General features: G+C 38.4%; 9 protein-coding genes and 1 pseudogene across 10 annotated transcripts; 6 read left to right on the top strand and 4 right to left on the bottom strand.

Moving 5' to 3' along the window:
- The first annotated feature begins 9113 nt into the window (after positions 1-9113).
- LOC126788712 (uncharacterized) lies at positions 9114-13604 on the top strand. The gene is made up of 6 exons (XM_050514728.1): positions 9114-9753; positions 9864-9914; positions 10182-10247; positions 11077-11242; positions 12376-12507; positions 13323-13604. Exons 1-6 carry the CDS (start codon positions 9181-9183, stop codon positions 13334-13336), a joined length of 1002 nt encoding a protein of 333 aa, XP_050370685.1. The 5' UTR covers positions 9114-9180; the 3' UTR covers positions 13337-13604.
- Positions 13605-13973: 369 nt separating this feature from the next.
- LOC126787498 (cationic peroxidase 1-like) lies at positions 13974-15331 on the top strand (annotated as a pseudogene).
- A 12297-nt stretch (positions 15332-27628) lies between these two features.
- LOC126788843 (cation/H(+) antiporter 24-like) lies at positions 27629-30582 on the top strand. Its single transcript, XM_050514855.1, is given in 4 exon segments — positions 27629-27970; positions 28051-29058; positions 29411-29777; positions 29780-30582. Coding segments are annotated over 4 exon segments (2520 nt in total).
- A 944-nt stretch (positions 30583-31526) lies between these two features.
- LOC126786127 (SWR1 complex subunit 6) lies at positions 31527-35941 on the top strand. 2 transcript variants are annotated; one of them, XM_050511846.1, is made up of 5 exons: positions 31527-31772; positions 31865-31967; positions 32304-32410; positions 32498-32704; positions 35366-35941. In XM_050511846.1, exons 1-4 carry the CDS (start codon positions 31668-31670, stop codon positions 32699-32701), a joined length of 519 nt encoding a protein of 172 aa, XP_050367803.1. In that variant the 5' UTR covers positions 31527-31667; the 3' UTR covers positions 32702-32704; positions 35366-35941. The 2 variants fall into 2 exon arrangements, with proteins under 2 accessions (XP_050367803.1, XP_050367804.1); XM_050511847.1 differs by having other exon boundaries at positions 35446-35941.
- Positions 32951-35694, bottom strand: LOC126786126 (laccase-13-like). Its single transcript, XM_050511845.1, has 6 exons — positions 35578-35694; positions 35320-35471; positions 34984-35228; positions 34732-34860; positions 33695-34654; positions 32951-33605 (listed from the first exon to the last, which is right to left on the bottom strand). Exons 1-6 carry the CDS (start codon positions 35692-35694, stop codon positions 33475-33477), a joined length of 1734 nt encoding a protein of 577 aa, XP_050367802.1. The 3' UTR covers positions 32951-33474.
- A 1124-nt stretch (positions 35942-37065) lies between the features above and the next one.
- LOC126787451 (N-terminal acetyltransferase B complex auxiliary subunit NAA25) lies at positions 37066-45212 on the bottom strand. The gene is made up of 19 exons (XM_050513335.1): positions 44969-45212; positions 44725-44881; positions 44527-44645; positions 44350-44424; positions 43769-43862; positions 43525-43643; positions 42830-42900; positions 42206-42347; positions 41867-42042; positions 41224-41426; positions 40683-40813; positions 40445-40521; positions 40135-40209; positions 39762-39954; positions 39297-39416; positions 39064-39202; positions 38672-38712; positions 38288-38542; positions 37066-38121 (listed from the first exon to the last, which is right to left on the bottom strand). The coding sequence occupies exons 1-19, from the start codon at positions 45113-45115 to the stop codon at positions 37426-37428; spliced, it is 3030 nt and encodes a 1009-aa protein (XP_050369292.1). The 5' UTR covers positions 45116-45212; the 3' UTR covers positions 37066-37425.
- Positions 45213-46369: 1157 nt separating this feature from the next.
- Positions 46370-50604, top strand: LOC126785995 (sorting nexin 2B-like). Its single transcript, XM_050511693.1, has 5 exons — positions 46370-47576; positions 47678-47887; positions 48092-48352; positions 48993-49079; positions 50046-50604. The coding sequence occupies exons 1-5, from the start codon at positions 46515-46517 to the stop codon at positions 50124-50126; spliced, it is 1701 nt and encodes a 566-aa protein (XP_050367650.1). The 5' UTR covers positions 46370-46514; the 3' UTR covers positions 50127-50604.
- Positions 50605-50962: 358 nt separating this feature from the next.
- On the bottom strand, positions 50963-51971 carry LOC126788161 (PRA1 family protein B2-like). Its single transcript, XM_050514125.1, has one exon. The coding sequence runs from the start codon at positions 51851-51853 to the stop codon at positions 51215-51217; it is 639 nt and encodes a 212-aa protein (XP_050370082.1). The 5' UTR covers positions 51854-51971; the 3' UTR covers positions 50963-51214.
- Positions 51972-54867: 2896 nt separating this feature from the next.
- LOC126785997 (exocyst complex component EXO70B1) lies at positions 54868-57000 on the top strand. Its single transcript, XM_050511695.1, has one exon. The coding sequence runs from the start codon at positions 54990-54992 to the stop codon at positions 56889-56891; it is 1902 nt and encodes a 633-aa protein (XP_050367652.1). The 5' UTR covers positions 54868-54989; the 3' UTR covers positions 56892-57000.
- Positions 57001-57897: 897 nt separating this feature from the next.
- On the bottom strand, positions 57898-59455 carry LOC126787499 (GDSL esterase/lipase At2g30220-like). Its single transcript, XM_050513372.1, has 3 exons — positions 58823-59455; positions 58440-58695; positions 57898-58175 (listed from the first exon to the last, which is right to left on the bottom strand). The coding sequence occupies exons 1-3, from the start codon at positions 59453-59455 to the stop codon at positions 57898-57900; spliced, it is 1167 nt and encodes a 388-aa protein (XP_050369329.1).
- Between the last annotated feature and the right edge of the window lie 11393 nt (positions 59456-70848).

Raw genomic sequence — 70848 nt, forward strand, 5'->3', positions numbered from 1 at the left:
CAGTTCTGAAGGTTTAGCCGTCTGGTTTTTAGGCTTTGCATTGCCAAGTCGGCAGATCAGGAGTTTACTCCCTCCGGCGGAAAGGTATAATTTGGATCGCTTCTCAATGATATAATGGTGTGGTTGTTAAAATGTATTCTTATCTTCTACATCATTTATCATGTTGTTTTGTGCTTTATGAGTATGAAAAAGTGGATAAATCTTGGTTTTGTTTGCTAGTTTGACTTGGGTGATAGCTAGTTGTTAGCTAATTTTATTTAGAGATAACTTGTTTATTGAGTCAGAAGAGGTAGCTTTTTTTTGTTGGCCTTCCAGTGCGTTATTTTGGTTCCTGCTGAAATATAAATGAGTTAATGTTTGATTCAAAAAATAGTGAAACTCTTTCTTTTCTTTCATAAGGATCTTGAACTATCAAAACACGCATATGAGGTCTTTGGGACACAAGAAAGCACCGTACTTCAAGTATACCATTCTTAAATATTGTAAAACATCAATGATAAGCCTCTGACATATAAACAATTGATCTACTGCCCTTTAATTATTTTCAGGCATCTGAAGTGTATACGAAGTTAGCATATTGCAAAACTAATATGTACACAAATCAATTTCCAAAGGGATATCATCAGTATATTGCATCCCAAACTGACGTGACATCCAATGGTAATTGTGGATATAGAGTTGTAGCGGAGACTATGGGATTTGGTCAAAAAGCTTGGCGTAATGTACGAAAAAATCTGTTGCAAGAGTTACAGACTATGTCTTCCTTGTATAAAGAACTTATATATGTTAGCATAAGTGAACTGTGTGTGAGTTGTGTAAAGCAACAAACATGTTACTCATGGTGGTAGAACAGCTAGGATTCATCATTAGTGATAGTGCTAATGTTCAAATCAATTCCTATAAAATAGCTAGACTTGTATCAGATCAAATATATCAATATCAAGCAGTATAATCACCTTATTCAAGTTGGTATCAGAGCCTCACCGCCGCACTCCGGCGTCGCTCGACGTTGCCGTCTTGTTATGTCTGTCTTGTGGAAAGCTATGAATGATGAGATAGTTGATCTGGTGGAGGCATGTACAACTACTCAGGCAATATGGGAGACACTGGCCGGCTTATATACTAATGATTATGATTTCATACAGGTTCATGAGTTAATGTGCACAGCTTTGACAATACATCAGGATGGGCAACCGGTGGCGCACTATTTCACCAAACTAAAGAATATTTGGGCTGAGATTGATGTGAAACGTCCTTGCATGATAAAAAATCAAGAGGATATTGTTTGCTACCAAAAAGAGAGGGATCTTGAACAAGTTCATCATTTCTTAAAGGGTCTTGATGCAAAGCATACCAGTGCGAAAGGCGAATTACTCCGAATGACCGAACCACCTAGCCTACTCATCGTTTTCACCTATATCCGAAAGGATGAGTCTCAGCAGGAGAGTATTCTTCAGGCACCGGCTGCCGTTTCCAGTCTCACTGTTCATGCTCGATCTCCGGCACCACTCCTTCCACAAGCACCTTCTTCTCCCCTTCACCGACAAGGACCACCATCAGGCTTCGGGAATCAGCCTCGTCCTCCTTGCTCTTATTGCCATGATACTAACCATGCTCGTGCGACCTGTTGGAAATTATATCCACACCTTAGGCCTAAGAGGCCTAATTATCTTCCCCGGGCAAAAGCAGCTCTTGAATTAGTTCCGGAACCTGATATCTATGGTGTGGTTGGGCATGATCATCATACTGCTGGAGGAGCACCTACAGCCTCCGTCGTTGGTCGTGGTCAAATTGGTATGGCTTTCAATATTTCTCACTTTGTTAGTTTTGATACATGGATTATTGATTCTGGTGCATCTGATCATATGACTTATGAAAAATCTTATTTTACCGTATTGTCACCTCCACCCGTACCCTATGTTACTAATGCTAATGGTGAGGCATTCCCCGTGTTAGGGACATGGTCTGTTCGTATTACTCCCACCATAGAGCTTCACAATGTACTCTATGTACCTTCTTTATCTCATCATTTGATATCTGTTCCCCAATTGAACGCTGACGCTCAGTGCTCTGTGACCTTTTTCCTATGTATGTGATATTTCAGGATCTTCTCACCGGACGGGTAATTGGTCGGGGGTATCTGAGGGGCCGGTTGTTTCATCTGGATCTGACATACGCAGGGGACAAACCAGGGCGACAGTCTCGGACCGCTTTACTCTCCACTTCTGACAAGCTAATTGAAGTTTAGTTATGGCATTGTCGCTTAAGGCATCCATCTTTTAGTGTTATGAAAAAATCCATGCCTACTTTATTTATTAGTGTGGACGAGTCTTGTTTATGTTGTGAGACATGTGTTTTAGGCAAGAGTCATCGATCTACTTATTCCCCTAGTACTTCTCCTAAAAGTTTTCTTCCTTTTGAATTAATCCATTCTGATGTTTGGGGACCCTCTAAAGAGTCTACTGTATCAGGAATGCGAAACTTTATGTCATTTATTGATGATTGCACACGTCTTTCATGGATTGTTCTTCTTAAAATAAAGATGAGGTTTTTCCAGCTTTTCGTGCCTTCCATACCTCTATCCAAACACAATATAATGCCACCATTCGAGTTCTTCGTTCTGATATTGGGGGGGGGGGGATATGTGAATCATGTCTTTCAGGAGTTCTTTAACACACACGAGATTGTTCACCAAACAACGTGTCCTTACACACCTAAGCAAAATGGGGTTTCTGAAAGAAAAATCGCCATTTACTTGATATGGTTCGATGTATTCTCTTTAGTGCCCACATGCCTAAATACCTTTGGGGTGATGTTGTCATTACTTCCGCCCACCTTATTAATCGTCTTCCATATCGTGTCCTTCAAGGGAAAGTTACCTATGAGGTGCTTGCATCTCATGTCTCATTACCCTCTTTTCATAATCTTCCTACCCGTGTTTTCGGTTGTGTTGCTTTTGTACATCTTCCACAACATCATCGTTCTAAGTTGGATGTCCGGGCAGTTAAATGTGTGTTTGTTGGGTACGGAGGACATCAGAAAGGGTACCGGTGCTATCATCCTCATACTCGGAAGTACTATGTCACTATGGATGTTACATTTTTTGAGGACATGAGTTATTTTTCCTCTTCTGATACTGCTCTTCAGGGGGAGAATTCATATTTTGAAGAGCTGTATCATGGAGAGGGGGAGACAAGTGAGCTAGTCGATATGGTAACATGTTCCGTTGAGATTACCAATGTGTCAGCCACACAGGCACCACCGAAGGTCGTCACTCAAGAGATTGAGGCACCAGAAGCTGACAACACAACTGTCCCTCATGTCTCCCGTACCACTGTTTATACCCCTGACCAATGCTCTCTTGGTACATAAGATCACTTATATGAGGTTAGTCATTCTATTAGGGCTAATAGCAGACAATATGTTTTGCCAAATAGGTCTACTCGGGGAAAACCAACAAAAAACTATGAACCTACCCTTCAGACTAAAGCCAAGTATCCAGTGGCCAATTATATATCTACCAAAAGATTATCTAAGTCATATGAGTCATTTGTGAATCAAATATCTACTGTATCAGTACCTAACAAAGTGCGGGATGCATTGGGAGATCCAAAATGGAGGAAAGCAATGGAGGAAAAGATGGAAGCATTACAAAAGAACAATACTTGGGAGCTTGTACCTCCACCATATGGCAAGAAGACTGTAGGATGTCGTTGGGTGTTTACAGTGAAACATAATCCATATGGGTCAGTAAGCCTGTATAAAACACGCCTAGTAGCAAAGGGGTTCACCCAGACATATGGCATAGACTATGATGAGACATTTGCACCTATTGCAAAGATGAACACTATCCGGGTATTGCTCTCTGTCGTTGGTAACTTGAACTGGCCACTTAGGCAGTTTGATGTTAAGAATGTATTCCTTCATGGAGAACTAATAGAGGAAGTATACATGGATCTTCCACCTGGATATATGGTCGCTTCCCCAAGTAACTCCGTATGCAGATTGAGAAAGTCTTTGTATGGTCTTAAACAGTCACCTCGTGCTTGGTTTGGAAGATTCTCACAATTCATGAAGAAAATTGGCTACAGACAAAGTAATTCGGACCACATGTTATTTCTCAAACATCAACAAGGGAAGGTAACAGCCCTAATTATATATGTTGATGATATGGTAGTTACTGGGAATGATACTGTTGAGGTGGATAGATTACAGAAACAGCTTGCCACAGAGTTTGAGATGAAGGACCTAGGTACACTCAAGTATTTCTTAGGCATTGAAGTAGCCCGGGGAAGCAATTGTATCTATCTGTGTCAAATGAAGTACATCTTTGATCTACTAACAGAGACATGTATGTTGGACTGCACTCCCATTGATACTCCTATTGAGCAGAACCATCGGTTGACAGAGTATCCAGATCAAGTCCCTACTGACAAACCTCGTTATCAGAAGCTAGTCGGACGCCTGATTTATCTATCACATACCAGACCAGATGTTGCGTATGCAGTAAGTGTAGTAAGTCAGTTTATGCATAATCCCAGTGAGGACCACATGGATGCTGTTGTAAGGATCTTGAGGTACTTGAAGTCAGCTCCGGGGAGAGGAGTAATGTTTTCTAATCACAACAATATATTTGAGGTTTGTGGCTTCACAGATGCAGATTGGGCTGGAAATATTACAAATCGGAGGTCCACATCAGGGTATTTTACCTTTGTTGGAGGTAACCTTGTTACGTGGAGGAGTAAGAAACAAAATGTGGTAGCTCGATCTAGTGCTGAAGCAGAATACAGAGGTATGGCTCAGGGAGTGTGCGAGTTGTTGTGGCTTAGGAATTTGCTACAAGATTTGGGTGTTAAACCTAAGTGTGTTATACAGCTGTACTGTGACAACAAGGCAGCTATTAATATTTCACAGAATCCTGTGCAGCATGATCGTACAAAACATGTAGAGGTTGATCGTCACTTTATAAAAGAGAAGTTAGATGCTAAGATCATTTACTTTCCGTTTGTTCCTACATAAGAGCAACTTGCAGATATACTCACCAAAGAAGTGTCCAAGAAGGTCTTTTATGACTCACTTTGCAAGTTGAGCATGGTTGATATGTATGCGTCAACTTGAGGGGAGTGTAAGCATAAGTGAGCTGTGTGTGAGTTGTGTAAAGCAACAAACATGTTACTCATGGTGGTAGAACATCTAGGATTCATCATTAGTGATAGTGCTAATGTTCAAATCAATTCCTATAAATAGCTAGACTTGTATCAGATCAAATATATCAATATCAAGCAGTATAATCACCTTATTCAAGTATATATGGCCTTAAACGATATAGAGAACTCAAATTTGATAAGGCTGGTTATGCAAAGAAAGAGTACTGGAGGAGCATGCCTGATATGGGATTCCTAATTGATACATGTTATAAGGTGGTGGTGATCCATTTATCCAAAGTGCAATGTGTTACTTTCCTTCCTTTGATGTTGCCTTTTAAACTATATGATGCTAAGTTACCTGAGATTGCCATAGGGTTTGTCAAGATTGGAAATAAGGGGCATTTTGTACATGTAATGGATGTGTCTGCACTGAGAACTTTTATTCTTTACAAGTTAATAGTCATGTACGTGCATGTTCATCTTGTTAAATAACCAAATGGCATGCCTTTCTTTTGTAGGTAAATCTGTCATCAGAGTAGGTACCTATACCACCAATTTCAAGTTAGTGGCACAAGCATAATGATGTAACTGCACAGCACTTGTACCTTAGATACCAAGCCCGTGAAGACCAATTTAAACAAGTACTCTCCAGTCCTGATACTGAAGATGCCACAAAAATTAGGAGGATCTTGATCATGACTTAGTATGAATTATTGATCAATTAATGAACATTCATCTAGTACAATTCTATTGTTTTTTTTTCTGGGTTTGCAACTACTATAGTTTTGCTTACTAATTTAAGCCACATGAGGGTTCAAACAATAGCTTCATTCGTTGTGTTACTTTATGATCTAACTCCATATAGTGGCTACTATTGTTTGATCGAAATCAGAAATATGATCGATACTCGGAAAACCCTCTTAATTGATTGTCACAATAATTTGAGTTCCCAAATTCCAACTTAAGTTTTGCAGCAAACCCTCCCACTAACTCGACGACTTTAATTTTCACCACCTATCTTCCCACATAACAAAACTGATAGGAGCTATCAAAAACCCTTTGCCAGTTATCTGTTCAACTTCGACATGAAGTTGATATCTTCTCCCTTTTCTTCTTCTGAATCATCTCCCAATTCTTCTTTTTCTTCATGCTCATCATCCACCACCACTACCAGCCGTTTCAATCTAACCAATTCAAAAGGTGCTACTAATGGATTTCTAGCAAGGCATTTTGCGAAGAATTCTCTGCTATGGTAGCTTGCCTACATACCCTTCTGATCATATCCCAAAAGAACCCGATTCTGTTGATCAGTGTCAACATGATCAACGATTCAAGTCGGAAAAGAAAGAAGAGGAAACGGACTAAGGGAGTCCTCTGCCACTCCAAGCTTAGTGGCAAGGCTATGGGGTTGGATTCCAAGCTTATCTCGATGCCAACTTGGTCTCCTCCCCAAATTCATTATCTTGTAACTAACAACTTTCAATAAATGTAGATTTTTTCTTTTTTGTAGGATAAAAAAAGTATATTTAAGTTGGAAAATATTAGGTGTAGAGGATAATGTGGCACATGCCACGTAATTTTGTGTAGCTTTTTTGTACATTTTTTATGTGTTTCTAGCATTTTCGTTATTAAAAATAAAATACCCGACACAAATTTTTCTAATTTTATAATATATGAATCGGGATGTAGAAATAAGACTTAAGCTGGGGTTTTTTTTGGCAAATTATAAAAAAGTATCATCTCTTAACTTATTTTAGAAAAAAGTCACTACTTATAAATTAATTATAAAAAAGTCATCACATTTAAGTCGAAATTATAGAAAGGTCAACAAAATTAGAAAAAAGTTATTTTAAAAATATTTTATGGACTATTTTGCCATTTCTTACTCTTTTTCTTCTTTTTTTCATTCTTTTTCTACTTTCGGCGATAACTTTCTCGTCTGGCGATATATTTAGACGAAATTGGTACCGTTAGAAAGATCTCGCTCCCCTCTTTCATTTGATATACTACCCACTCCAAATCGACCAACCGTATAAGGCGCAACAACCATCGCAAAAGGTTGCCTCCATCGATGGAGATGCTTCAAGCAATTCCGGCGGAACTGAAGCTCAAGGTTCCCTAATTCCTGCTATTCTCTTCATTCTGAGCATACTTATACCAATCTCATTTGAATTTTAACAAAATTTCACATATTTCCACATTTGCTCTCGACATGTCACAGACGCTGTCACAGACACTGTCACAGACGCTGTCACAACTGCTATCACACTATATATTTACACCCACTGTCACAACGTCTGTTACACTACCTGTTACAACCACTATCACACTACCTATTATACTAAATGTCACACCTCATGTCACACCTTCTGTCACACTTCCTATCACAACCACTATCACACTACATGTTACAACCACTACTACATGTCACGCTATAAGCAAAATACTATCTGTCACACTACCTGTCACACTCACTGTCACACCCTCTGTCACACCCACTGTCACACATGCTATCACACTACCTATCACACCCACTGTCACACTACATGTTACAATCTCTGTCACAACTTCTATCACACTACATGTCACAACCACTGTCACACCCCCTGTCACAACCCCTGTCACACTACATGTCACAACCCCTATCACAACCTCGGAACCATAAAGCACAACAACTTCCCAATGGGCCAAACAGAGAACAACTCGGCGATGTATCTCTCCACCGGCAACCCCTGCATCGACCTCTTCTTCCACGTTGTCCCGGACACTCCCTCCGACTACCTCACCGATTAGCTCCTCAAGGCCTACCTGTCACACTACTTATCACACTACCAGTCACACGCTGTGACAAGTAGTGTGAAAAACAATGTGACAGGTAAATTGATAGTCACACTACCTATCACACTACCTGTCACAGCACAAAGTTAGTGTGGCTGGTACTGTGACGAGTAGTGTGACAGAAAATGTGACAGGTAAATTGATAGTCACACTACCAACCACACTATGACTGTTATTGTGGGCGACATTGTAACTGAAATAGTTTCATTAACATACTCGTAGGAGTCGTAGCTTTCACAAATCCCACAAAACTGAAGTTGGAGAAATGAAAAAGAAAACAAAGCTCAGTGAACCCATCATCGCCATCTTCTCTTCTCACTGTCTCCTCACATTGTTCTTCACAAAGCTCAAAAAGCATCTCAACCCCAAACACCAACAGACGCCATTCTCAGTCTTGCAATTCAAACTTTCCCGAATCTCACAAATATAATAGCCGACACAGTCGATGTCGCCGTTGATTTGGGTCTAGAGCCGCCGCCCACTGCATTCCCTCTCCCTACGTCGCTTGCTTCACACCGGGTGACTAACCCCCAACCCGTCCTAACTGTCTCCAGCGGCTACAAGACCGACGTCGGCAAAGATCATCAGGAGATCGAAATCCTCGGCGGTCTCTACCGGAGAATACCAGAATGATTGGAAGGAGCGGAGCGATGACGTAATCTCTTGCTTCTAGACTTAAGCTGAATCGGAAAATCTGAGAAACTGAGATTGGGTGGGTGGTCGTCGTCGTGACTCGTGAGCCAGAGATCAAAGAGAAGTTCCGCTGGAAAGTTTGAGAATACAGTGGCAAGAATTGTAATTTCTTAATATTTCATGGGCAACGCTATAAGAGAATTAACAAGTTGATTTTTTTTCTAATTTTGAAATCTTAATTGATTTTTTTCTAATTTCATGAAACATGACTATTTTATAAGAAGCTTTTTTTTTTTGAATGAAAGCTGGGTTTTTTTTTTGATACAAGCTTAAGTTGGATTCCAAATCCCTTTAATTTTTTTTTTTACCGTGGGTGTTTTAATGTCATCCTCAACTTGATCGGCCCAAATTAAACCCTAATTCTGGCGTCTAAGTAATTCTATAAATATAAAGACCTATTCAAATCAGCCGCAATATCTTATTCTACACCAAAAATTGGGGTTATAAAAGAAACGCAGAGAACTCGGATCCAAAAACAAGGCTCAATTCTTGAATTTTGAAGATGATGATGATACTCAGCCGCATCACAAGAGGTAAGCTGTCTTGTTGTCTTCCCCTCAACAATTTCGTGGCTCTGTATCATACGAGAGAAACAATTCCGAATGAGGCTGCCGCCCGGAAGGTATTCGATGAGATGCTTCAGTCGCGTCCTCTGCCTCCTCTTGTGCGTTTTAATCTGCTATTGGGTCGACTTGTCGAATCTGGACTCTATTCGGAAGTCATCTCTTTTAATAGGCAGATGGTTCTGCACGGAATTGGTCGGGATCAATATACTCTGTCTACTCTCGTCAGCTCCTACTGTCATCTGAAACAGTTGGGGTTTGGATTATCAGTTCTGGGAAATTTATTCAAAATGGGTGGTCAAGCTGATGGTATCGCCTTCGACTCTCTTATCCACGCCTTTGTTCACGAGAAGAGAGTGGCTGAGGCTGCAGAAGTTTTCATCAAATTGTTGAACCATGGTCATTGCAAGTCCAGTGATGTTGCTTTCTGCACACTACTGAAGCACCTTGTGTACATTGATCGTCCAAAAAGCATTACGCTGTGTGTACGTGCAGCATCAGCTGAGCTGCAGGTAATTTGTCTGATCAACCCTATCAACTTGTTGGGTGTTTTACACAGGAAGACCCAGTAACATCAAGTCTGGAACTAATTTTTGCTTTTTAAATATCTTTTGATGTCCAGGCGCTAGGTGCAAAGCCCAAATCTTTGGATAACGATTACTTCGCCAACGAGGTTTTATTCCGAGTTGCTTGATCACGTTATAGCTTTTAAATTCAGATCCTTATTATTAATACCTTGCTTTTGTTACATGGACATGGTTCTGGAATATTTTAGCTCTCTTAGTTGATTCCGTATGCATTTTAGCATTTGCATTTGGGAGCAGTTCGTAATGTAAATTTATCATCTCATCGAAATCTTGACTGGCTATCCGGCTGTGAGTTGGCACGCCTACTTAGTAACAACTTGTTGTAACTAAAGTGTATTCTTTGTGATGTCTAGGACCATTGGAAGATCCCTGAATATTTTCCTGCTTCTGCTAATAGGGAACTCAGCATCGCCTGCGAGGTTATATTCCAAGCTACTTCGTCTCGTTAGTCGTTACAGCTCTCAAATTCATATTCGTATCATTCTTATGTTTGCTTATCGTTCTAGAATTCTGTTAAACTGTCAAACATCTATAATTAGTCTGAGGACCGACTACATGTATTAATTTACCAGCTTATTAACAGATCTATAGTCTATCCAGGGTGTGAAGTTCATTTTGAAATTACAGAGTGAAGTTCGTTATATCACCCATTTTTGGGTCACATTTCCACTATAGATCTTAGAATATAATATATAGATTACTCATGTAAAGTTTCATCCAATTTGATGATTCTTCGACATTTCGTCATTGTGATTTACACGAATGGTTTAGGTTGAACAAATTCGGTTTATTCAGTGATTTAGTGATGTTTAAACACCTAAATGATTATCAAATTAGATGAAACTTTACGAGAGTGATCTACATATTATGTTCTAATATCTGTACGGTTGAAATGTAGAAATGTGACCTAAAAGTGAGTGAAATAACGAATTTCACTTTGTAATTTCAAAGTGGAGTCTCACTCTGGATGAGGATTATATATTTCAGTTGAAAAAATTCCAGCTAAAAAATATATTTGTTGTACTTTCTTCAATATGCTACATTGTTTAATCAATTAATCTGTTGCATTTATTTTATTTTATTTGCTATTTCATTTGACATATTACATTGTTTAGTGCATTTGTTCGATTAACCATACATATCTCATATAACGAACATTTTTTACTTTATTTTAAATGTATTAAGTCATTAAGTTCTCATAATTTTATGTACATGAATTCTCATATATCTATTCTCTTTTTAATTTAGCGAATATTAAGCGGTCAGAGTCGAAGCTCTTCCTCCACAACCCTCGAAAGTTCACCCACAACCCCCGAAAGTTCACGAGATAGCTCTTCCTCCACAACCCCTGAAAGTTCACGAGATAGCTCTTCCTCCACAACCCTCGAAAGTTCACGAGATTCAAGCAAAAAAGGTAAGTTTTTATTAGAGTTCCTTCTTTTGAACTTGTATAAATATCAATTTCTTAATGGTTAAGGTGTAGCCGAGGCGTAAGCCTTGTGAATAAATTCATATACTTGTGCATAAGACTAATGAATGCAAGTATAGGAATATATATATATATATATATATCATGATTTGTAACCAAATAAACATGATAAATTGTTATTTCTTCATAACAAATACATATCAAAACCATGTAATTAATCAAATCATCTTGCATAACATAAATTCATATATCAAAGTACTAACTAGTCTTGAAAAATAAAAACATGAACAATGTTTAAACTAACTTCCAGTTTCAAAATCGTCATCACCATCTAAATCATTATCCAAAGGTGCTATATTATAACCATCACCTACAACACCGACACCTCCAACATCACTTCCAACACCAACATAGGTTTAGTAGAGGGGATTGGTAGAGGTGGTCTTTCTAAATTTCTAAAGTCTTAATCTCAAAACCTAAAAGACCACTTCCTAAATTTTTTTTTAATTTTTTTTAAAAAAATTGTCTATTAAAAAAATTGTTTTCTTTGAGGCCTTCGCCTTTGAACGCCTTGGAGTGCGCCTAAGTGCCTAGGCAACTAAGGCTAAGGTCTTTTAGCCTACGTCTTGAGTGTTTTTTTTTAAACATTGATAAATATATATAAATTATCGGGTTGATTTCTTCAATTCTCCTTTCCCGCCATTCTTATATCGCGGATGAAATCATATGGAGGGGATTTGGCCGCCCCTTCAATGAAAGTTCAATCTATGACGGTCCTTGGGTAGTCACTTTTTTTTTAAAGGGAAGCTAATCGGTCTTTTGTGGTGGTAGGTATACATCATTGTGTTTTTGGTGCGATCATGAGAATCGTCGTTTATTTGCATCGATTATTTTGTGACCATATACGTCACACCCAACGTTTAAAGGGGCGAAGGCGTACATGCTTTATAAATATCTAAATTATTATGAAATAAATGAATGTGTACAAAATACTTCTAAATTCTAATAAATTTTTAACATATGTTAAATTCATACAATTTAAATTAACAAATTCATAAATTGCTGTTTTATCATTCCAATTTCTTCACCAATCATCACTAAGAGCTGTTTGGATTCAGGTATACTATACACCGATTTAATGGCTCTGATGCCTACAAAAGAGAGAGATTCTGTGGTTCTACTTGACAACAACAATGATAGACCCATTGTAGCGGTACTAAAAAGAGTGCTACGCAACATTCGAACTAAAGGTAAATGGTGGGATGGTTCAAGATTAGCACTGAAATAATTATATTTATGAAAGAATCAAGTAACATGAGCGAACCTCGCTTCTGTTTGACTGTACATATATGTATAGCTGATTACCAATAGTCATGTTACTGTATATATTTGTGTGGTCCAGAAGTTTAAACAAGTGGGCTGAATTCAACCTGTGAACTTGTCTGATTGGTAAACTAGAGCCTGAAATGCATGCGAAGGGTTTTCTGGGGAATTGTATGGAGACCTTTTAGAGGCATATTCAATTATCGTTTTGTGTCTTTTTAGAGGCATATGCAATCCTTGTCTACGTAGATGACAGCGAGGCATTGACCAAATACATGACCTGTTACTAGTCTACATATGCTATTCTTCTTACATTAATCAAGTTCCCAGTTCCCTCTGAAATACAATCCACACAAGGAAAATGTCTAAAACCTCATCTGTTGTTCTTGCTGTATCATCTATTCAGTTATGAAAGTGGGTTGAATTATGGGTTAATAAGCATGTCCTTTGAGAAGCAGGTATGCTCAGTTTTGTCAACCAAGTTTTTGCAGACTTATGGGTGAGCAGGGATAGATGTAGTTGATATACAGACACTTGTAGGACATCACTATACTAGGAAGTGCATTCCATGAACGTTTTGGGAAGAATTTGTTTTTAAGATGATGGACAACATGCTTTCTGCTTTTCTCTGTCTACGATGCAACAGAAATTTTGCTTTTTAAGAAATTTTCATCCCCAAATTATGATTGATCTCTTTGACTTGAATTTGATGTAATTGAACCATATTGCACATCACTTGCAGGTTCCAAGATATAAGTTGGACTTGGACTTATCTAAAGAGGTGGAGCACTTCACAACAGCGATAAGTGCTGAACTGCTTATATCCATGGCTGCCAACTAAATTATAATTGTTTTACTAAGTAGATTGTATTTTAGCTATTTTCGTTCTTATATAAACTTGAGGTTGTTGTCTGTTTGATGAATAAACTTGGGTCATGTGATTTTCCATTGTTAAAGATTCATGATAAAGTTCATTTGAACATATGTAATATGTCACTTTATGTATGAGAAGGAAATGTGAAAGTTCAACATTCATTAAAACCTTGGATGTGCTGTATAATTATCTTTAATTCTTTATAACTTGGAACTTTCATTGCAGACTGACTAATTCTAGTTAGGTTGATAAGCTGCTTATTATATGTTTTGGAGTGAGTAGAGTTGAGTAAAGACCATGATGCTTGCTATATGTTAATGATGCCTTGTGTATATATCCATCCTCTTTTTGTCTTCATTTGGTTATTCCCATAATGAGACTTTTGAGTGTGAGCTAAGTTGTTTCAGCTATGTAAATTTTATCATTTTCTCTATTATTTTTCTATCCGTTAGCAATTACAATGAAAATGAAAATGAAAATTTTCTAAAACCCAGCGGGCGCTTATTTCTGATTCCAACGATGGTTAGGAGATGTGAAATTCTAGGGAAAATAAGGTTGGTACCCTGAGGTGGTTGCATCATTCCTATACCGACCCTATTTTAATTTTCACTCATGGGGATTTGAATTGTTATTCAAATTATTGTTACCTACTTCATTTGAATCAAAGTTGACATGGGAGTTAACTAGCCTATCCAAATCTCAAATAGAAGTTAAGCCTACTGTCTAGCTTAACTTAGCTTAGCTTAATTAGCTTTCTAATATTATTATTAGCATATTCTCTTCCATCTTAAACTTCAGTTGTATGATCGAGCTACAAGATATCAAAGCGTTGGTTGAATTTTGTTTTAGATTTGAAACCTACGTAACTCGAAAATTAATTGATGTGGCGGCACATAGATTAGTAAGAACTCACGATAATCTTAGGGCTGGGGTGTGATTTGCAGGGGTGTGATGGGTCAGTCTTGCTGGATGACACTGATAACTTCACTGGTGAGAAGACGGCAGTTCCAAATCGGAACACCATTAGAGGTTTTGACGTAGTTGATGATATTAAAGCAACTCTCAGCAGCGACGTCTGCCATGGAAATGTGGTCTCCTGACTCCTGTCAGTCCTGTGCGGACATCTTAGCTGTTGCAGCTCGCGACTCCGTTGAGATTGTAAGTACTATGATAAGTTTTCCGATCTTTAAAATGATTACGTTAAACTCGATCTGATGGATATTTATATCAAGATTGAAAGTCTAATAATGTAACATTCCCATTCCTCTGTTGATTGTGATTCTGTTAACAAGTTGGGAGGTCCGTCGTACTCCTATGGAGTATTGTTGGGCAGAAGAGATGCAACAACTAGTCAATACTGCAAGCATAAATGACGCCAATAGAAACCTTCCTCCCGCGATTCTCTATATCCCTCAACTTCTTTCCAACTCTCAATCCCATGGTTTAGACCTACGTACAAGTCCTAGTCCTTCTCTCGGATGGTCATACCATTTGACCAGCTAGGTGCACCACCTTCCGGACCAGGATTTACAACGAAACCAACATAGACCCATGATTTTGCAACCTCCCTAAAACAGGATTGTCCTTCGAACGGTGGGGATGACAACACAGCACCACTAGATTCAACATGAGCGAGATTTGACATTGTTTACTTCAAGGCTTTGCTGGAGAAAAAGGGTCTGCTCCATTCTGACCGGGAGCTCTTTTAAGGCGATGGTAATGACAGTGATAACCTGGTGCAGCATTACGCTAACAATGCGAAGGACTTTGCGGTTGATTTTGGAGCTTCAATGATCAAAATGGGTAACATGAAGCCTCTCACCGGATCTGATGATGAGATTAGACTCAACTGCAGGAAAATCAACTAGCTCAGTTAGATGTGTCCAAGTCCTATAATTAAGCTGGGATACACACGAGACTGACCAGAGACTGAAGTACTTAGTATATATATCTTCTAAATAAAACATAGGTGCGGCTATTTTCACCCTACAGTTTATTTTGTTTACCCCATAAATTATTAAATTAATATCCTAAAGTAAATTATAAAATAGTAAAATTTCCCATAATAAATTATAAAAAGTTGGGAGTTTTATTTGTACCTCTAAAATTATTGTGTATACCTCTATCATTTTTCTACTTTAATTTGACTTTGTCAATCAATTAGAAAAGACGAATACGGACAAATATTTTATAAGTAAAAAAAAATTCACAAACATACTTCATCCATCTTTATCTCCATCTAAAATTGAAGAAATTGCAGCACAATGGAAAAAAATATGATGTTCTTTTCGGATTACATGCACCTAGTCGTTTCTTCATTGTCAATGGGGGGTTTGGGCATAGGATTATACTCAAACAGTCAAACTGTGGAGCAAGATCGATTATTAATTATCATGCAATATAATTGTTTAAAAGCACCTAATCACTATGAACATCATCTCCTCCACAGTATCGTTCGATGTTTCCCCATATATGATTTTTCTCCCTTCTCCAAAGCCCCAATCAATCATCAAATCACCAAGCAAAACCAAAAAGAAAACCCAGAATCCATGGAGATAGGTGGAGGCCATTATAGTCAACAAAAAGAGGTGTACTTAGGTATTTTAAGAAGCTAAAAAGTAAAATGGAGGTACACTTAGCATTTTTTGAGGTGCAAATAGAATCTCCTTAAAAAGTTCATCACTTATTTCTCAATTATAAAAACACCATCTCAATTGATTAGAAATTAGAAAATAGTCAACAAACATGGAACAAAATTAGAAAATAGTCACTTTTTAAATATTTTTCGAATTGTTTTACCATTTCTTTAATCATATTTTTTTCTTCTAATTTCGGCTATAATTTTGTTGTCTTGCAATGGATTGAGAGTGGTTGGTACCGTTAGAAATATCTCTGTTCCCTCTTTCATTTGATACTTTACCCACTCTGAACCGACCACCGTACAAGGTGCAGTGACTCTTGCAAGGGGCTGCCGCCATCCATGGTAGTGCTCCAAGCAATTCCAGTAAAACTAGAGCTCAAAGCTCCCTAATACTTCTTATTCTTTTCATTCTGAGCATATTCATACCAATATTCATTTAATTTTAACATAATTTTGCTTATTTAGATATTTCTCTTGACATGTGACACTCGCTATCACACCCCATGTCACACTAACAGTCACACCCTCTATCAAACTATTTATCACACTAACTGTCACATCTCTTATCACACTACATATCACACTGTTTTATGTAACTATGTTGTGAGAAGAAGAAGAGGAAACTGCTATGGGCACCTAGAAACTGCTTTGCGCACCCATCATCACATATCTTTTAATCTAGGCATTTTCTGGCCACTCTGCTTGGGCTACTACTGTTGTTCCACTGTCAACCTCTTCTCAACGTCAACATCCTCTTTTCAATTTGCCGTCATCGTCGTGACCATCTCTAGATCGGATCTAAGTTCCTCTCGGCATGTGCATCAGTGGCAACATCAGCTATCAGCGTCCGCTCTTCTCGATCGTCGTCAGAGTGACTCATTCTTTGTCAGAGAGTAGCTGGGGGAATGGTGACCTCATGGAAATGTGATCTCGTGAAGTTACGACGCTTCAGGGGTGAGGCTCAGTGGCAGATTTCATAAATTGAATGAAGTTGATGGACAACGGTTTAACAAATTAATATGAGTGACTTTTTTATAATTTTCAAACCTATTAGACTTTTTTATAAATACATATATCAAATGTGACTTTTTTTTATAATTTTCAAATCTTACTTGACTTTTTTATAAATACATATATCAAATGTGACTTTTGTAGAAACCCATATAAAATTATCCTAAAGGACAATAATTTTATACTTTTTTATTTTACATAAGATGCACTTAAATCTAAAGATTAAATTAGATTAGATTTCCTTTTAGTCGTTATAACTCCTCTATTCACAATCCATTAATCATCTACAAATCGTTTCTTCTCCATAATAATAATAATAATAAAGCTTCTACTAATATCACTAATACGTCTAATTAGCAAGTCTAACATTAGGTTCAATTTATAAATGTGTGATGTGTCACATGTATCTTCTTTGTTTTGAAGTCTGGTTTGGAGTCTTAAATTATTAGCAAGTCTAATTGAAAATGATTAGCCGACAGTGAATGTGTACTTCAATTTAACACAGTTGGGTTACCTTCATTCGTCCAGTATAAGACACCAAGACCGAAGTCAATAGCTCATGATATTTTCTTAGTAGTGATTATTAAAATAAATATGGAATTAAAAAAAGTGGCAAATGGGTGATCAAAGTAAGTTTAAAGTTAAAATAAATTATGAAGGGTGAACAAAGTATTAATGAAAAGGGTATTTAAGATATTGAAATGGGGTGAGCAAAGTAAATATGAAGAAAAAAAATTGGGGTGTAAAGAGAATGTGAGGTGTACAAAGTAGACTATGGGGTGACAATAGCCACATCCTAAAACATATTAATCAAAGTACATGTTTTCATAACCAAATTGACTTATAATCATCCTGATACGGCAAAAATAGCCTCACAATTAACCCTGCAAAAGATTGTCAATTATAATATAAAATAACTAATGATCGTTCGATGTTAGAGACTGAGAGTATTTAGTTTGCACACAAAAGAAAACAAAACTAACTAACTAAACTAAATGAAAAGGTAAAAGAGGATGGGGTTTGGTGTTTCACGAACATGGGAATAGAAATAAGAATTAAAATAAACATATCAAATTGAGATTGAGATGGTATGGAGAAGATGTTAGAGACTCATTTGTTCACCACCGAATACATTCAAAACATGTGAACAATCCTAGGTTCTAGTTATTAAGTCGAGAATCGATTTCAATCAAGAACAAACCGTGAACGCACTGCGTAAGTTCTTATTACTTCCCACAATTACTAGAGTAAGATGATGCACCGTTACTTAGCCTTTAGAATAATCAATCCATGGATAGACCGTACCTTATCCTTTCAATGAATTACCCTTAGCAATAAAATCAATGCAAGTTTGATCGAAACAAGTATGCAAACTAATGTGGAAACGCCTACCTAGCATGTAATCCTCTTTATTTTGGTTTCACTTATTTTTCTATAGGTTTTACTACCTTGACACAAGCCTTCTAACCGTTTAGGATATTAGTCAACCTATTTCTAGCCCCACTCACAAGTTCATAATGTTCTATGAATGCATTTATGAACATAAACAAGCAAGAGTTCTCCATAAACCAAAACCAAATAAACATATTCGACAACATAATAACAACGCAACTAAGAATTAAACCATGTTTATCAGATATTCGGGGTTTCTAACATCGCCCCTAAGTAAGGAAAATTAGCCACACATAGTTGATATAATCACACAAATAAAATCAAAACTAAAATTACAAAGGAAGAGTAACGGTGGAAGATTGAGAGGTTGATAGCGATGATGGTGAATTCCATTGCAATTGTGTTACGCAACTTGTAGAGCCTTGATGAGATCTGAGGTAGCTTGAGGGGATTTGGACTGTAACTAGAGGAGATTAGATAGTGAGCTTGAGGGGATTGAAGGTGAGTATGAGGGGATGCTGTGATGATGGTTGATATCTCAATGTCTCCGTTTGTCTCTCCCTGCTTCGCTCTTAGTAAACCATATATATCAATCCTCTTCCAATACGATTCGAACTCATCTCTTCTCTATCCTTCTCTGTTGACATTTTCTAGGTCTCCTAATCCCACTCTATCTCGCCTTTAGTTCGGATTTGGTAGGAGATCATATGCAATATCTCCAAAGATATCCAAGAAAAATTCTTCTTAAAAGTCCTCCCACTCGCTGTTTTAAAATAGCCTTGATTGGATCACTTAAGCTCAATTGTATTATGATGCTCACAAAATACCTTAAAACAATAAAAAAGTTAATATGACATCATTAAGGAAATTAACAAGTATAAATATACGGATTTACACTATAATATCGTCACATAAAATGCTCCTATCAAATTTTCCCACACTTAAACGTTGCTAGTCCCTTAGCAGTATCAAACAAAAAGACTCAACTGATGACTACTAAGACTCGACACAAACAACTCTAATGCCCTTAACAAATTGTCTCAACAATCCTTGCTCTCATGATATCAAAAATAACACTAAATTGAATTAAAAAAGTAGAATTTGAAGCTTAATTAACATGCGGATTTCATGGAACGAGTAAGACATGGCAGAACAACGGTGATATAAAGCTCAGCATGTTTCATACAAGTTCAAATTCATTCTTCACAAGGTATGCACTTATATTTTCTCACAGAATAATAGCTCATGCTTAAAAGCTTTTCACATACATAATTTATAAATCTAAAGCACATAGTGATACTAAGTCAGAAACCTGATGAAAGAGACAAATCACATGGACAAATGGACCAAAATCATATGCTTACTCTTGAGACAATCTCCACAGATCAATGACTATTCATCTTAAGAATCATGCAGATTTTTATAATGGTTGTAACCAAGCTTAGCTAAGGGTATGAATTTTTATTAAGGAATCACAAAGATCATCCTAAAAATTTAGCAGAGCACAAACATATTTCTTATGTCACCAAACACCATCAAGGGTCAAATATCATCTTTTTTGGCTCAAGCATCATTCTAATCATGTAATATGGACAAAGGATATAATAAAATAGTTTTAAGCGTTCAACAAACAAACACAATTCCGAATTCACTACTTTTTTTTTTCAAGATTGCAATATGTATTTTTTTTCTTTCTTTTTGCGATATCAGCATTTTGTTTTTCCGACAATATCTTTCTCCCACACTTAGTTCACATCATCACTTCATATTAAGGCAAGAATCACTCTTCCAAGCCTCAAGGATAAGGGTAGACATAAAAATATACTAAGCAAGGTAGTAACATGTTGGTGATGAAAGAAAAGGCATAACGTAGGCACAAAGGGGTTAACTAAGGAGCCCAAGCCGGACACATTAGGGATACATGGCTGTTTGGCATAAAGCAGTGATAACCCTAAAATGATCCAACAATCCCTTTCAAAATCAGAGCATATTATGATATAAAAAGTCTCAACAATCTATAAGAGCAAGTTATGGTAAATTCTAGAGTCCATTAAAGAGCTATGGCATGCAAATTGATCAAGTAGAAAAATAATGAGGTTACAACGAACATAGCCAAGAAAAAATCGATTAAGCACTCAGGATGAAAGCACATATATAGCTTAAAAACTCACATAGGGTTATATGGATTAAACTTGTTTTAGCATGCTCATTCTGTATCAATGTTTCAATTCTCATCTACTACAAGTTGGTACATTTTTCAACAAATCAATTAACCATAGAATAACAATTGAGCACCATTTCAATCTTATGATCATCGATCGGCCACAATTTCAAAGATTAATATCGTCATAGACTTGATAAAGGCTCCTAAGACTCAAAAGAAAAACAAAAAAAGCAATTTTTTTTTGACATTTTCTAATTTTTTTAAACCAAAACATGACAATGTAAACACAAAATCCTTCCCCCACACTTATAGCAAACAGTATCCACAATGTAGATAAATAGAAGGTGCTTGAAGACCATAACCATAAAGAAAGGTAAACAAAACAAAAGTAGAAGTCAAAGAGATGAGAAAAGCTCCCAAATTGTAGTCCGATAATAGTGCGTGAAGAGGCCAACTGCCAGCCCTTGTCCGTGCCTAATGCAACATCCAACGTCTGATTGTGTAATTGGAAATGAAAGATGGTGTTGCAAGCTGTCCGGGTATATAAAGTATATCTCCCATCTCCAAATCAATTGAAAATGGCGGCCCTGCAAAGTTAGAAGAAAAACCAGAGGTACACAGAAAAATTGAGAGCCGACCTGTACCCATTTAAACCCCAATTTCATCAAGTTTCGGTACTCCAATGAAAATGGTCCTCAATGCACTGCCAGAACTCTGGTTCGCACAAAACTGGACGTTTCTAACAAGTTCTCGACTCTCTGACCTGTACTTACGCAAAACACATCATGCAATTCTAAAACTGAAATAATAGGAGGGAAAGGAAAAAAAGAAACGAAATTGAATGCAAAATCTCTTAATCTACCGTTAAATTGGTTGCCTCCCAATAAACCCTGAATTTACCGTCTTGCAGCTAGACGTTTCCATGGGTCATCCAAAGGCTCCACGTGAAGCCTTGTCAATCAACCTCACCGTACCACTTCTTAAAGTAATTGCATTGACTTGCTCAAAAGATGGATTGGGAATGGTACCTCCTGGGAGTTTTCCATTCTCACGTACCTCCTGGATTGGGAATGGTACCACATCACCCATTTGCTTCTTAAGCTCAGCAATGTCTTTTCCTTGATTGTTCTGCCCATTCACCAGTGCTTCAAGTAATTTATCGTACTTGTCAGGCACGGTATTATTCGAGGAGTTAGAACTTAGAAGCTTGGTTCTGTGTAGGGTGTTGCTGAAAAGGAACTGGAGCGCGAGGCATAAATCCCGGAGGTGCTCTATTGAAATTCTGAGATGCTTGAGCATTGTCATTACTCCACCTAAAGTTTGGATGATTCCTCTACCCCGGATGGTAAGTATTTGAGAATGGGTCATTCTTTTGAAATTGTCCTCCCTGTTGAAAATTTCCCATTGCCTGAACCTCTTCTTCATACACGTGAGGACAACGATCATTTGTGTGACCCTCCATTGAGCAACACTCCACACACCATAGCTTCTTGCTTCTTAGTGTTGGAAAATGGTTAGAAAAACCATTTAAAACCAAATTTCAATTGATTAATTTAATTAAGTTAAACTTATAATTAATCAAAGATGAACATAGATTTGAGTTATCCATAATGAGGGCTACAAGATCATATGTTTGTTTGTGTAATTTGACTTGTGGGTGAATAAGAAATTATCACTCAAAGATGGCTACTTAGAATGAGGGAAATGTGTTTGTTCCACATTGGAAAAGAGAAGGGTTGAAAAGACTTTATATATAATTCATTGTGTATGAATTGTAAAGAGTGTAAGTTCCCTTATATCCTCTCGCGCACGCGCTAGGGGGTGCAAATCTCAGGTCACAAGAAAAACTCGTGTATGCCCGTGCGACCTGCGGACACGAATGCAACATCGAATTGAGGGTCGGAACACAGATTCTTTTTGCATTTCCGAAAATTCGGTTTTGACTTTTCAATTCTCTTGACTGTTAAATAGCCACCATCCTTTCTTTGTAATTAATCAATTCGAAACACAATCCTCTCCCACTCTCAAAGTTCTTAGTTTTTCTCTGGTGATAGAAATAGGTACCTTTCGAGTTCGTTGAAGGTTCTAGATAGTAGTGCAACTTTCTAGAATTGTTTAGTCGTTATATCCTGGGAGACAAGCGCCGAGCATCCTTGCACCGGTAGAGGAGGCGTAAACGTCTTAAGGATAGTGTGGTATCACACACGTCTCGACTAGTTCTTCCATCACCAATCGTTCGGTATTTTGGTTGAATTTCTTTTCGTGGTCTTCGTTATTATAATTATATTGGTTTCTGATTTATAATTATTTATAATTCAGTTTATTAAATTATATACGCAATATATCACTGTTCTTCCAACAATCTTAAGACGTTTATATTTGATATTGCTTATATAATTTGTATTCGATATTTATCTACAATTTTTCAAGTAAACTTACACCTAGTGTGTGTGTTTCAGTTTCCAAAAAATGAATAACGGAGAAAATTCTGGAAATGGCAAGGGACCTTTGGTGCCAACTGTGCCTACTGCTCCCGTTGTACCTGTCTCAGTATCCCATGGGGAAAAACCTGAGAAGTTCAATGGTTTGCATTTCAAGAGGTGGCAACAAAAGATGATGTTTTATCTGACCACTCTGAATCTGGCAAGATTTCTTACGGAGAATGCTCCTGAGTTCAAGGAAGATGACCAAGGCGATCAAGCAAAGATTGCTGCTGTGAATGCATGGAATAATTCTGACTACTTATGTAGGAATTATATCATGAATGGTCTAGCCGACTCATTGTACAATGTGTACATTAGCATGGGAACGGCAAAGGAGCTATGGGAATCCTTGGAGAAAAAAATATAAAACCGAGGATGCCGGCTGCCAGGAAGTTTATCGTGGGCCGCTTCCTTGATTATAAAATGGTGGATTCCAAAACTGTGATGAGTCAATTCTCTAAGATTCAGCTAATCCTGCATGAGATTCACGATGAAGGAATGCAGCTAGGTGAAAGTTTTCAAGTGGCATGTGCTATTGAAAAGTTACCACCTGCTTGGAAAGACTTCAAGAATTATTTGAAGCACAAGCGAAAGGAAATGACCATGGAGGATCTAGAGGTTAGGCTTCGCATTGAGAAAGACAACCGAGGATCCGAAAAGAAAGCATGGATCAATGATGTCTCTGCTAAGGCAAACATGATGGAACATGGTCAAGGTTCCAAAAACAAGAAAGGCAAGTATCAAGGGTCCAAGCTGGGGCCGAAATGAGGTATCTCCAAGAAGCCAAGGTTTGAAGGCAAGTGCTACAACTGTGACAAGACTAGTCACAAGTCTGTCGACTGCAACAAACCAAAGAGGAACAAAAAGAAGGAGACAAACCTGATTGAAGCCGTCACTCAAGAGGTTGCTGACATGAACCTCTGTTGCATGATATCAGAGGATAATATGGAAAAAGTCAGTGATTATGACTGGGGACTAAATGACTTAGAGCTATGGTATGACCAAGCCAAGTTTTTGGATTGATCTGTAGAACGGAACTAAAATTATCAAATAAATTGATGTATGTTCTTAAGGGTTTTATGAGTATAAAACTCAGTGTTGACAAATGTGTTTTGTCTGAAATTGATATAGAGCCATGGGTGGTGGATTGTTTATTGTCAAAAACTAGTTATTACACATATATGAGTCTTCCTAATTTATGGTAGTGAAGAATATAATATATGTCAATTAACATGCATAATTGTAAACTTCTGTAGAGACAAAACTGACTAGATCATCTTTCCAAAGTGTTGAAAGAAACACTGAACCCATTGATCTAATTCATACAGATGTGTGTGATTTAAAATCAACGTTATCTAGAGGGAATAATAAATACTATATTACCTTCATAGATGATAGCACGAAATATTGTTATGTGTAGTTTCTAAAATGCAAGAGTGAGGCTATAGAGAAGTTCATTCTCTATAAAAATGAGGTTGAGAACCAACTCAACAAGAAAATTAAGTTAATAAGAAGTGACCGAGGGGGTGAGTATGAATCGCCATTTGCTGAGATTTGTGCTCAGAATGGGATTATACATCAAAGGACTGCTCCATACTCACCACAATCCAATGGTGTAGCAGAACGCAAAAATTGTACTCTAAAGGATACTATGAATGCTATGATACTCAGTTCTGGGATGCCACCCAACATGTGGGGAGACACGATTCTCACAACAAATTACCTTTTAAATAAGGTGCCAAAAAAGAAAGAAGAGAAAAGTCCATATGAGTTATGGAAAGGGAGAAAACCATCCTACAAATACTTAAAAGTATGAGGATGTTTGGCAAGAGTGAAAATTCCTAAACCTAAATAGGTGAAGAATGGGCCTAAAACAGTTGATTGCATCTTTATTGGATATGCACATAACAGTTCGACTTATCGATTCCTAGTTCACGATTCGAATATTCTTGAAATCTATAAGGATACGATAATGGAATCGAGAAATGCATCATTCTTTGAAAATGTATTTCCACATAAGTCTAGAGATGAATTTAATTCTTCTAAACGGGCACGTGAAAACAACCGAGCCGAAACTAATGATGCTCAGGATCAAGAATCTGAGTCAGAGTCCGAATCTGAGTCTGAGGTTGAACCTAGACGAAGTAAAAGGGCAAGGACTGCAAAATCCTATGGACCTAATTTTCTGTCATATATGGTTGAAGGTGATCCCCGTACCTTCAAAGAGGCAGTAAGCTCTACTGATGGTCCTCTGTGGAAAGAAGCAATCAAAAGTGAGGTTGACTCTATCATGCAAAATCACACTTGGGAATTAGTGGATTTGCCACCTGGGTGTAAGCCTTTGACTTCCAAGTATTGGACCGGGGCCAAGATCGTCCTTGTTGCCTCCCACCACGAGAGTTGTTATTTTGGTGCTGATATGGAGCGTTCCTAGATTGATTCTGTTGCTTAGGACCTTTCCCATAGTTAGACTGTGGCGTAGAAATTCTTTTAGTGCCAACAGGTCTATTGTTGTTGTTGAGGAGAATCTCAGAATATCTCTCCTTCTTAGCTAAGAGTGCCATTAAGTCGGCAAAAGACCGGATCTTCCCTTCCTCTACATGAGTGCGGTACGTGTGAGCTTGAACCTCATAGTTGATTGGAAACGTGTCCAATGTCTTATAGAGAAGATCTAGGTCGGTCTTAATGACACCAACGGTGCCAAGATCGGATTGCAAGCATAGCATATCCTGATTGAAATCATCCACTCTCTTATAGTCCAATAGACGGATGTTATCCCATCTAACGGTCAATTCAGGAAGAAGCTTATCATGAACGTTGTTGTACCGCAAGCGTAGTTTGTCCCATAATTCTTTAGGATCTTTTACGTTCAAGTATTGCCTCTTGAGAGTTGCATGGATGTGACGTCTCATAAAGATGAGAGTCTGAGTCTTAGCCATAGGTGGGAAATCAGCAGGAGGGTCGGCAAACATGCCTTCAATCCCTCGGCTCTCGAAAGCGAGTTCCATGTCAGAAACCCAGCGGTGGTATTCCTTTCCTTCTAGATCAAGAAGGCCAAATTCCGGTCGAGATGGCGATGACATCTACAAACACGAATACAAAATCGATTAGATTCAAGTATAATAGGAATTAGAAGGGGTGACGTATATGGTCACAAGAAAAATCGATGCAAACGGCGATACTCATGATCGCACCCAAAACAGCGGTGCACTCAGGCGACCACACGAAAATCGATTAACTTCCCTTTCAAAACAATCGTGACTCCCCCAGGACCGTCACACAGAAAACATCGACCAAGAGGGGAAACCCATCCCTCTATAGTCTCATCGGCGTTATAAGAAAGGCCGGAATTAAGACAAGAAGAAGGCTAATAGCGCCCGATATAATATATCTATACGTTCAAAAGCGGGAACGTTTATGAAAAATTTACCTTGGAAGGTTTGTAGTATACGGGAGTAGCTTCTCTTGAGCGAAGTCTTTGCTTGTGACTTTCACGTTTCTTGCGTGAATATGCGGGAGGAGCAATTTTGAATGATTTGATGCGGGGACTTGCGGGGCAAAAAGATTTCTTTGCGGAGCGAATGCGGAGGAAGCGCTGCGGGGCTGCGTGCAGGGGCTGCGGGGCTGCAGGGCTGCGGGGCTGCAGGGCGGCAGGAGGCTGCGGCGGCAGGAGGCTGCGGTGCGGCGGGGGCGGAGGAAAAATTTCGGAAGGCTCTAAAAGGTTCAGGGTTTTAGGGCTTCGTGCTGATAACGTGTTTGAGGATGAAATACTTGTGTATTATTGAATGATATGGGGGCCTATATATAGGCATTTACAAGACCACAATCCCGTAGGATTCGGAGACCTAATCTACTACGGAAATGCTAATCTATCTCCTATTGGGAAACCTATTAGGCTAAGACACACACAAGGGTAGAATAGTAATTCTCCCGGAACAGTGATAGGATTTTGAATTTATTGAATTGAAATGTGCAAGAAAGTAAAAAATAGCAAGAACACTTTGGAGGGTATATTGTGACTAATTTTTACAATATTGCATATAATGTTTTGAGTTTATCTATGGTGCACTGTTGTATGAGTATTTTTATTTTTTATTGGAAGCATAATGACATGATATGCAACATGAAATCTTTTTAGTTGACAATTGATTTTAATTTTGTAAACCCACTTATGTATAATGACAGTCGCATCATTTCGGGTTATATAACATGCAACAATGTACCGTTTTGAAACCAATATTTTACTCTATTGAAGGACAATAAATTATCGTGTTAGTTTTATCCTTCTAGGAACAACGGTTATCGATAATTGCATCAGCAACCTCACAAATTTTTTAAGAAAAACGGTGAACCAAACAACAGATAGTGAACTCCATATGGATCAAATCCTCTTTCAACGCAAATCCACAACCCCTATATAGCTAGCCTCCCTTCACTCTCTCTTTCTATCTTTCAAATCCTCTTGCATATCCTACTATTTTGCATGGTTAGGGATTTCCCACTGTACCGTTCCTCGGTCCCGGAGCCCCGATATTGGGACCAAAACTACTCCGATGTCTTTCAAGCCACCGTGAAAGCTCAGGCCGCCGGCAGCGGCAACGAGTCGTCCAAGCTTCATGGTTTCAACAATGTCTACCCTCCGGGGATAATTAAATGCCAACCGACTGCAGGGGCACATCCCTTGGCTCTATATATTGGCGAGAGCCCTTTGAAAACTCCCTTCACACTCGTTTTGCTAGAGATTTTATTGGTCATCGTCGCCACTCGCGGTGTTCGTTTTCTTCTTAAGCCTTTCAGACAACCTAAAATCGTGTCGGAAATCATTGTAAGTCCTCTATTGAATTTATTGTTGTGTGTTGTTATGACTGTGCGTCTCGATCAACTTAGTTTTATTTCATTTCATAGGGTGGGATATTCATCGGACCGTCAATATTAGGACGAAGCAAGAAGTTCACCGCCGTTGTGTTCCCAGAAAATTCACAATTTATTATTCGGAACATTGGAGTAATGGGATTCATGTATTTCATCTTTATCTCCGGAGTGAAAATGGATATGTCCGTGGTAGCAAGAACAAAGAAGAAGCAATTGGCCATAGCAGTGCTTGGAGTGTTCATCCCTTTGATAATGACAGCAAGTGTTAGATTGATTTTTCGTAAGTCAATGAACAAAGAGCTAGGAAAACTCTCAACAATAGGAGCAATTGCTTCAACTTTAGCCCTTCCATTGTTCCCTGTAATCTACCCCATACTAAAAGAGCTCAATCTCCTTAGCTCCGATATAGGGCGAGTTGCGCTGTCGATAGCGGTGATCAGCGATGGGATCGGGCTCACCGCTATAATCGTCTTCGAGGCAGCTAAACAAGGGGAGGGGAAGCCCATAGCCGTCCTCTGGTACACCATTTCTTTGGTGGTTATGCTGGCATTCACTATGGTCGTGATAAGGAAAATCATGCAGAAAATTATTGATGACACCCCGGATGGTCAATATGTTGACCAATCTTATGTGGTTGGGATTTTGTTGCTGGTTATGGTTATGGGCTTTTTCACGGACATGTTCGGTGTGGCTATTGCTAATGGGCCGTTTTGGTTGGTTATAGTGATTCCAGATGGCCCGCCGCTGGGTTCGACACTGGTGGAGAGGAATGAGACGTTGATAATGGAGATTTTGATGCCATTTTCATTTGCTGCTATAGGTCTTCTCGTTGATGTTGAAGCTATGAGTATGGCGGGTTGGGATGCCTTGGCACCATTGTTTGCCATGGTTATAACTTGTTACTCTTCTAAATTCATAGCTACTTTTGCTACTTCTATGTTTTTTGAAGTGCCATTCAGAGATAGTGCTGTTCTTAGCCTTGTTATGAGCCTAAAAGGTCAGGTGGAGCTAATACTATTTCTCCATTGGATAGATAAGAGGGTAAGAATCTTTACTACACAACTGCATTGGACTGTTATAATTTGAACTTTTATATCGATGGTTGGTACTGTGTATAGTTGTAGATTAGTTTTCTGCAAGCATGAGATTATCAGGTGTTTTAACACACTAATTAATTTCACTTAAGGAATACCCTTTAACTAATTCCAACACTTAGCGATCATGCATGCATATTGGTAATAACACATCTTAGCTTGTGTCATGTAAATATTAGGGTTTACAAGTGAGAATGTGATTATCTATCCAATTTACTATTCAGAAATGTGGCCGTAATTTTGTAACTCAATAAAAAAACTCATGAGATGCCATCTATTTTGCCTATACATTCCTGCAGATGATGGGGCCACCAGGAATAACGATGCTTGTGCTACTAATAACAATAGTGACTGCAACAGTCACACCCTTGATCAGCATCCTATATGACCCAACAAAACCATATATGGTTCACAAAAGAAGAACAATTCAGAACACCCCAACTACAGACGCAGAACTTCGAATAGTTCTAGTCATATACGATGAAGATAGCACAGCTGGCCTCATCAACCTTCTTGAAGTCAGCAATCCAACAATAAGCACCCCATTCTCGATCTTTGCCATTCGCCTCATCGAGCTAGTTGGCCGTGCTTCTCCTGTGTTTATAGACCATCAGAAGCAAGAAGACGAGGTTGAGCTGAAATATTCAGTCTCTCAAACCATCCACAATGCCTTAAGTTGTATCAAGAAAGCAAAGGTGACTATGTCAAGCTCTTTAACTTTACAGCCATAGCACCAATCAGAACAATGTACCAAGATATTTGTGAGCTAGCACTGGTGAAAAGAGCCACACTTATGATCTTACCTTTTCACAAGGAATGCCTGGACACTCTTGGAGGTAAATTGACAGAAATGGTGAGATCTGGGATTAGGCATGTCAACACAAATGTTCTAGCACATTCACCTTGCTCGGTTGCTGTTCTAGTCGATAAGGGTCACCTCAGACATCCACTCATGGCATTCCGACACTCCGATCTACACTTTGTCGTGTTGTTTTTGGGAGGCGCGGATGCGAGGGAGGCTTTGTGTCTAGCTGATAGGATGGTCGGGAATCCTAACGTGTCATTATCTGTGATTCGATTTCATTCATACAATTTCGAAGGGGATAATGAGATAGAGAAGAAAATGGATGATGGGGTTGTGACGTGGTTTTGGGTAAAGAATGAGAGGAATGAGAGGGTTGCTTATAAAGAGGTGGTAGTGAAGAATGGGGCAGAGACAGTAGGAGCAATACAAGCTTTGGATGATGATACTTGTGATGTATGGATAGTGGGGAGAAAACAAGGGATCAATCCTGTTCTTCTGGATGGGTTATCAAATTGGAGTGAGAATCAAGAATTAGGTATAATGGGGGACTTCCTTTCCTCTGATGATTTTGGTGGCACTGGTTCTGTTTTAGTGGTACAGCAGCAAATTTTGAGAGGGGAAGGGACAGGTAAAGCTGGACTTACTGGTGGCCTAAATTTATGTTAGAGATGGTGAATGATTTAAGTTCAAGTCCATGGCATGTAGATTTTTGTAATGTCAAGGTTGAAGTCGATGTTTAATTGATAGAGTTTAGGGTTTAACTTCAGTGTGTAAAGTGATTATGTTCATATCTAAAACTTCCATGTGTAAATTATGTACTCGATCAATTTGTATAAAGTGCTATTTACTGAGAACATAGCCGCTCAGGCTCACATTGTATGTTTATCAATCACATGACCTAGCTTGATACTAGCATGCCTTTTTTATTTTTTGGTTAGTGATACTAGCATGCATGCATCCTCTTAATGCTTAAAATGATATACATTCTCTGAAAACCACGAACCTTGATGTATATGTGTGATTTTCAATTTACCCTCACTTCTAATTGTAGCAAGTTTCATAAAAAAATTCGGATTTTACACAATTTTACATACAATATTTATAATATATATATATATATATATATATATATATAGTGTTTCTCAGTTGTAGACGTCCTAATGGGTTTTCCGTTCGAATTTTTGTTGTTTCTCCATAATTCGGACGCCGACGACGCCGTTTCTTCTCACCAGAGTAACACCACACCTTCCTAGATACTGCTATGATGAATAAGAAAGCGAAAGAGATTGGGGTCAAAGGTTTGTGCAACAACCTCACTCATAACTGCACCACTGATCCCGATCTCTTTTGTTTTCTTCTTCATCACAGTAGCGTCTAAAAAAGTGTGGTGTCACTCAAGCGAGAAAAAATGACATCGTCGACTTCCAAATCATGGAGAAATAATAGAAATTTGAACGGAAACTCATCCGGACTTCCGCAACTGAGAAATCATATATATAATCATAGTATTCCAACTATGAGTAAAAATGAAAAATTGTTTAGGGCTCCAGGTCCAGGGTAGTAAAAATGTAAAAACCACACAAAAAGCCCAAACCTCTCGCCGCGGAGGGAGGAGTTTGAGCTGAACTCACTCGCAGTCTGAGAGCTGTAAACTAAGCTCACCCATAAAGCTTGCTACTTTCATCTCCAACATTCGATTCCCATTGTCTTACCTTATTAGATTCTCTTTATTACCTCTATCTTCACCCACCATGGATGATGACGTGTCCGCCCCCTTCCGCCGGTCGTCGAGCCGGAACCGTAAGGTGGCTTCGAAAATGGCTGCTGCCCTTATGAGCACTGATAACCGCACCCAGGTTAATTTTTGGTTTCATTATGAAAATAAAAAAGCAATCTTTTTTTTTGGGTTTTGGTTATTAGTGGTGATGGGTTATGTGGATGGTTTTAGGCTGCACTTGCTAGGCTTGAAGCTTTGGAGAATGACAATGCTGGGTTGGAAACTGTGGAGGTCAATGACGATGATGAAGCTTCTCTTGATGATGAGGATCAAGGTTTGTTGTGTTTCATTATGCGGAAGTGTAACCCTTCTGGGATGTGTGTGATTTTGGATTTCATGGTTTCAAGATATGTATTTGAATCTTTTTGGGTTGTTGGGTTATGCTACATGTGTTTATTAGCTGTGTTTGAGATGGTATGTGAGAAAATGGGAGGTTTCTGGTTGAGCCTTTTGTTGTGTTTACTAAGTGTAGGTTAGTCGGAGCGTGGGATTTTTTGATGTGGTTTTCTTGAATTTGGAGGCGAATAGCCAATCAGTTATGCTATTTGTGCTGGATTGTTGGTAATGTTGGAGGAATAAGAAAAAACTATAATTTGAACTCCTGGTGCAGGATATATACAAAAGAAGCAGCCTAAGGGCACCAAACGTAAAACTCGGCAGGCAAAAGCTCTTGAGGCCAGGAAGGCACCGAGAACATTCCTTGAGCTTTTACAAGAGGTAATGAGGAAATGCTGCCTGTATTTTCCTTAATTGGATTTGAATTGCCACTATAGCTTTTCTAATGTAAGTTTTCCCACAAAACAGGCTAATCTTGAATCTTTGCCGCCTCATGTCCCATCCTATCTGAAGGCAGCAGTAGGACCTCCGAGCTCTACCTCCCGCCGGCATTTCTGCACTGTTTGTGGTTCGGCTTCCAACTATACCTGTGTGAGGTGTGGCATGCGCTTCTGTTCGTGTCGATGCCAGAATATCCATAATGATACTCGTTGTCAGAAATTTGTTGCCTGATCGGTGAGTGTCCTGAACTGACAAGTTTTTCTAATTTTAGTGAAACTCATTCCTGGCTAGCTAGATAAATCTCGTTTATGTTATTTTTTTTTGACTTTGTATTTAATTTGCCTGAGAGTAGGTGTAACCATCATTATCCAAATAAAACCTAAAAAAAAAGGTGTTTGTCCAATTGTGGTTATGAGTTTTACACTTTAAGTGCAATCAGTTGAATCGCGTTATCCAGTACCATATGCTGCTGCATTATCTTGGCACCTTCTTATACCACATGCTGCTGCATCATCTTGGCACCTTCTTATATCATATTCATGATTCGTACTCCATACTTTGGCTACTACAACTACTTTTAGCAAGCTACTTTCTAGTTTTTGTTTGTTTGCTTGCTGTTATCTGTGGTTCTACTTGACTATGGAAGCTCAGTCAACAAGGTATGATCTCACGTTAGGACATGTAGTAACCATAGTTATCTGACCATGTGTTACCTAGGTTGAGCTCGCTTTTTTTCTTTCGTGTTTTAAAGTATCAATTCTGAGATATGCAAACTATGTCAAATCAGAAACTCTTTCCTTTGATCTTGAAAACAATTCATACACATGACAAGTTAGCTACTTGCCGGAGCATTTTCCATTTCTAGTAAAAGGAACCACAGAGAAATCCATGACATCGACATCACCCAAACCATTACATAGTAAAACTACAAAGTTGCAAGATGACAGTAAATCTTGCGATTGCAACAACTAAACGCAAAGGACTACTGATGTTCTGTTGATAACTTAGCATTGGGGTAGATCTGCGGGGGGAGGTATGACGGACTGTAGTGGTCCATTTCCATTCTCTACCACAAAAGCCATTGCCAAACCCAAGACGATATGTGCATCCAAGTGACAGTGCATCAACCAGATACCTATGTTTGGTTTTAAGTCAAAGTATCAATATAGTGAATCTGAGCATGAACTAAGAAGAAAGCTTATTATCTAAAATTAGGAAAAATACCTGGATTATCAGCCACAAAACGAATAGCTACCCATCCACCTGGATTTGTTCCAATGGTGTTCCTCAGTGGTGGATCAATGAGGTTGAAGTTAGCTGGATCTGTTCTGGGGTTGAAGTTGCCAAATCCTGATCCAACCACATAGAAATCATACCCATGAAGATGCATAGGATGGTCCTCAGTTGTGACAATACTTGTGTCCTGCAATACAATTTGTACACTAGAACCATACTTTAACTTGTAGAGCTTAGTTCCACGACTAGGTGTCCAGAGCCCCCGGCTCACATTACCAGTATAATCAAATTGTACTGGAGGAACTGGCGGAAAGTCTGTGGTGAAGACTCCGGGTATACCATTATAGTAGGCTTGCATTAAGGAGGTGGTTCTTGGGAATACAAAAGAAACATTGTTCATGCTAGCTGTGAAACGAGTATTGTTTGGTCCTTGACACCGAGGATTGTTAGGAACTGTGCAGTTAATCAGTCCCAAACCTACAATGAAAAATAGGTTCTCGTTGATCTGCATAGGAAGTTGGACCCGGGAAGGGCTCTTAAACTGAACTTTAAATGCAGTTGCGGTTGCTGTATCATTGTAGGCTGGTAATGATGGCAGTACTGGTGCTGAAAATTTCCCTTTCTTTGAACCGCAAGCAGCAGCAGACTTGTATTCAAGGATGGCAGTGGTGGTGGTGTTGTCAAAAGCTGCATTCTGAGCAGTTTGATAGGCACGTGCAGCAGCATAGTAATGAGCAGGGGGCTGATCAGCCGTGAGGAGGACATCTGTAGTTTGGCCAGGTCCTACCATAATGACTCTCGTCGTGAAAGGTTTGGTGTAGGATGCATCAGCACTCACAACAGTTAATCTATGGTTGGCGACGCTGAAGAAAAGTTCTTGATTGAGTGCAGAGTTGATGATTCTCAAGAGAATTGTCTCGCCAGATTCCACTGGGATTCTCACAGTTCCTGTATTGTATAAGTTTTGTCAGATCATCCGCTTGATGTTACAATCTAATAAAGCAAAGTAGGGAGTAATAGAAAACCTTGTTTGGAGCATCTATAGAGATCGCCAGGCTGACCATTTATGGTATATGCATCAGAGACGTTGGGCGGTCCTCCTGTGAAGGTTGCCAGCTTCAGGACATCTTCTGGGTTCCTATCCCACCATTCACCTGTGTTATAATTTATAATGAAGAGTTTAGTTGCCATGAAACTCCAAACTCTTAGTAAGTTATTCTGTGTTTGTACTTTTATATAGATAGGAGGGAAGCTTGAAATTGTTTTTGGGATATTACCGAGTAGAAGGGGAAATTCTTTCTTGGGCATTTGGAAGGGGTATGAAGATCCCAATTTAGGATAGATAATGAGAGCTCCATAGACAGTGGCTCTAAGCCATTTGCTGTGGGCATGCCACCACAAAGTGCCTTCTTGGTTTTGAATTGTGAAGCGGTATGTGTAACTAGCTCCTGGCTGGATGGGACATTGTGTGACATATTCAGGTCCATCTGCCCATGGATTTCGTAGCTGCCTAACTCCATGCCTGAATACTAAATTGTTAGCAGAATGAAGATGACTGTATAACTACATTTGTTTTTGTGAAGCCTTGTATAAATTTGTATTATGATAAGTACCAGTGGATTGTGACATTGTATCTTGCTCTGTTGATAACTTTGACAGCAAGAGAATCTCCATTTCTGACTTCCAAAGTTGGTCCTGGAAATTGGCCATTGACTGTAAGTGTGCTGTGAGTTCTGCAGAGCCGCTTCACTGGAGTTGCTCCAACCTATTTCAGTCCACACAAAGAAAAACCAAATATTCATAATCGAGTCCATGTTACTCTAGGATGGTGAAAAGGAATGATGAACTGAGCAGCATGGAAGAAGACGTACAACAAATTCATGGTAGTGAGTTTCAGCAGCTGCGAATGAAGCTAGCAGAGTCAAGAAGGCGAGAAGGCAAAGGAGGCAGGAGCTCCATGGCTTGAGAGTAAAGCTGGAAGCCTCCATTGCTAGTTATGGTAGTTGTGTGTTAGAAGACTATGGGAAGCAGCTATTTATACATTCTGGATTAAGCGGGAAACGGTGCAATTTTAGTTAGTTCTTATTTCATATTGAGATACTGCCTATGTAAATTAGGTTTTGAAGTCAACATGGATGCTATTGTTCTTTTATCATAGAACATATTAGTCCAACCGGAAAGGAAATTTGGTGCACCCACTACTGGAGGTGTTGTGCTTAATATTGTTTGAACTGGTATTCCCACTTCTTTTTACATCTAAATTTGTAACCCCCAAATGGTCATTTTTTGTAGTGCTTTGGCTTGTTAAGGTAGTTTTGTCTCCAAGTCTTCACCAAATTTACCAAAGGATAGAGATTTGCTCAACTCACTGTGGAAATGTATTTACTCGAGGTTTAAACTAGGATTAATGCACAGTACTAGTAGTAATGTAATAATGTGATTGATAAATCTGTCAATCTTGATCTTTATGTACTGCAAGTAATTAAAGAACATTTGTCACAAGACCAAAGAAAGATTTTCATGAGTGTAAAGTTCACTTTCAAAATTAGTTATTCTCACATTCCCATTGTTGAACTGGTGAAGAGGGGTTGGAGATTTGGTTTGGTTACCAAGAGGAAGCAGAATTAAGTATGTCTCTCTGCTTTAGTTGACTTATTTTCTGTTATGAAATGATGCAACAAATACCACCCGCGCTTCCATGGACTTGATTCAACCTTATTTCTGACGAAATAAACAAATATGTACTGTGTACTCCCTCATCAGTTCCACCAAGAATTTTCATTTTTATTAGTTCGTAAAACACAAACCTTTGACAGAAAAATATGTATAGCGTAATTTTGATTATGATCGATGAATAAGACGTGTCGCATCGCTCAATATTTTTCCTCGGACAATATAAGCATCATCAGAATCCCCTATCAACTGTGAAATAATGAAGTTAGTTAACCAAAAAAATTTGATGGGACAAAATAAATAGATTGATTCAGTTAGTGAAGCAATACGAAAGCTACATGTTATTGTCAAAATGTCTTGAAACATTGTTTAAAACATTAATCAAGGCACTAACTAGCATAATGCGTTGCTCCTTCAGTACTAAATAATATTTGACATGAAGCAGGTGTGACAGGTCTACTATCCAAACCTTCGTTACAACAAGAATATCCATCAATGGTACTTGCAGCCAATGAGCCAATTGTTAAGGTGCTTCTAATGATTTAGGTCGCCTGCCAAGTGCCAACTGACTCCACAAAAATCAAATAGATCACATTTTTTTTGGATCTTATGTTGGAGCTCATATAAATGTGATGTCTCATCAACTATGTTCACATCTGAATCTTTTGTAATATGAAAGGAAACCGTTGCAAACAAAAACTGGAATTCAATTAGCAAAATGCGATGATACATTGTTAAATACAAATGTTACAAGCCTGTGTAACGATGAAACACACCGAAAGGTAAGTAAAGAGAAGTAATTGCTATGGTATACAACAAAATTTAAGGCAAAAACTGCAAACAGAGCAGCAGCCAAGAGCAGCGAACCCCGCCTGCATAAAATGGCAAGGAAACTCCCCAGATAATGAGGATTGAAACACAAAACAAGTAAAAAAATGGTAACTTAAAAAAAAAAGTCTTCTCTTGTGCGACACTGGATTACAGATGTTGGGCAAGACGCAAAGTTGGAAGTACAGGACCATCACAAGCAGCCCAAACTTCACTCTTTAGGCTTGAGCTATCTGCTGTTTCAATGCTTGAAACAACTTAGATTTTGTATCACAAATTCCGAGAAACTCGGACAGTACTGTACACTTCCCTGCAATTATCTTTCTTCCGACATTGACATGACTCCAAGACTTCAATGATTGGGAAATTCTATCACCAAGATCTGTTTCATTTATTGATGACGTAAAAGTTCCAATAATCTGGAATACCTGTCCAGGTCCCTCCATCTGTTCGCTCCTCTGCAAGGAGGAAAGTAAGGTCTCCAAATTTTCACCCTCCAGCCTGTTGATTTGTTCTTTTAACCATTTCCTAACTATTTCTAAAGTATTGCATAAAGACAAGACTGAATTACGGATATGAGATAGACAAGACTGATCTGCAAGTCCAGTTTTCTTCTTCTTCTTTCCCGACGGAAAAGATGACCGAATGCAAGATTGAATCACAAGACCATGCCAGGCCAACGATTCTGTAACCAACTGTACCAGAATTGGAAGATCAACCCAAGGAGAGGTTATTAGAGTCTCCATGGAGCTAACTTTATCTGATACATACTTCTCCAATAAAGAATCCGCACAATGCCATGCTCGGGACAGACCTGCTTCTCCATTTGCTAGCCCAATCTCATGGGAACCCAAGTTCCATGCATTCAGAAACACTGAAAAGTTTATCCAGTCGATCAAGTCTGAACCAAATACCTGCGTAAAATGCTAATGTTATTGTTCCCATAGCCTTGCCTATGGTGGTTTTTGACTTACAGACATGTGTATGGTCCAATATTCGAAAGATTTATTTATCGTAAACCTTCACAAGTACAAAACGCAACCAAATGACTCTAGAGTAAGATTGGTGGTGCAACAATACCTCAAAAGACTTTTGGCCTCCAGAGACTCCCAACACCACTTCTATTGCCTCAATGAATGAATATCCCAACATCTTTGCATATCGCTCGAGCAAAATCTTCAACTCTGAGGAGAGTTTAGGGTCAGATGCTGACCCATTGACTTCCAGACTTTCTTTGAGTGAAGTTGAAGCACTCTGTATGGACAGATAAATCATCCGAGGAAGAAGAGATTTCCTCTCGATTGTGCTCCGTACATTTGCTTCCCTTTCTGTCATCTAAATTTTGTACCAGCAGAGAAGAAAACTATCAGTCTTCGAGGCAATGATAAAGTTAAGAGAGTAACTTCATCGGATCATCCAATATGGAATTTTGTTACTGAGAAATTACAAGATGGAAATTCATACTGAGTTCTCTCTGGGATAGTAGGATACTCCTTCATAAGGACCTGACATAATTCATAACTTCCAAATTAGCTCAGTTAACTATCACGAACGTGGTAGGATAATAACATAACCTCGCCTTCAAAGTGATAGAAACTAATGCAGATGTTGAGCCAAAATTGCAAATAAAAATTTAAGATTGGGGAGGTAATAATTGCCCTTCAAGAATCTGGACTACAACCAGCCTTTAACACCACAGATCAACAAACTTTTTGTACATTGCCTTATCATGCCATGTAATACTGTTGGTCATATGCTTTCTTAAGGTGAAAGTCACTTACAGCTGAAGTATTAGATATGATTTTCAGTTTAGGTTTGGGGGAAAATAAATAGAGTTCATTTGCATGGGTACCAACCTAAAAGATAGTTTCTTTCTGGACTTGGGGCCCACCAGGGACGTGATTGCAAATCTTCATTAAAGGTCAAAGACTTGGATCCAATTTCATTAGAGAGTTCAACAAAGTGAATTCCACATTTCATTTTTTCAAGAACCACCTACAAAAAATCAAAGATATACAATTAAACCAGAAATGACTTAATCGAAACAGGTCCTATCGAAGCAGAGGGCAAATATAGCATAACAGATTACCTCTTCCTCTTCAATGTTTTCTGCATTCTGCTTTAATTGAAGAATGGGTCCCTCAACCCTTGCCACTAAATACTGATTAGATTGTTGGAGTCGCTCTTTGAATTGGACAAATTCAATTACCTGAAACACATAATAGTTCACATGATTATACTAGCTATTGCAAGAAAAACGATCACTCCCTCCCTTTTGAGTGTGTGAGATGATTATAACTCATGAAACCTAGTTGATTGCAAAATATGTACCAACCATTTTATCAGGTGCAAGGACTTAATACATACATGTGTGTGTGGACGCACATGTCTCTAGGATGGGAGGATCAGGAATACAAAACATGCAGGTTATGTGTAACATATAAAGAGATATTTATCAATATTAAAAAGAAACCATTTCAAGTGCAACTTATGTGGTGTGTATAATTAACAATCACATTGACTATACATGGAATTAATATATATTATAACGTACTTTTGAGTAATTTCTATGGCGATAGGCAAGAAATGTAAGATCTGCTGATTCTCTCAAATGGTCATCCATAAACTTGAGATAATCCTTTAACAGATTATTCAAATCTACCCAGAGAGGAGACATCAGCATCTGGGGTAAAATGTTGTGTGATACAGTTTCCATCAAGATGTTTTTAACATCAAGTAATTTGAACCTAAACAGGAAACAAAATCAAACATAAGCATCGACACAAATTTAGCAATTACAATGGAAAAAAGAGAGAGAGAAAGGACAGTTGCAGCCCTAATCGGCAAGCAAATCTCTAGTCATTTTTCAATAAGTAAGATAGTTTACTATCACTCAATGTAATCAAGTGTCATTATCAATTATTTACCAGTCATGTGCTAGAGCAAGGGCACCAAAGTGGGAACACAAATGCAGCAATGAGATCTTGTACTGCCATACATGTCTGTCAACCAATGTGTAAAACCAAACGTTATAAAGAGAATAGAATAAAATCACTACACCAATCTATATGCTGCTTAAACTGAGCTTATAGGTTCTGAAGTATCTGAAACAACAAGTACTCATTACAGATGACGTCCTGATGACTTGCATGTCAGGGGCAAACACAAACTTTCATCTATCAGAAATTAAGACAAAACCCGGCACAGTCAAAGAATTTATAAAGGGAAAGCTCTCACCTTCGAATAGTCAAGCCAAACTCCAACAACATGATTGCCTCAATAAAGTAGCCGATGTTCCTCGTGCGCCAATATAACTACACCAGAAAGCAATTTAGTCTTGGACTAGCATCAATAAAATATATATATATATATCAATTGAAAAGTAAAATTTGCAGTTTAAAATGGATTTAGATACACATAGCCGAGGTTTAAAAGATGCTTGGTACATGCAATAGAGTGAACTCGATACAAATACCTGAACCAACACATTGCAAGCTAGTGATAGCAGCTCTTCACCATGCATACTCTCTTGAGCATCCAAGTCCTTTGAAAGCGGTAGGTTTTTACAGTACATCTCTACCATCTGCACAACAGAGCCCTCAAGTTCTGAGGAATAAGAGCTGAAGTTAATATAGTAGATCTCAAATAGACGGCACATTAGAATAATTTACTGTCATCACAAGGAAGCCAACGGCTCCATGACCACAAAAAGAAGAAACAATAATAAAGCAAAAAATTTGAGCATATCAGGAGCAAATGAAAGCACTTCCGGAGGAGCACAAAATAGTTGATGAAAATGATCATGATTATGAACACAGAACCTCAACACTAGCTACTGGGTTCACAATTGTTATATCTAGGTTATAAGATATCAATTTAATAAATGTACTAGCATATACACCGTGTAAATAAATCAGGGGAATTAATTAATCAAGCAAGGAAAGCACTTGAAGCAACATTAGCATCATATGATGGAGTTGACAACATCTGCATTTGTTAGCAATCAAGTGACTCACCACCAACAGTAAGCTTGGACATGTTTCCAACCAGTTCTTGAATTTTAAAGAGTGTTATTGACCGCCCAAGTACTTTTGCTGGCACAGCTGAAATAGAGGCAGAACTTTCCTTTAACTTGCCCAGGAGCTCTGCCTTCTTATCAGGAGTTAACACCTCAAGAAACATCTCCACATCAGAAGTGAAGCAGGCCAAGTGACCAAACCTGTGTTTGCAAAAATATATCAAATACTAAAAACAAAAACAAAAAAAAACAAAAGGCTGTAGCTTCTAATTGCATCAGTGACTACTAAAATGGAGACACTATTAAGGTCAATGATATTGGCACTCCACCATTAAGTTGTTCAAAGTGGAGTGCAAGTATTAAAATATGTGGATATGTGCACTGCCAAATTCACTTCCCTTTGACCGAAAGCAAAAGTACTGATATTTATGTATTAGACAATAGTAAAAATTGAAAAACCTGAAGTTGATAAACCCAATAGATTGGTGAAATTTGGTCAATAATAACAAGCCATAACGGACACTGGAAGGAAATCTCATTAATGAATAATGAGTAGTTTATTCACATGATAAAAGGAAACATTTCTGATAAAAGTTTTTATTATATCAGAAAATTCTTTCTAAATAAGAATGTGGGAGTACCCAATAAAGTATTGGATTAGAGCCTCCATTAACTTGCTATCATCGCCTTTGCCATGTAAGCACTTCCTCCTTTCAATTTCAATATTTGCCAAGTATGGACACCTTGCAAAAATATTGCCCGTATTTCCTTGCAAGTTCTGTACAAGTTGTGTTGCACTTGACATCCGAGAATCAAACTGCATTTCATTTAAAAAATAAAAGGTCAAATCTTAACAATAAGAAACCTCCAATCAAGATATGGACATGATACCAAGAAAATAGATAACCAATGCAATTAAATTGTGAAGATGCACAATTTGAATTTCCGGTGGTAAAGAAAAAAAAAAGTAAGTGTAGTACCACTTCATCTGTCAAGTTTGCAATCTTGCACTCAACAAACGTCGGAGGATGAATTGGATCTGATAATGCCCTATTGCACCAATTGCTGTCATCCTCCAGCAAACAGCCTAGATAATGTAGGAAACATTCCCAGTCATCAGGACTGCCAGATGAAAAAAACAATATTAAAGGTTGAAATCAGTAAGTGCTAATAAATTGATTAGAAATAGACATGAAGACTCTGGATGGAAGCAATCAATAATTGAATCACTTAACCAGCCAGCAGATAATTAGATATACAAGTCCATGCCTTGATGCAGTAAGTCGGTAAATGAGGGCACACATCTTATTCATGACCACTAACAAAGAAAGTTCGAATACTGAAGAATAAGAAACAGCAGGAGGTTAAGATCTAGTATTCCTTCCATGCATACTTGGCATCACTGACCAGAAGTGCACAAATCCATATCAAGCAGCTTTGATAAAGCAAAAACTTAATATATAATTAAGTCTGCACTATCCTCCATATAGGCGAATTTAAGCCTATATTTAATATCCTACCATTGCGGTGACAAAAGTTGCTGCTCTATGGACTCCCAAACAGAAGATTTCATGTTTAATACAAAGAAATGTTTCAAAGCATACCATAGTTCCAGAATCTTTTGAAATATATCAGCGGCGGCAGCATAATCACCCACCCGAGCAAGCAGCCTCCCCTGTCAACTTAGAGTGAAGGTGGACAAGTTGATAAGAAGAAAACATGTGAAGGCAGTAATTACCAGACTTATAAATTACAAAAAATTGAAAACAGAATAAGCTAAATTTATTCAATTTAATTGACAGGGGATAGTATCAAATTATATATATATATATATATATATCATACTTTATAGGTAGATTGTGCATGACAAAATCTTCACAACAAAACACATGATGCAAACATCTATATGTTGTAATGGAAATTTAAGTTCATGTGTATCAGTGTATGTAAATGTGAAAAACCTATTAATCAATTTATAGCACACTTAATCAACTTAGTATGATATCCTTTTTGCAAACGAAAGCTAACAAGTTTAAATTTATAAGTTTCATCAGTATCTAAAATTATGTTCATTCTAAATAGTTCAAAGTTTCAAACATGCTTTCCAATGACGAATGTATCATTCTAGTGATGACAGACCTGCTGCCTTATAATGCTCTCTTAACAAACATTAAACAGATAACAATAATAAATGGCAATGGGGTGTGAAAAAATTTGTACTTAGTACTTACACGACATGAGTACTTAGATTCAAGTAAAATTTATTGATTATCAATAGTGTTGAAGCTTCAGAAAGTACCTGTATGCGTAGCTTATCAACTTCAACCAGTAAAAGTGATCCCAATTTACCCGAGAGAATCTCCAGAGCATCCCGAAATTTTGCTTGTTGTTCCAATATGGAAATATAGACCATGAGGGCTGAGGCATATTCCAAGCTCTTAGAACATTGATAAAATTTTTGAACTCAGCTTTGATAAATATATTAAATAAATAAAATACAACAGAAAAGTGCTGATTGAGACGGTCAAAAGAATTATGTGTACCTTCAGGCTCATGCAAGCTATGGGAAGCAACATGCTTCTTCACTAAGCCTTCAGCTAAAAGTAACAGTTTTTCTCCTCCGTTTCCACAAAACACCTATATGAATGTCAGGCCCCAGAAAAATAAGCTAATGCATAACAATAGTTTCCCTCTTTCCCTTTGCCTAACAAGAATCATTCTGGAATACATCAGATAACAATTCCACCAGAAATTTTCTATTATTACATTAGAATTTAATTATTTCTATTACCATTAACATTACTGGGTTTCTGGTTTAGGTTCATTACTTTGAAAATAAGAAGGCATTCTATAGTTTGTTTTTTTTTATCAAATGTAGTCTATAATTGATAAAAAATTCACAAGCAAAAAGAAAATTGTAGGAAATTTAATTAGAATACTATAAATAACATTTTAACTTGGGCCCTAAGTATCAAATTCCAGTTCCGTCCCTGGGTTTACTAAAACCTGAAATTGCTATAAAGTTAGTTACCATTGTAGTCTTTTTTAAACTATGAATTGATTTCCAAAGTATGACAAGAAGTCCATATACAAAAAGAAACACAAGGAAGACTGCCATTATTACCTGTAACTGAATGCTACAAACTGCCCAGAGCAAGAACCTCTCCTCGCCGACGAGTTTGTACATTCGTATAGCTGTCTGCCATAGACATATAAACTCAAGAGTTAAAAATCAATAACTCAATCTCCCAAAACCAACGATAATCGCCGGCACATAAATGAAGCTGGCAAAAAAGCACACCTGCTGCTGCTTGACAAATGAATATTCGCGAACATAGCAGTTAAACAATCCCATCATAAGCTCCAAATTGCTCGGAAATTTACCGCAAGCATACTCATAACAGTTGGTAGCCATTTCCACTGATATACAAGCAAAACACTCTAAAACACATTTCTCAAAATTAAACAGACTAAAATCACAGAGTAGTAACAGACTCACAGTGATCGAGGCGTTGGAAGACGATTTGCAATGTGCTGAGAGTGAGATCGTCCATCAAAACGGAGTCGTTTTTGCGCAAATGCTCCTTGGCGTTCAAACAAAGCGACAGCGCCTCTTCCGATTTCCCCATCCTTTCCAGGATGAGAGCTTTAAGCGCCTGCAGTGAAAAAATTAACGCGAAAACTCAAATGCGAAAACGACGTCGGATTAAGTGAGAAGTGGAGAGAGAGAGGTGATGGATTACCAGGCAGTAAGGTGAATTGGGGAACTTGGAGAGGAGAGCGGTGACGAGCTTGAGAGCGTTCTTGAATTGGCGAGAGTCGATGGCGTCCCAAATGGGCCGGACCCGGCGCTCCGGTATCCCACCGGCTAACCCGAACTTGGAGGCCATGAGAGGTTTCGGATTGAGGTTGGTGAAGGATGAGAGAGAGTAGTGTGAGCTTTCTTTCAGTTTCAGTTTCAGTTTCAGCTTCGGACACTGAAGCTGTGAGGAGGAGGAAGAAGAAAGTAAACGAAAACCTAATAGGAGGCTCCGTTTTGGATTATAGACCATATTTACCAAATACCGAAGACCCAACGGCCCAAACCCAAATCTTTCACCGGCCTATTCCCATCCATTTTATTTGCGTTTCATTAATATAGGTGATGCATCAAATATACTCGGCACAAGTTTGGTATTCCTGCGACTTCACAAATGTTGTTGTTGTTGTATTGCGACTTGGATCGATTGTGAACTAAAATAGTTTCATATTTTTTGTGTTCGGTTGATATTTACTTTTAAAATCTATTGTCATGCGCCATAAAATATTATTAGACAAAATGATTGTTGTTTTTAAAAGCAACCATAAGGCTAGAACTACTAGTTAAGTATAATTTTAGAGAAAAAAAAACTGTTTTAATTGATTTACCAAACACAATAGAATTGAAAATTTACATGAAACTATACTAAATTAGGCCAAATTCAATCTAGAGATTGACTAAGATTATGCATTAATAAATTAAATCACTGACTACTTTGCCTTTTTACCACTTTAGCTAACTTCCATGCACATACACTACTTTGTTAAAACAAAAGTTTGGTAAAATCATTGATGTTCAAGAATTCAACTTGCTCCGCACATATTTGGAATTTAAGTATTTAAATTGCACTTTGTTAGTTCGCGAATGCATGCATAGATCGATTAGATTCCAAAAATGAGGCTACTCTTCGATAGTTCCATTGTATTTTAACAATATATAAGTTTATATTATTGAACATAAATCTCTTAGTCAGTTAGTGACGGTGTGAAAACTATGATAAGTTTATAAATATATGTCAATTTTTCATTCAATAAGGTACAATTGTACAACATTTCGGTATTAAATGTTACTTGGATAGACACCATAAGCATCACTCGTGTTTGAAAATTTATGAGGGGAATCACTACGCAGTAACATGGATCTTTACGTGCTCAATACTTCTCTAACCAGATTCAAACCCTCAACAAACAAAGTCTAGAAAAAGCTACCAATCCAAATGATTCGAAGCCAAGTAAAAACCCAAAAATCCAATCCAACAGACCCCAACAAGATCCAACTAATTTTCTCGTCTTTACTAAGCACACTCATGCGTTTTTCTCGTCTTTACTAAGGACACCCATCGCGTTCCGTCTTCTCCAGCCAGCTCTGCCCCATACCAGTCAGTCTTCTCCTTCTTCTTCACACTTCAACACCTCCACAACTCCACCGCATGCTTCAATCTTCAATTACTCTAATTGATTTGCTGAATCTTCCACTAGCTCATATAAACCATGATGGGCTCCGAGAACCACCACGACTCGAAGGAAGAGATGGAGAGTCTCATCCTCGACGACCCGCCGCCTCCGTTGAACAACGGCGCCGACAAATCCTCCTCATCGTATTCCAATTACCGCAGCGCCATGTCGTCCCTCGCCGATAGTCACCACCCGCTCGCCGCGTCATCTCCCGTCCCGGCTGATTCCGATCCCCTCCTCACGGCGCCACCGCCGTTCCGCGATCTCCGAAACCCTAACGGCGCCGACGTCCTCGACCCGCCGTCCTACGCCGACGTGGTCTTCAGTCCGCTCGACGGCGAGTCGATCGGCGAAATCAACGGCGCCGAGAGTCCGAGCAAAAGCTCCGACCACTCCAGCTCTTACTCGCTGTCGCGATCTCCGTCGTCGAGCTCCGAGTACATCAAAATCACGGTGGCGAATCCTCAGAAGGAGCAGGAGTCCACGAACTCGGTCATCCCCGGAGGCAACACTCACGTGACGTACCTGATCACGACGAGGACGAACATCCCGGAGTTCGGTGGATCCGAGTTCGGCGTGCGGCGGCGGTTTCGCGACGTGGTGACGTTATCGGACCGGCTGGCGGAGGCGTACAGAGGGTTCTTCATTCCGCCGCGGCCGGATAAGAACGTGGTGGAGAGCCAGGTGATGCAGAAGCAGGAGTTTGTTGAGCAAAGAAGAGTGGCCTTGGAGAAGTACTTACGACGGCTAGCGGCTCACCCTGTGATCAAGAAGAGTGATGAGCTCAAGGTGTTTCTGCAAGTCCAGGGGAGGCTGCCGCTGGCTTTGACTACTGACGTGGCGTCAAGAATGCTGGATGGGGCAGCTAAACTGCCCAAGCAGTTGTTCGGGGAGAGTGCTCCGGTGGCTCCACACGAGGTGGTTCAGCCTGCGAGAGGCGGTAGGGACTTGTTGAGGTTGTTTAAGGAGCTGAAGCAGTCTGTGGCCAATGACTGGGGAGGTTCGAAGCCGCTGGTGGGGGAGGAGGATAAGGAGTTTATGGAGAAGAAAGACCACATGCAGGAGCTCGAGCAACAACTTAGCAATGCGTCGCAGCAGGTAATGATTACTGAATCAGAGACTATCTTATTGTTTGTTGTGTCTTGTTTTGGTTTAGAGTGATTAGATGATTGAAGTTTTTTTCATGTTTTGGTTTATAGGCTGAATCACTTGTAAAAGCTCAACAAGACATGGGAGAGACTATGGGAGAGTTAGGACTAGCGTTTATAAAGTTGACGAAATTTGAGAATGAAGAGGCCTTGTTTAACTCCCAAAGAATACGTGCTGCTGACATGAAGAATGTGGCAACAGCTGCTGTCAAAGCCAGTCGATACTATCGAGAATTGAATTCTCACACTGTCAAACATTTGGTAAGTTCTGCCCTTCATTTTTTTTTTTCAATTTCTTCCTGTAAATGTTAATATGGTTATACTGTGAGTAGCAAATTGTATATGTATGGATTGCTTGTCAATGGTATAGGAAGCTGAATTTTAGCCTCACTCAGCCTGATACTAGGTCTTGATTTGGATTGAAATCAGTCAGCGTAGTAATGATTATTGATGAACTATTTCCAGGACACATTCCATGAGTATCTTGGGCTAATGTTATCAGTCAATGGTGCATTCTCGGATCGATCAAGTGCTTTGTTGACAGTTCAGACTCTTCTATCAGAATTGGGCTCATTGCAATCAAGAGCTGAGAAACTTGAAGTTGCATCAAACAAAATTTTTGGTGGTGACAAATCAAGGACTCGCAAACTAGAGGAGTTAAATGAAACCATAAGAGCTACCGAGGATGCCAAGAATATAGCAATAAGAGAATATGAAAGAATCAAGGTACCTTTGAATTCCTAAATTTATTCTAATTATGTGCGCTCAGATGTATTAATTGTTTAATAAACCCCTTATAATATTTATCTAAGCTTCTTTTGAATCCCAGTTAGTTGAACGTTTTGTGTCACCTCTGTGTCAGTTTTTTTTTTCTTCAGTTTTTGCCTTCATTGGATGCCGTTTCCAGTTTTTGCTTAGGTTATATGTGGTTACCAGTTTTTGCAGTGCCTTATTATGCCTCCAATTATATTTATATGCCTGCATTCTCAACCAAATAGTGTGATTAACCTCTGTTGTCTAGAGAAATGACCCTAGTCATGATTAGAAACAGTGTACCTTCATTTTAATATAAAGTAAGTTCTAAACAAGATCATTCTTTATCAACTTATGGCATTGAAGTACACAAAATTGTGCTCTTCTCATTAACTTATCTCATTCCCCAAAAAAAAAAACAAATAAAGTGATGCAGGTTCTCAATCTCTTTTGTGACAATTATGTATTTGACATATTATATATAATATATGAAAAATTATTCTACAATTGGATTCGTCTGCAATCTGCTCTGATGCTGATGCTGGGTTTGAATGGTGTCAGAGTATATCTTCACCAGAACTAGAGAGTTAATTAATTTTGTCTTGAAATGTAGGAAAACAACAGAAGTGAATTGGAAAGGCTTGACAGTGAGAGGAATGCCGATTTCTTGAACATGTTGAAGGGGTTTGTCCATAATCAGGTACTTTATGATTGTTCTCTTGTTGATGTAGAATGTTTCTAGAAATTCTAGCTACCAAAAACATTAATGGTCTATTCTCTTCCATAGTCTGCATATGAACTGATTTATAGTGAGTTATAGTGCTTCCATGAGTTTGTCTACGTTTGTGGGTTAGAAATGAACCTAGCCTCCTAAATAGAAGTTTTAGCCAGATTTGGGAATTTTTGCTTGTCTATTTGCCATTCAAAGTGACTATTGAGAATTAATCTCATTTGACATTGTAGAGACCTAAACTGATGCTTTGACTAATGACATCAATGGAAGAGGGGCTAGTGAACAATATTATAACTAGTAGGTTACTTAGCCGAGAGTTAATTTGTTGCTGGAACTGCTTGTTACATGTGAAATCTTTTTTGGTACTATTGTAGTACCTCAGTCCTCCCAGTTTTTTATTTTCCATCCCCACCACCACCAAAAAGGGAAAAAAGAAATCAAGCTGGGTGATTCATAGAAGATAGAACTTGAACAGTCAAAAAGGTTGAATGCTGACGTTCCTGTCGTTTCATATAGCGTTTGAGATCTTTGTTGAAGTTGCTTCCCCAAGTTATATTCGTTTGAGTCATGTGAAATAGTGAGTTTCATTTAGCAAATACATTAAAAGCCAAATTTATATAATCTTAATTTTTGTTTCAAACTTTCAATTAATAGTGAGAGTCTGAGACTAAGTGGATTGTGCACTTCTTCTCCAAAAAATAAAAAAGTGGACTGTACACTGTTTACTTCTTTGATATTCCATTTTCATATTTGGGAGAGATGAAGGGATGTCATGTGTATTATCCCTTAATTTTAGCAAGTAAAATGTTCTTGTGCTTCTACATGTTTCAGTGACCTAAGTGCTGTGGTGCTTAATTGACTTGGTCTGAACCTTATCATTGTCCCTTTTCCATCCTTAAAAGTGTAACACATATTTTGCTGTCTGATCAATAGGTGGGATATGCCGAGAAAATAGCAAACGTGTGGTCCAAGGTTGCCGAGGAGACTAGCTCGTACGCAAGAGAGAGCTCTTGAACCCCTGTGGCTGTAAATGAAGTTTCTGCCACTTCTTTTTTCTTTAGATTTAATTGATACCACTTGAAAGGAAATTTTCATTACATTACATTCATAAGTAACCAAGAAAGGGAGCCGTTGATAGTTCATAAGTTTATGTGTCCCAAGGTTGTATCTGTTACATAGTTAATCAAACATTTTTAGAGTTCATACCGTAAATTGGTGCTTGTTTGATTTTGGTACTTCGAATCTGCTGGGTTGTGGCAAATGGGATAGAATGGGGAGGACATTGTGGTGTGTGATGATACTCTTGGTTCATAGAATCAGTGTGCTACTTTGTTTTGCTGATTCTTTCATCATCATCCTGTGAGATGGCCTTTTTTTTTTTCCTTTTGTTCATTGTAAGGCTCTTCACCATGTAACTGTTCAAAAGTGGGAAAACTTGGTGGTTCTGTCATTTCCTTAGATTAGAAAATTAATCGACTTGATTATTCATTTATATATCGTTAACTTTGAGCTTCTGCAAATACACGAGCCTTCGGCTCAGAGCTCACCTTCTTCGTTGGGCAATTCATACCCACATTACGTTCGCCATCATGTCTACATTCACCTTCATACCATTCAACAGTCACCGTCACACCAACATTCACCGACAAACCTTCAAAGTTCATACCAACATTCAACCACGATTTCAGAGAGAGACAGAATGAGGCCGGAAAACGGGAAATTGGGTGAGAATCTGGGTTTGATGAAAACATTGGGAGTAAATAAATGATCTTTCCTATTGAGTTGGGACTTGGGAGCCCTAACAAACTTGCATATGAAGCAACGACTGAATTGAGTAATGGTACTGTATCACAAACACAGTGTCATTATGATAAAATCATATAGAACTTCCAAGAATTTGCCGAAACAAAATGTACCAATGAATGAATATCCAATAGAAATTTCAGCATTGTAGATCTCATCAATAACAACTCAACAAAAATATGACAACAAATAATAAAATGAATCACTTGGTCGATTATAGATCCTCTTCTTTTCCTTCTAGTCAACTACTAGTCCTCACCCACCGGAGTATCATATACACCTTCCCCGAGTATTCATACCTAGACACGTGACATCATGCTGGCGCCAGCAGAAGTAGCAGCCCCACTGAACATGGATGCGAATCCTGAACCCAACGGCTGCGATTCGTCCAAGAACAGATCCTCCGGATCCCTAAACGCGCCGTGAGCAGAGACGATCCCGGCCCCGACCATGAGCGCCGTAATGAGCAGCGACAACACGCTCGTCACCAAGATCGCGATCAGCGTCACCAGGCCCAGCCCAAACAGCACCTGCGTGTCGGAGTAGCTCCGGCCCAAGATCACGAGCGGCTGATCCGACTGGCGGTGCGAGTAGAGGAAGATCCACGCGGCGGCGAGGCCGACGAGGGTGAGGAGGGTGAAGGGGTGGGAGAGGAGCGAGTAGGCGAGCACGGCGGCGAGCACGATGAGGTAGTTGACGCGGAAGTAGGCGGCGTTCTTCCTCACGCGCGAGGCCGCGTCGGAGAACGAGACCGGCCGGGAGAAGGCGGTGCGGTCGACGATCTCGGCCCAGGGGCGGCGGTTGGAGAGCGCGTGTCGGGAGAGGCCGGAGAGGCGCGTGAGGATGGATCGGAACGACGGCAGCGGAAATGAGTGGCCTTCCTGGTTGGCGGTGGCGGATTGCTGCGAGGACATTGGGATTGGGGAAGGCGAGGACATGGGTGGAATTACGGGAGAAGATTGGGGGTGAGATTGGGAGAAAGATTTAGGCTGAAATTCGGGAGACTTGACGGAGAAAAAGAATCTTGGAAAGTTGAGATGAGAGTGAGGAGCTGAAGGAGGGGTTTTTTTATATGGAGAGAGAGGGTTGGGGATCAGGGGCCGTTGATCATGGATTTGACGGTGATTATTTTTCTGAGGGGGTTTTGGGCACATGTGATGCTTTGCTTGCTTGTGGGATGAGGTAGCGGGGATGGGGGATGAACGGAACGGCGGCGTATTGGTGGGAGAAAGCAAAGTCTAAATTGGAGGATTGGTTATTTTATTTAGGGTGTGATTCGATCGTGTGGACGTATTAGATCTTGGCCACGAGCACAGATAGTGGTAGTGCCTCAGCCACCTTCATGGTTCATTCGAGTTCGATTTAATTATTTGCAATGCACGATCACAAATTACAATAGTTGCAATGCTTGGAGGGTGGTGAACCTGGTGACGGCCGGATTGGAAGTTCAATTCTCGCTGGTGGTTTTGAGCATATGCATAAGGAAGGTAATTGACGCAAAATAAAAGAAAAGGAAAAGAGATCAAACCATCAGTTACTACAATTTTTTTTGGCAAAGGCCACAAAACATGTGTGGTTTTTGGTTTGGTGAGCATTGCAAAAAATGCCACAAATTGCATGCAAATGTGATAATTTAATTCTCGCCGGTGGTTTTGAGCATATACATAAGGAAGGTAAGTTGACACAAAATAAAAGAAAAGGAAAAGAGATCAAACCATCGGTCACTACAAAAAAATTTGACAAAGGCCACAAAACAAAAACATGTGTGGTTTTTGGTTTGGTAAGCATTACAAAAAATACCACAAATTGCATGCAAATGTGATAATTTAATTCACATATGCATGCAATTTGTGGCATTTTTTGTAATGACCGCTAAGCCAAAGGCCACACATGGTTTGTGGGATTTGTGGTATTTGTCCAAGTTTTTTGTAGTGAGTATTAATTAAGCCAATAGACCTTATGAAACTGTCATATCCATCTTTCCATTTTCTGCCCCTACTAAACAATATTAACCTACATAAAAGAAGGGTAAAAGGGTGAAATAGCTACAATGTGGAGAGAAAAATCTGCCAGGCAGTCGGGCACAAACGTGGGGGGTTTAGACTCATCCCTCTCTTAATTGGAGTTCAACTTCAACCACATATTGAGGAGAAAAATCCTCCTAATTAGGAGCACGTCAAAACCAAGGGGTGGAGAAAATTATTGTAACTATGTCCACTTTGTCGTCTCCATGTGGTAATTTTAAGATTGCAATCTATTTGATTTGGATAATTCTTTACGATTGCGGCTCCATGAGAAAATTTGCTTCCTCGTATCTGTCATCCCATTAAAATGATGTTCCTCTTTATTTTCTTTTATTTTGTTGTTGAAAAAAAAAGAAACAAAAAAAAAATTACAAATCTTAATTTCATTCACCGGGTAAAACTAATTTACTTTATATGGTACTTCTAATCAACTGTATTCTCTTTGATACGTAGTTGGTTGACCATTGATGTTATATCTCATTGGGTTGGTTGAAGTTTTTAAGTGACTTCGTGAAATTACAAGAATGACAAGCTTTAATTATCAAGGATGCAACATTATATGGAGTTGATAAAGGATAAGAGTAACTTGAAGAATGAAAGAACATGATTTTAGTAGTGAATGAAATTATGCATCATACGTTATAATTTCATCTATTTAGGTGTCAGACATAAATAATTTAGTATGAGATTAAGCTTCTATGCACTTCTGATAATCCAATATTATCAACTACGATGTCAATTAATATCTATGTTTTCATGCATTACTTAAGCCCAACTTATGACGCAATTTTGTCGTTTAAAACACAACATAATAAAAGAGGGAAACCAATCCATATATTGATGTTTTGTCCAAAAACTAAATAAACACACGCCCGACCGCAACTTTTTAAAAAACGCTTCGTATTCAGGCTAGTTACAAAAATAGTCTCAAAGTGCAAGTAAATAAATGTTTCGTATAGTTAGTATATAATGTTTTGGATAGGCGAAAGTATGGAAACAATGTTTCGTTGCAAGAGTGACGGCCGTTGAGCTTTCCCCACAAAAAAGTAGCAGGTTTGTGGCTCCGGAGAGGCAATGGCTTCTCCAACATAACCGTTTTGATTCTACCAAGCTGATTAAAGGATTCTAATGAGGGCGAGACACCCCAACACAAAGGAACCACTTTGCCCCTTCTCAATTTATTACTCACAACACAGTATTATTATTACATTAGTGAAGAATAGTCTGGATGATTTGTAATGTAACCTAACATCGGAATGAAATGTCCTCCTTAAACTTAATTTCCCTTCTCATTAGATGATTTGTAACATGACATCATAAATGAAATGTTCTAAAAAAAATTTCATTTTCTTCGTCGTCCCCTTTACGTAGAACACACAAAATTACTTTCATTTCCGTGTACCAAACAAAAGCTACAGTTTTCCATAGTCGGGAATGTCCCATAACCCACAATCCCACATTGTAACTCTTTTAGGTAACCTCTCTCGTGAAAGTAAACACACTAGTCTTCCGGAATGCCAACCAAGTAGGCGAACCAAAACCACCAAACTTGTCATTCCGCTGCGCGATTGAGTAACACAAGATGCACGCAGTTCCATTTGATTTCTTCCTTAAACGCGTGACCTGCCCACTGTACTTCCCCGTGACATTTCCGTTTGGCTCCAAGTGGGACTCCACAGTCCTAGTCCTTCCCCGGCCTCCTATTTCTTATCCGGTCCAAATTAACCTGATTAATTAAAAACCTGATATCTCACCCAAAATAATAATAATAAAGAGAAAAGTCAAAAGTCCAAGTAATGGGACCACTCCTTCTTAATATCTTTTTCCCTCCCACCACAAACGCGTTACCTCTCACCTTCCACGGACCGCTACTTTAATAATTTAAATACTCAATTTCTCGACCTTTTTATGGAAATTTAAATTCCTGTTTGATTTAATTCAGAAACCAAAGCCTTCCTCTTTTTCGCTCACAAATTTCACAAACCCTAGTAATCTTTTTATTTTTGGACTCCAACTGTGCTAAAGAGTTGGATTTAGGCAACCAAAAATAATGGCGGAAAACGGCGAGGAGAAGCTGCTGGCGGTTGCGCGCCACATCGCCAAGACGCTGGGGCACAACGACAACATGGCCGATGATATTTTGCAGATTTTCTCGAATTTCGACGGCAGATTTTCTCGCGAGAAAATGGCCGACGATGATCGGAGAAATTCCGCGGCTCTGGAGTTGACGCTCAAGAAGCTGGAGCGGCAGATCTCGCAGTATGTAGCTGCCGACCAGCCTATCTGGTCCGACTCGGTTGACGCTGCAGCGTTTCTGGAAGCCATCGACGACTTGATAGCGACTATAAGAGAGTGGTCTCCCATGGCCGGGGATAAGTCCGTCGGCGCGTGTCTCATACGCGCCGAGGATTTGATGCAGCAGACTATGTTCCGGCTGGAGGACGAGTTCCGGACCTTGGTGGAGCGCGGCGGCGAGTCCCTCGAGCTCAGCCGCGCGTTCCGGAGCGAGTCGAATGGGAACTTGTCGTTCGACGACGATGAAGACGACGAGGACGAGGACGGAGTGATCGGCGGCGACGGCGAGGAGGAGCACGAGATCCCCACGGCGCAGCCGATCACGGATTATGACATCATCATCGACGCGCTGCCGTCGGGGACGATCAACGAACTTCACGAGATTGCGAAGCGGATGGTGGCGGCCGGGTTCGGGAAGGAGTGCTCGCACGTGTACAGCAGCTGCCGGCGGGAGTTTCTGGAGGAGAGCTTATCGCGGCTAGGGTTACAGAAGCTGAGCATCGATGAGGTTCAGAAGATGCCGTGGCAGGATCTCGAGGACGAAATCGAACGGTGGATCAAAGCCGCTAACGTCTCGCTTCGGATTCTGTTCCCCAGCGAGCGACGACTCGTTGACCGCGTCTTCTACGGCCTCTCCGCCGCCGACCTCGCGTTCATGGAGGTCTGCCGGGGATCGACGATCCAGATACTCAATTTCACCGACGCCGTCGCTATCGGGAGCCGATCGCCGGAGAGGCTGTTCAAAGTGTTGGATGTGTTTGAGACCATGCGTGATTTGATGCCGGAATTCGACGCCTTGTTTTCGAATCAGTACTGTTTGTTTCTCAGGAACGAAGGTGTTACGATCTGGAAAAGACTAGGGGAAGCAATTAGAGGAATTTTCATGGAATTAGAGAATCTGATCAGTCGTGATCCGGCGAAGACTCAGGTTCCGGGCGGCGGGCTGCACCCGATTACCCGTTACGTGATGAACTATCTCCGAGCGGCGTGTCGTTCGCGGCAGACGCTGGAGCAGGTGTTTGAGGACAATGCTGGAGTTCCTCCTCATCAGTCCAAGGTGGACGATAGGGCTTCGTCTTCATCCATGTCAGTTCAGATGGCTTGGATTATGGAGCTGCTGGAGAGCAATTTAGAGGCCAAGTCGAAGATTTACAGGGACTCGGCTTTGTGCTATGTGTTTATGATGAACAATGGGAGGTACATTGTTCAGAAAATTAAAGATAGTGAGTTGGGATCTCTATTGGGAGATGATTGGATCCGAAAGCACTCGGCCAAAGTTAGACAGTACCAAGTGAACTACCAAAGAAGCTCGTGGAACAAGGTGGTGGGAGTGTTGAAGCTCGAGAGTGGCTCCCTGGCGCCGAATGTTGCAGTCAAGTCCATGAAAGAGAAGCTCAAGTTGTTCAACATCTACTTCGACGAAATCTGTAAAAACCAAACCAATTGGGTCATTTTTGATGAGCTGCTCAGGGACGAATTAAGGACTTCCCTCACCAAAATCTTGTTGCCGGCATACCAAAGCTTTGTGGGAAGATTTCAGAATGTTCCTGAAATTGGGAGACATGACAAGTATATCAAGTATGACCCCGAGGACATTGAAGCTCGGATCAATGGCTTGTTTCAGGGGAATCGAGGATCCGGTGGTGGCAGGAAGTGAAGAAGGCAAGCTGCTCTGCTAGTGGAGAAGGCTTGTATGTAATGAATGGTGTAATGGTTACAAAAAGTTATGTACGAGTTCATTGGTCCAAAATGACTTGTGGCCTTGTGTTATTAGATGTTTGTTTCTGTTTAGAACAGTTCTAGTTTGCCGTAGACTGTTTTATGTTGATACGACAGCATAGTTGATAGTTGGAACAGAATGGTGCCTGGACCAACTTTACCTTCTGTGTTGTTTTTTGAATAGATAATTTACCCAAAACTGAAGGTCACTGGTTCCTATAGTAAAAATCCCAAACTTGCAGTCAAGTACCCGTAGTTGACTTTTGCCAGCTTACTGAAGCTATATAGAACATACAACATAGCCTCTTCTCCCTGGTCCCCTAACTTGAGGTTTCTTAGTTCCTAAGACCATGTTACTGTAAGCAATGTAGGGAAACTGAGTCAGAGTTCAAATCATGTTTGAGAACACTATCTCGCTGAGGTTGATTTAGAAGTTTAGTTTCCTTTAACACGGTGACCTGACCTGTGTTAGTTAAATACTTTTGGAAGAAAATCCCAGTTTTGAAAACTGCTAGCCTTTTCCGGCTGAAAACTCACTTGCCACCTCCCAGCAATCGGTTTCCTCATTTGACCAGGAAATGGTTTTCATTTATGTTCAAAGATGTTCAGATCTATCGAGTTGTTGTGCCAGTTTCCGCTTCTGGTTAGAAAACCATAAGCATCATCAATTATGACTAAACCCAGCTTTGCAAATCATCGGCTAGGTCATTGTGAATTTGTAATGTCAACAGTAAGCTCTGCAAGAAATTATTATGACACATTCTGTAGCGCTTATTATACGACCCGGGGATTTGGCCTAGTAATGAGAAACCAGTTCAACAAGTTAAAATACTCGATCACAGGTTTCGCTCATGAAATTACAATGTTATGCATCACGTTTACTTTATCAAGTCTTCGCTTCTAAATCAAGAAAATCCACACTATATGAAGAAATACAAACTTAATCAGCACTGCATCGTCCACATCTTTTCCTTGTCATGCAAGGTTTGGAACTTGTTCATCACTGTCATCCGGCCGGTCAGATTGTTTTGATCAATAAGCTTGGGAATAACATTCTTCTCCAGGTATTTTGAAATATACAGATATGCTGCTTGACTTGGATGTACGCTATCCCAAAACAAGTGCTCCAAGACATTATCACATACTGCTGTTAATGCATTACAGAAGGGCCCTGCTTCCATTAACCCAGTACCACAGCAGCCTCTGTTTGTTTCCACAAAACCTACATATGACAACAGAAAACGTATAAATGCATCCTATGATTTAGTTATGAAGATGAAAGAAAGTTGCAGCAGGTAACTTTAACTTGCAAAATTGGTAAAATGTCCAGTTTCTTCAAAGACACTTGCCCAAATGCTTAGAACTATAACCACGTAATGATTTCAGATCATTACTTCAGGGGGAACCCGAGTGGTTATCTGTCTAGAAATCGAACATATATATCTAAAATGATCGAAATTTGATAGTCGGAAAAATTCCTGCTTACCAAATTTTTGTGGATTATTGATCATGTCAGCCATAGGCTTATACACGTCTGCATACACAATTTTGCTCCTTGGCAGCAGTGACTGTAATTTAGGCAAGAGCCTTGCAAGCTTTTTATTGTAGACAAGGGCATCCAAATTTTCTTCCTCTACGCAACTTCTATCATGTGGAGTTTTTAAAGTCATTTGTATTGGTAGGCAACCTACTGGAGGAAGCCCAGCTATAGCCATTCTTCTGCATCCGAGCTCATAGAGTTCCTAGAAACATAAGTATACACATAAAAATAGTACTACAAATATCATGTCATATACTCATATTAAGGTATCTATGGACTGATTTTATCAATAGGTTGAATGAAATCTCATCAGGAGTCTTATTACGTACCTTAATGAATATATGCAGTTTATTCTGCAGAAAATCTTGGTAGCCACTAATGTTGTACTCTAACTTTCTTATGGGGAAGTCATAGAAGTTAAATCCAAAGTCATTAGTCCCAGAACTGATTACAACCACTGCACTACTAATTAACGTCTTCGCCACCTTTTCTCCTACAATCCCTTGGACTCTCACTATGTACGTCTTGAAGTATTCAACCTGCTTTGCAAATGGTATGATCCCACCTATAGCACCTGTAATATCATCCAATCCGGATCCGCCAGAAGCGAAACTAACGCCGGTGACAAGGTCGTTATCCGATAGGCTCGGATCAAGAAAAGGTGGAACAGTTTCTTTGATGTTTAACATGGAAGCAACGAAGTCAGGAACCAATTTTCCATTAGAAAACCTGCCTGTAGTAACATGACCTAGAAAATCTTGGCCATATGGATAATGGTTACCCTTAAACACTGTCTTGAGGTAATTGTTGTTGCCTGTGTCCACAGTTGAATCCCCAAAGACTAGAATGGCTGGGAATTTTGGTGTAGGCCTAGTGGCTTTGCATTTGTTGGAAATGAATATTACGTTGCAAAACCAAATGTGGACTAATGTAAGAAAAAGGGTTTTGCCTCTGGGTGCCATTGTTAATCTCTCCAAGTAAAGTCCTTTGGATATATAGAGTTCCAGAGAACCATGGAAATGAAAACGTGACATGGATGGCAAGTTAATACTCGCTTATATCATTAATGGAAACATTTTTAAGCAAATCAAACAATCAGTAATTTACTAGAAACTGCATGACAGTAAGATTTTTCATGAAGGAATATGAGTTGAGATTATAATGTAGGTATACATAGTCAGGTAGTTGTACTACTATGGAATAATATTCCCACTCGCTTCAAGACATTGCTTGTTAGGTAAAAGTCGTTTTTACATCATCTATAAACAGAAAGCTTGTAATGAAGGAGGTATCCAAATAGATTTACTAAAACAGGTTTATTTTCCGATCATTCTCACAATTGAAATTCCAAATTCAAGAATTATCATTGATCTGATCACAGAAAATCCTCTATGATATACTGGATCCGGCTCAATCAGTTACTAATAGAGCTAGTGAAATGATCCACCATTCTTTTTGAATCAAAGACGCAAGGTCTATATTAATAGAGGTGCGAACCAATATGAACACACCACGTAAAAATTGAAATGTGAAAAACGCGTAGAAGATGGAACTCTAAGAATCAGCTCATACATAGTAAATAAGTAACTAGAAGAGCTGATCACCAAAGAGACTGTATTGTGTAGGAGGGGCACTGTGGAACATGAAACATGAAACGCCCTTTTGGGCCACGAGTAATCCATGCGAAAATACTTGGGTGAAACCCAAGCAATCTCAATTAGGGGTGGGCACGAGACGGGATGGGACGGGACGGGGCTCATCCCACTCTTTTGAATCGGGACGGGACGAGAGTTTTTAAGAATGCATCTCACTCGGGATTAATCCCGGTTGGGACGAGACGGGATCGGGACGGGACAAATTCCACCTTCATATGAAGTTAAATAAAAACCTATATTTTTACTTTTTCATTAACAAAGTAACATTTAATAATGAAATTTTAACAAAAAAAATGCATATTATGTTCAAAATATTATAATTTACCATTACTATTTGAGTTGATATAATTTTAGAGATATTAAGAACATAAATTAGTTTCATTTTGATACAAATATATAATAATTTTTAAGTTTTCATTAAAGGTGGGACGGGACGAAGCGGGATAGAAATTATTCGTCCCACGTCCCGTCCCACTATTATGAAACGGGACGGACGTTTTTAGTCCTCCGTCCCGTCCCTATGAATTTCGAGACGGGACCGGGACGGGATCAGAACAGGATCGGGATTTCCGTTTTTTATGCCCACCCCTAATCTTAATGTTGAAATCCTAAAGAGTAACACCACACATGTCATAACTGAGGAACCAGGTTCCACATAGCCTCCAACCGTCCAACGTCCCAAATCATGATGTGAGCATGCCCACCAACCAAGCTCACATCACTCAAGGCCCACAGTTGGAGACCAAAAACCTCTCAGGACCCAACTCTACCCGAACATCAAGAACCACATCCACGTAATGGCTACCACTTCGCCATTTTTTGAAAGGCAAAATTTAAAAAATGGCACATGAGTTTTGGATGACTTGGATGACTGAGAATTAAAGTGAATATTGTTTCTAAATAATTAAAATAGTATATGGCGTATAAAACCGACCCAATATCAGTACATACCGTCAACTTCATGGCAATTTCCGTCAAATGTGCGAGGGTAAAGTCATCAATTTTAGTTTTTTGCCATTCCAACAACAATGCAGACCTAATTTTCCTCCGAAGCTCTAAATAGTTTCTTTGTTTTCCCTCCAAATTGTTCTAGTTTTCCCCTCCAAATTAACAGTACGTGTAAACCCAGCAAATAAAGACAATATATATATATATATACACGTTTAATTAGTAAAAACAAAGATTAGAAGTCTAGACTCTAGAGTGTCAAGGAAATGTCTATATAAAATAAATCATATAAACCAACCTTTTTTTGGGTCAATTGAACCAGCCATTTATGGGGCATAATATAGCAACTAAACCAAAACAAAATGTGTAAAATAAATCAAAGTAAAAAGCTTAGAACATGATTTACCAAATAAAAGCATTATGGGAACACACACATATTAAACATTAATTGGAATTTGACATTGTTCAAAATAAAAAACAACCAGTTGTACACAAAAGCATGACATTTGCTAAATTCATAAGAAGGTTAAACATAAGAAATTCCACCATAACAGTTAGTTTGCATGCCAAACAAAATCTAACTCAAGTGAGTTTTAACCTTTAAGCATGAAAAACATAACAACCTCCCATAAAGGGTTTTGAGGATATCTAGCTCAAGTGAGCTTTAACCTTTAAGTGGTTTGCAATGTTGGAATGACAGGAAAACGAAGTTGACAAATTTACCCTCACATATTAAACGGAAGTTCAATTGAAGTTGACGATATGCACTAGTATTGGGTCAGGTTTTATATGTCAAGCACCATTTTGATTGTTTAGAAACAATATTCACTTTAATTCTCAGTCACCCAAACCTCATGTACTATTCTTAAAATTTTGCCCTTTTGAATCTTTCTTTTGGTTAAAATTCGTATTATTAGTTTTCTTGTAAAGAATGAAAAGCAAACTTATAAGTCAAATCACAAAACAAGAAGAATGTTATATATAATATAAATCTAAAGATAACAAAAACTTGACGTGTGCACAACATGGTTTATATTAGGCCTCATCATTTAGTCCGCGGATTCAAAAAGTCCGCAGAGGCCCACAAGCCTGATGGGCTTTTACCCGGTCCGGCCCGCGAGAAAGCTTGCCAAAGTCCGCTTCCGTGGGTAGAGGGTCGGGCTTACATTAGAGGGGTGAAAACCCGAGCCGGCCCGTAAAAGCCCGTCAAATAATAAAATATTATACATACATATTTTATTAGATTTAAAATAAAACTATAGCATTATGAAGCAAGTATATGAAAAAAACTTCTCGGAATCGATCAACACCGGCCGATATGATCAGTATATATATTTAATGACCATGTAAATTTTTTATCCAATTCTCATCTGACTGTCGAAATTTTCGATAAACCGAAAACAACACTAATATGACATAAAGAAAGACCCATTATCAAAATGCGAACACCGAAAACTGTTTACATATCTAAAATTACATATTTTTGTCACTGATTATGTGCGGTCACATAAAAAAAACAATTTGGAAAAGCCCCGGTCAATGAGGATTTTAATATGTCAAAACACCCTTTTTTAGTTGATCGTAGGTACGGACGGTCAAACAATATCCAAAACGGATAAAAATTTTACGGGTTCGCTAAATATATATACTGATCACATCTGCTGGTGTCGATCAAACATATTTTGAACTGGAGTTATCAATTGTCGAAGTGTCCACTAATGTATCATAACATTTATATTAGGTTTTATAATAAAATTATCGCATTATGAAGCGACTATATGAAAGAAACTTCTCGAGATCGATCGACACTAACCGATATGATCGGTATATATATTTAGTGACCCTGTAAAAAATTCATCCAATTCGGATTTCGTTTGACTGTCATAATTTCCGGTAAACTGAAAACACCACTAATATGCTTTAAAGGATGACCCATTACAAAGATGCGAACGCCGAAAGCCGTTTGCATATCTGAAATCACCTAGTTTATTGTTACCTCTCGTGCGCGATCGCACTGAGGCAACCCATTTTTAACAAAGTCCTGGTTAATGGGGTTTTAATATGTGAAAACGCCTTTTGTTTGGTTGACTGTGGGTACGAATGGTCAAACCATGTCCAAAACGGACGAAATTTTTACGGGGTCCCTAAATATATATACCGATCATATCTACTGGTGTCGATCAACCATATTTCGAACGGGTGTTGGCGATCGCCGAAGTGTCCAATAATGTATCATAACCTTTATATTAGGTTTAGAATAAAAACTATCGCATTATGAAGCGACTATATGAAGGAAACTTTTTGGGATCGATCGACACAAGCCGATGTGATCGGTATATATATTTAGTGACCCTGTAAAAATTTAATCCAATTCGGACCTTGTTTAACCGTCGGAATTTTCAGTAAATCGAAAACACCGCTAATATACCCTAAGAGATGACCTATTACAAATATGCGAACGTCGAAAGCCGTTTGCATATTTGAAGTCACCTAATTTTTGTTGCCTATCGTGCGTGGTCGCACTGAAGAAACTCATTTGGCAAATCCCTGGTCAATGAGGTTTCAATATGTCAAAACGTCTTTTTTTAGTTGACCGTTGGTACGAACGGTTAAACCATGTCCAAAACGGACGAAATTTTTACGGGTTACCTAAATGTATATACCAATCATATTTACTGATGTCGATCGATCATATTTCGAATTGAATTTGTCGATCACCGAAGTGTTTACTAATGTATCATAACCTTTTATATTAGGTTTATAATGAAACTATCGCATTATTAAGCAACTATATGAAGATGCGAATGCGGAAAGCTGTTTACATATTTGAAAATCACCTAATTTTTGTCACCGATCGTGCGTGGTCGCAACGAGGAAATCCATTTAGCAAAGCCCTGGTCAATGAGGTTTTATTATGTCAAAACACATTTTTTTGTGTTGATCGTAGGTACGGACGGTCAAATCATGTTCAAAACAGATAATTTTTTTACATGGTCCCTAAATATATATATCGATCACATCTACTGGTGTCGATCGACAATATTTCAAAACTAGAATTTTTTAATAATTCTTTTATTGTTTCAAACCCTTAAATTAGAGTATTATGTTTTTTTTTCTAATACAAGCCCGCAAAAGCCCTAAAGCCCGCTTTAAATTAGCGGGCTTAGATCTTCACATTTATGAAAATATCCGGCCCGTCACTTATTTAAATTTACTAAGACCTGAACCGGGCCCGCCACTCATGGGCCGGTCCTGTTGACGAGCCCTAGTTTATATGAAATAGTTTTGAAGCATGTTTTATTACGATCTACCATTTCTTGATATTTCTCTTTGGATCCAAAATTAGTATTTTTAGTTTGCTTGCAAATTGTGTGCAAATTTACAAATCACATCCCAAATTAAGGGAAAAAAAACCAAGTATATCACATATGTCAAAACAAAAACTACTAGTATTCAAGCTGTAAAAGTTTTTTTAATTAAAAATTTTATGAGACATGTTCTAATACTTTTACGGGCCTTCTTGCTATTATCTCTTTCGTACCATTATGGTAATGAGCAGGGCCGGCCCTATGTTTAAAGAGGCTTAAGGTGGAAAATATTTTGAGGCCCTAAAATAGATACTTCATAAAATCCTTAAAAAAAAAGCATATACTACATATTAATAACTCAAACTTTAAATTTAAATAAATTATGATTATTTTATGATATCTTATGTGTTTTAGTAAAAAAATGATGGTAACTCATTAGAGTTATATAGAAACACACTAATTTATAAAAAGTTAGACTTTATTTTTATTTTAATCTCATGTTTGTTTAGTGGGTAATGCTAATTTTTCATTACTAAAAATGGTAATTAGTCAATTTAACTCCTATTTTCTTTCTTTTTTTCTTTAATTGAGGCCTCTTAAAATGTAGGACCCTAAGCTTGAGCCTGCTTGCTTTGCCCCAGTGCCGGCAGTGGTAATGAGATTAGGTTAAAGCCCAGAAAGCCCCAACTCTACACCTACCATCATTTTCCAAGAGTTTTCTGATCTTTTAAGATCTTCAATACTAATTGAGAAAAAACTAGATGAAAAATCGAATGACGATCTTTTATGGGAATTGATGCAACAACCATATATCTTGATATAGAAACAAATTTGAACTTCTGGTGCATTATATTATAGCTGGAAAATCTACTGTAAAATCCTATCCGCTGTTCGGAAACATGAAGCAAAGCTGTAGAAGATATATTCTAACTGCGAGTTGCAGTTGCATGCTTTACTTTTTTAAAACAAAATTTTCTGTGTGCCACACGAAGTTTATAAAATAAATTTACATGCATGCATACATTTGATGATTAATTAGTATATTTCACCTACTACTACTGATCGAACGTGGATTTGCTTTGATCAACATAATCTCTTTATGAACTTTGTGCAGCGAAAATCTTTGACATCTGGATGTAGTGAACAACTTTCTCTAGAGAGCAATATGATCTGGCTCAAATCTGAAGATGCATGCATGCCATAAAATCTGGCATTTTCGTATAATCAAGAAAGAAAGATAATATGGATATGTAGACAATTTGTATATACCAAAGTGTTGTATTTTGCAAGTCTCATCATTTCCCAAAGGAACAAATGCACAAAAACCAATTTGTCAATAATTTTGCCAAGATGATTGTAGTTAGGGGACCTGTGACGGAGCTAGGTGGAACACCACCTGGGCTGTAGCCCAGAGAGAAATTTTGAGCCAACAAAATTCTTACATGTAAATTAGGTTTAATTATATCAATTACAGTTACAGTCCAACCAATCCTTTCCGGCTTCTCTCCCTCCCTCTTTAATTCTTGCTAACCAAATATTTCCAGTAAATTTGACTTGTTAACCAGTAATAAAGTGAACATATTGATATGTTTTTTGGTCAAACTTTTTGAGTTCGTTTTCACCTTTCACTTGTAAGAGAAAAGTCTATTTGCATCCGTCTTAATTTGGTTTAGTCGGCTAATCATATCTCGAACAAAAAGTGCTTTGTTTGTATCATTTGATAAAATTTCTAGTTTTTTTAATTACCATTAATACATTAAACTCTTATCTTTTGCAAAAAGAAAAGAAACAACACCAATTTTGTTTTTGTAAAAAAAAAACATAAAATTTATCATTTAACCCAGGCATTTTGAGTTGCTGCCTCCGCCCCTGGTTAGGGGCTTAGCACCTAGGGCGGCCCAGCCAATTAAGAGAAAAGAGAAATGCAAAGAAAGAAAACACTTAATGCTGTTAATGAAGGCAGTCCTTTCCAGAGTTTCTGGCTTTGGCTTGGGTCTACTACTGTATTATTCATCTCGTCTTTTATCCATTTCAAAAAAAAATATCTCGTCTTTCATGCTTATAGACTTTATATCTTGTCTCAACTCTCATGTCAATTTTCTAGCCAATATCTGATAAATATATGACCGTGATTCTGTCATCAGTAACCATGCAATGCGACTGATGCAAGTCTACCACTTATATATGCTGGCCCCTCTCTTGATCTTTCAATAAAATCATGTTGGTTCTCATTTGGAACTGTCTGATAATAAGTCAATTTTCGTAAGATTACTAGATTAAATAATGTACGTGGTTTTAAAGTTGAAGTTGATGAGAGCTCTTTAAATTGTGATTGAGCTTCTGAGACTGAAAGTCGCAAGACATGCATGGTGCACCTTTGCAATTATTTAGTTGGTAGAGAGTTATTATCGAGCTCCCTTCTCTTCTTCATAAAGACTAGAAGGGTTAGCCAAACTTGTCTAAATCATCATTCTATTATTCCTTTCGGACGTACATGTATATAACATAACCGCCACATGTAAAAACTCTAGTAAATGCAGTACATACGTATCTTCATGGAGACGTACCTGCGGCCTCTCGCTACATAAGATAGGTGAATCACAAACCAGATTGGCTGATCGAGCCACACAACATTTGACACTGTTATGTAAATGATGAAGATCTTTTAACGTCCTATGCATCTTCGCATTCGTTCGATTCGTGTTCAGCTAAGCTGGAGATCTACTCGAGTACTACACATCAATATGGTATTGTTCTGAGCCGTAAAGGAAATTTCCTAACCACCTAATTAAGTATCTCATACAGTCGTAGTTAAAAGATTACATAATCTGCCTAACTTGCTAAGAACCGCCTACCGAAAATTTGAAGATAGAAGAGTCATGGGTCCATTACAAGTATAAGCCATATATGACGGTGGCCAAGGAGGGATTGTGTTGCTACGTGAGATCTTACCCAACCCTTCATGATTAAGACACTTCCAAGTTCCAAAAATTGAGCAAGCTGTTTTGCAATCTACCAAAATATCTTGCATGTGGCCTGGAAATCATTCACATAATCACATAGTTTTGTTTCTGTTTTCATCTAAGTGGATCTGATTTTGACATCTATTCCCATGTTGTTAACTTGTATTCTCAATCTGGAAACTAAATTTTATTGCACAATTAGCTAGTAATTCTTTTTTGGAAAAAAAGTAGCTAGTAATTCTAGATACACGTACACTGGTGCTTAAACGTACGTATGTTCGTAAGTCTATTGATGAGGTTTGAAACTAATTATATGCGAATTCCGTGGAAGTGTTTACTTTACACAGTACATCTTGTGACTATAAATCATGTACATCATTTTAAAGTTAAATTATAGCTTAAATTGTCAAGTTTTGTTAATCGAAAAAATGCAATGAATTTCTAATTCCACATTTTTGTGGATCTTTTTTCTTCTTCATGATCAACTTCTCATTAATATGATGGAAATTGTCAGTAAAATGGAACTAAAAAATATTTTTCATGACATGTTATTTATTACATACCAAGGTTGATAAAGACGTACTTTGTTAATTATACCAGCTAAGTATCATCATTAGATGATCAATCGATCATGCAGAATAAGAATCATATTTTTGATCCACTTTCGGTACCAAAAACAAAAATGAAAAGATCGTGCATGTATAGATCTTGGACATTGCAATATATGTTAGTTTTGGAACTCATACGATTTAAAATGCATTAGTCCCTTAACTCATTAACAGCGACAAGAAAAGCTTCATACAATCGAAGGAAACTAGCTCGGATACAATGAACTGAATGTGAAATCCATTAATCCTCTAAGATTTGATTTGTATATCTAATCAAATGTAGTAGCTTTGTGCAACAATCCCACAACCCCGCCAGCTATCAAAGGTATACCTAGAGATAATAACCGCGTACTTAATTCAAAAGTATACGTGAAGCATAATTAAGTATACACAAGTTCTTGGCTACATGTCTTGGGCGATTGTGGAGCGAGTACAAAGAGACTTAGAGATTATATATCTAGGGATTTCCTTTCCATGATTAAGTACTACGGTATCTGTTAGGATTTTCCTTTCTTTTTTTTTCTGCAGAGGCTTTAATCATACTCTAAAACCAATGATGGTCAGTCATCAACTATATATGCATTAAGAAAATGATTAGAACCAAGAATTAACAAGGAAGCGCGCTATGATTAATAAATCGGAGTTCCACCTTGGTATTAGTGTAAAGACAGAGTTGCCTCACGTTGTTCATGAATCAGATTCTTCAATCCCACATCGAGAATCTTATGGAAAAGCCTCGTGCATAGTCCCTTAATTAGCAACCTATAATTGTAATTTCAGTGTCAATATACATGGTCGGTGTCTGAAACCTCAGTGCCATGAAGCTTCGTCCTCTAATGATGCACACGAGAACAAACAAATACTCTAATAAGTTTCCTCGTCATATACACTGGCTGTTTAAACTATAAGCTAATTAAGTACCCAAAAATGGGTTGAATATATGGTCTTTGTACTTGCATCTGATCTATAGTTGCCAACAGAAGTTTAATTAGCGTAATTATTTAGGAGTTAGCACCAACCAGATAATGAGATAATATACTAGGGGTGAATCCATTGCGAATGATGAAAGATGCTTCAAGAGGAGGTTTGAAGTTTTATATAGATTTTCTTTAATAAGGTTTGCCAAGTTGGGAAGTACTGCATGTACTTAGACCTCGAGTTTAATGATTAACTTCGCTTATACTTATTGGTTTCTCTAAGTATTAACTGCTGAAGCCATCTTAAGACAGACTTGCGGTTCAAAAGAATATATATAAGCTTTGCAAACTAGGTATACGTACGTACCATCTTAATTACTTGAAGAGCAAACCAAGCTAATTAGCGCGATTGTGAAACATAATGAAACAGCTCATTAGATTAATGAAGAAAGTACTAATTAACTAATTAACTGGACGCCAACTAAGGCTGAAGTATACGTACACCTAGGACATCTAACATGCAATTCACTCTTCTGGGATAAATGTGGCGTACAAATGGTTAAGGCTTTCCATTATCGGGCATGATATCATATTTCAGTTTTAGCACAAAATGATCAATGTCGACATATTTGACTGATTTAACATAGCTCCCTGGACATAAAGAAGTCGAAGAATTTTTATTGAAATCTCTCAATTCTGAGCCATAACAAAGCATACTTGTGAAAAAACATCGAGACTTTATTTTACTATATATGCATGTGGAATTGTAGCATATATATATATATATATATTATATGAGAAGTGCTAGGACGCCATAATATGACGCCAAATCCTACGCCACAATCCTACGTGTTATGCAGGTCACATTTCCACATCAAAAATTAAAATTATATAAAAATATCATTTTAAATGAAAATACAATTATATCCTTGTTAAATCAATGGTTCTAAATTATTATACAAATAATTTTTTTGTTCTTTTATCATTCTTCTTTTTTATCACAATAATGCTTCTAAAATACAATTTTAAACATTGAAATTTTTGAAAATATGTTTGAAATATGTGTGTGCACGCGTGAAATATATATATATGCACAAAATATATTTATTTTTAAATTTCATACGATGTAGGGTAACTACGTACAACATTTATATTTAGATGAAAACTTTTGATAAGATTCTTTTGGTTTTTTTTTCTTAAAGAGAATATTATTGTGTTATGATATAATTGATTTAAGGGGATATATAAGGTAACAAATGTTATTTTTCCTAGAGTATATATATCTTAATTAATATTATATTTAATACAATTATGTCGATGATAATCTTTCTAGTGACAAATATGTCAAGATTCATGACTTTCTTATTTAATTAATTTACATTTACGATTAATAATAACTATAATTAATTAATACAATTACCATATAAGCACCGCACACACGTATATATATATATATATATATATATATTTCAAGCATACTTTGTATATATCATATTTTTATTACATTTTGAAAGCATTTTGAAAAATAAATGATATAAAAAAGAACTACAATTTTTTTTATAATAATCTAGAGTCGTCGGATTAACAAAGATAAAATTATTTTTTCATTCAAAATAACATTTTGTGATTATTGTAATTGGTGACATGACAAGTTGACTTGCATGTCACGTGTGATTGCGGCGTCGAATCTGATACCATATTATGACGCTAAAACAATATAGTTAAAAACTTAAAATCCATTTCTTATTGGTTTCTAGATCATAAAACATGTAGCCTGTTTACATTAAGAGAACTACTGAAAGATCCCGAGGCGCAGTTGCAGTTGGAAGCTAGTGCATGAGAAGAAAAAAGTAAGAGAAGATCGACCGATCTAGAATGATCAATTAATTTCTCATATATATAACCATGCACACTGATAAATTACCATGTACAAAATTGGCCATATTATGATCGATC

This window comes from Argentina anserina, chromosome 3 (assembly GCF_933775445.1).
Source record: "Argentina anserina chromosome 3, drPotAnse1.1, whole genome shotgun sequence".
In the NCBI taxonomy this organism is placed as follows: domain Eukaryota; kingdom Viridiplantae; phylum Streptophyta; class Magnoliopsida; order Rosales; family Rosaceae; genus Argentina; species Argentina anserina.

Bases quoted from the DNA above. Each gene is read 5' to 3' on its own strand.
- LOC126786126 (XM_050511845.1), bottom strand. From the start codon at position 35,694: ATGGAGGCTTCCAGCTTTACTCTCAAGCCATGGAGCTCCTGCCTCCTT. The intron at 35,472-35,577 runs GTACGTCTTCTT...GGACTGAAATAG, and splicing joins CTCACTACCATGAATTTGTT to GTTGGAGCAACTCCAGTGAA. The intron at 34,655-34,731 runs GTTTTCTATTAC...TATACAATACAG, and splicing joins CTATAGATGCTCCAAACAAG to GAACTGTGAGAATCCCAGTG.
- LOC126787451 (XM_050513335.1), bottom strand. From the start codon at position 45,115: ATGGCCTCCAAGTTCGGGTTAGCCGGTGGGATACCGGAGCGCCGGGTC. The intron at 43,863-44,349 runs GTAATAATGGCA...ACATTCATATAG, and splicing joins TTTGTAGCATTCAGTTACAG to GTGTTTTGTGGAAACGGAGG. The intron at 39,955-40,134 runs GTAAATAATTGA...TTTCCTGTTTAG, and splicing joins CTTGCTCTAGCACATGACTG to GTTCAAATTACTTGATGTTA.
- LOC126788161 (XM_050514125.1), bottom strand. From the start codon at position 51,853: ATGTCCTCGCCTTCCCCAATCCCAATGTCCTCGCAGCAATCCGCCACC.
- LOC126785997 (XM_050511695.1), top strand. From the start codon at position 54,990: ATGGCGGAAAACGGCGAGGAGAAGCTGCTGGCGGTTGCGCGCCACATC.
- LOC126787499 (XM_050513372.1), bottom strand. From the start codon at position 59,455: ATGGCACCCAGAGGCAAAACCCTTTTTCTTACATTAGTCCACATTTGG. The intron at 58,696-58,822 runs GTACGTAATAAG...TTATGTTTCTAG, and splicing joins AACTGCATATATTCATTAAG to GAACTCTATGAGCTCGGATG. The intron at 58,176-58,439 runs GTAAGCAGGAAT...TGTCATATGTAG, and splicing joins CAATAATCCACAAAAATTTG to GTTTTGTGGAAACAAACAGA.
- LOC126788712 (XM_050514728.1), top strand. From the start codon at position 9,181: ATGATGATGATACTCAGCCGCATCACAAGAGGTAAGCTGTCTTGTTGT. The intron at 9,754-9,863 runs GTAATTTGTCTG...TTTGATGTCCAG, and splicing joins CAGCATCAGCTGAGCTGCAG to GCGCTAGGTGCAAAGCCCAA. The intron at 9,915-10,181 runs GTTTTATTCCGA...TGTGATGTCTAG, and splicing joins ACGATTACTTCGCCAACGAG to GACCATTGGAAGATCCCTGA.
- LOC126786127 (XM_050511846.1), top strand. From the start codon at position 31,668: ATGGATGATGACGTGTCCGCCCCCTTCCGCCGGTCGTCGAGCCGGAAC. The intron at 31,968-32,303 runs GTTTGTTGTGTT...CTCCTGGTGCAG, and splicing joins TCTTGATGATGAGGATCAAG to GATATATACAAAAGAAGCAG. The intron at 32,411-32,497 runs GTAATGAGGAAA...CCCACAAAACAG, and splicing joins TCCTTGAGCTTTTACAAGAG to GCTAATCTTGAATCTTTGCC.
- LOC126785995 (XM_050511693.1), top strand. From the start codon at position 46,515: ATGATGGGCTCCGAGAACCACCACGACTCGAAGGAAGAGATGGAGAGT. The intron at 47,577-47,677 runs GTAATGATTACT...TTTGGTTTATAG, and splicing joins TTAGCAATGCGTCGCAGCAG to GCTGAATCACTTGTAAAAGC. The intron at 49,080-50,045 runs GTACTTTATGAT...TCTGATCAATAG, and splicing joins AGGGGTTTGTCCATAATCAG to GTGGGATATGCCGAGAAAAT.